This window comes from Rutidosis leptorrhynchoides, chromosome 5 (assembly GCF_046630445.1).
Source record: "Rutidosis leptorrhynchoides isolate AG116_Rl617_1_P2 chromosome 5, CSIRO_AGI_Rlap_v1, whole genome shotgun sequence".
Classification (NCBI taxonomy): domain Eukaryota; kingdom Viridiplantae; phylum Streptophyta; class Magnoliopsida; order Asterales; family Asteraceae; genus Rutidosis; species Rutidosis leptorrhynchoides.
The window spans coordinates 18,349,026-18,421,114 of record NC_092337.1 but is presented as its reverse complement, the minus strand read 5'-3'; the positions used below and the strand labels follow the sequence as shown (position 1 = coordinate 18,421,114).

At 35.0% G+C, this 72,089-nt stretch overlaps 1 protein-coding gene across 1 annotated transcript; it reads left to right on the top strand.

The window, feature by feature from the left end:
- Positions 1–31,579: 31,579 nt before the first annotated feature.
- Positions 31,580–46,951, top strand: LOC139848422 (uncharacterized). The gene is made up of 4 exons (XM_071838159.1): positions 31,580–32,471; positions 43,218–44,661; positions 45,101–46,378; positions 46,504–46,951. The coding sequence occupies exons 1-4, from the start codon at positions 31,580–31,582 to the stop codon at positions 46,949–46,951; spliced, it is 4,062 nt and encodes a 1,353-aa protein (XP_071694260.1).
- The last annotated feature ends 25,138 nt before the right edge of the window (positions 46,952–72,089 follow it).

Sequence of the window (72,089 nt, the reverse complement as noted above, 5' to 3'; positions counted from 1 at the left end):
GCAGCCAGCCCAGTCAGCATCCGAATAAGCTGTCAGTGATGCGGAAGAAGATGCGTAAAGCTGTAGACCATGGTCCAATGTACCCTGGAGATAACATAAAATCCGCTTCAGTGAGGACATATGCTGTTCACGAGGATCGTGCATGAAGAGGCAAATCTGCTGAACTGCATAAGTAATGTCTGGCCGTGTAAAAGTGAGATACTGAAGAGCCCCAGCAAGACTCCGATATAGTGTCGGATTAGTAACCAGAGGACCGGATGTACTCAATTTAGAACTGGTCTCAACGGGCGTACGACATGGGTGACAACCTGTCATATCAGCACGCTCAATAATCTCAGTGGGATATTTCTTCTGGGATAAGAACATCCCCGAAGAAGTGCGTGTAACCCTAAATACCCAGAAAATAATTAAGTAGTCCGAGGTCGGTCATAGAGAACTCGCGATGTAAAGATGTAATGACCCGCTATAGAAAAACGTCGGACGAAGCTGTCAAAACAGTATCATCAACATAAAGTAGCAGATATGCAGTGTCAGTTCCCTGTCTATATATGAACAAAGAAGTATCGCACCAACTCTGCTGAAAACCAACGCTCTGAGCGTATCCGGCAAACCGCTGGTACCATGCACGAGGAGCCTGCTTCAATTCGTAAAGGGATTTCTGCAGGAGACATATATGATCGGGTCGTGAGGGGTCACGAAAACCTGGAGGCTGATGCATATAGACAGTCTCAGTAAGATGGCCGAGCTGATGCACAGGCCACGATCTAGATATGGCTAAGCTGAGGACAGCCCGGATGGTAGCCAGTTTAACGACCGGGCTAAAAGTCTCATCACAGTCAATACCAACCTGCTGACTGCGACCATTGGCTACAAGACGAGCCTTATACCTGTTGAGGGTCCCGCCTGCATTAAACTTGTGCTTAAAAAGCCACATGGAGCGAACTATATTCGTGTCCGATGGGCGAGGCACAAGGGTCCGAGTACTATTTTTAATTAAAGCATTATACTCTTCAGTCATAGCGTGTTGCCAATTAGGGTCACGAAAAGCATTCGGGTAGGATTTGGGAATAGGTGAAATGGTGGAGACATGAAGGTTAAGTCGTTGGACAGGTTTGGTATTGCCAACGCGGTGACGAGTAACCATAGGGTGAGTGGATGTGGTGTTTGGGAGAGGATGTGGTGGTGGTGGTGGGGGGAGAAGGTGGTGGCGTAGGTGGTGTAGGTGGTGGTGTAGGTGGTGTAGGTGGGGAGTTATCGGGTGAGAGCTCGGCAAAGTCTCGTGATAGAGAATTAGGTGGCGGGTTTAGGAAATCGTATGTAGTAGTAGGTGTGGGTGGAGTGTTTGTGGTCATGTCGGATCCGTAAGGGAAAATATTTTCGTGAAAGGTGACATGGCGGGATATGATGACTTTGTGAGTCGTGAGATCGAGGCACCGATAGCCCCGATGGTTCGATGGGTAACCAAGAAAGATGCATGGAGTGGATCGAGGTGCAAGCTTATTGGTGGTATTAAGGTGTAGATAACAAAGGTAACCGAAGACGCGAATGGTGAAGTATGTAGGGGGTTTCTTGTATAGGCGAGTATGTGGGATGTCGTAGGAGATGGCGGATGATGGTAAAAGATTTAGAAGGTAAGCGGACATATGTAGTGCTTCGGTCCAGTAAGTTGGTGGTAGGTTAGCTTGAAAAAGTAAGGTACGTATTAGGTTATTGATTGTGCGAATCATTCTTTCAGATTTGCCATTCTGTTGAGATGTTTGGGTGTAGGAAAGGCGAAATTGGATACCATTATTTTTAAAAAGGTTGTGCAATGCGGTGTTGTCAAATTCGCCTCCTTGATCACATTGAAAGGCTTTGATTTCAGTATTAAATTGTGTTTTAACAAAAGCACGGAATTGGACAAACACATTAAATACTTTCGATTTATTGCGTAGTGGATATACCCATAAGTAATGTGAATAATGATCTAAGAAAAAAACGTAATACTTAAAACCACTCAAACTTAAAACTCGCGAAGTCCACAAATCAGAATGTATAATATCAAAAACTAAAGCAACAGTAGAAGTAGAACTATGAAACGGAAGCCTCACGTGTTTGCCAAGTTGGCATGCATGACAAAACTCAGGAGGCTTCGTTTTATTACAAGCTATTAAATTATTAGACATAAGACGACGAAAAGCTTCAACACTAGGGTGACCAAGACGTTGATGCCAAGTAGTGGAGGTTGTAAGCAAGGCTTGTGGCGGTGATGGCGAAGACTGATGGGGAGCGGGTAGAGATCTCTGGTGCTTTCACATCGGAGTAGCTGGCGGTTGGTCAGATAGTCCTTCACAGAAAAACCAAATTCATCAAAACAAACGGATACTTTATTATCTCTGGCAAATTGACGTACAAAAATAAGGTTTTTAACTATATTAGGTGTGATAAGGACATTAGTGAGGTATACGGGGCGGTGTACGTTAGGCAACACGCTATGGCCTGTGTTGGTGACGGGTATTGAATTACCATCGCCAACGAAGACTGAAGGGTACATGCAATAATTAAAAATAGTATTTAGACAATTAATGCTAGAAGAAAGATGAGCGGAAGCACCTATGTCCATGTGCCAACCGGCATTGCCGAAATCATGAAGAGTATCGGTAGTAAAAGCCTGTGGAATAGCAGTAGGTTGTCCTGAAGAACCATTCGTGGGCTGGTGTGATCCAGTGAGAACATGGTCTTGCGGCCCAATGGTGGTAGCAGCAGGTGAACCGAGATATGGGGCTGGATAATACGTAGGCCCAAAGGCAGTGGGGCTGGAAACGTGTGGTATTGGACTCAAAACAGGGACATCCCAGTTTGCTTGTGGGCTAATGGCAGGAAATCCTGGCAGGCTGACCTGCTGGGCCAGCGGAGTGCGAGCCCGAAATTGAAACGGTAACGTGGGCTGTGAGTTGACGGACCGGGTCGAATCTTCATGGGTGATTAAACGTTGTTGGGCCGCTATAATTTCAAGAAGCTGAGCCTGGGATGGAATGTTGGACCGAGAAACACTTGAGCCTGAGTTTGAACCCGAATTTGAGCGACCGGGTTGATGCAGATAGCGACATGTTGCCCCGAACCTACAGTGACCCCTATTGAAGTTTTGACATACCGGTGTACTAGGGGTGGGACGTGAAGGTGCGGCTGATGTGGTGGCGGTTTGTGCTACCAAGATAGTGGGTGCCGATGGAGTACCAGATGTGTCGAAGGGTTGATTTAGACGAGTCAATTCCATTTGTTCTAACGTGATCATGGATCGAACGGTCTTATAACTCGGGAAGGGATTCCTATGAAGTATGATGTGTTTTGCGTGAGGGAACCGGCCATTGAGTCCATGTATCGCGTAAGTGACAAGGTCTTCATCTTGGATGGTGGTGCCGAGATTAGCAAGCATGGCGGAGATGCTGTCTATTTTTCGAAAATATTGTTCGGGTGTGAGATCGCCAATATTGAGGCCACGTAACTCGGCGGTGAGTTCCACTACCTTGGATCGTTTATTGTCTTGAAAAATCTTTTTCAAGAATTCCCATGCTGAGTAGGCGGTTTTCGGTTGTGTGTTTAGAAGCCGTTCTAGGAGAGACTCGGAGATCGTGAGGTAGATCCACCCAAGAACGGCTGCGTCGGCCTTTTTTGTTTCTTCATTATCGTTGGTTGTGATGGCTGATGAAAGGACCCGTTCATATACATTATAAAAGATTCACAATAGTTGATTACATCGCGAAGTATTTGACCTCTATATGATACATTTTACAAACATTGCATTCGTTTTTAAAAGACAAACTTTCTTTACAACGAAAGCTGACGGCATGCACACCATTTCATAATACATCCAACTATAATTGACATAATAATAATCTTGATGAACTCAATGACTCGAATGCAACGTCTTTCAAAATATGCCATGAATGACTCCAAGTAATATCCTTAAAATGAGCTAATGCACAGCGGAAGATTTATTTAATACCTGAGAATAAACATGCTTTAAAGTGTCAACCAAAAGGTTGGTGAGTTCATAGGTTTTTCATAACAATCATTTCAATATATTAATAGACCACAAGATTTCCGTTTATAAATATATGTACACTCGCAAGTGTATAAAAGTATTCTGTAAGTTGTAGGCACCCGGTAACAAGCCTTAACGTTCATGTTTTACCCTCTGAAGTACACCAGATCAGGTGTGTTTAAAATAACCTCGAAGTACTAAAGCATCCCATAGTCAGGATGGGGTTTGTCAGGCCCAATATATCTATCTTTAGGATTCGCGCCTACCGTACATAGACAAGTAGTTTAATGTTACCAAGCTAAGGGTATATTTCTGGTTTAAACCCACGTAGAATTAGTTTTAATACTTGTGCCTATTTCGTAAAACATTTATAAAAACAGCGCATGTATTCTCAGTCCCAAAAATATATATAAAAGGGAGCAAATGAAACTCACCATACTGTATTTCGTAGTAAAAATACATATAACGTCATTTAACAAGTGCAAAGTTGGCCTCAGATTCACGAACGTATCAATATTGAGATTCAATATTGCAGGAAAGTACGTAGACGCAACGGAGATGATAAACACTAGATTGACCTCACGAGCATACCCATGAACCATACCCATCACCTCCATAGCTATAACCCATAATTTCCTTAGCTTCGACTCATTCAAAAAACTATTTTGAAATCACTCGAACATCACTCCGTCGTAATATTTTATGTATACTAATAATATCTTGAAATAATACAGAGCAAATATATATATATATATATATATTTATATATATATATATATATATATATATATATATATATATATATATATATATATATATATAAATCGATTGAGAGAGTTTAGAGAAATATATTTTTAAGTTTCTATGAAATAATGAAACCTATTGAATTCTATTTATAATAGATTTTTGAATTATTAAAGTGAATTATTAAAGTATGAATTATTAAAGTGAATTATTATAGTATGAATTATTAAAGTGAATTATTAAAGTATGAATTATTAAAGTGAATTATTAAAATATGAATTATTAAAGTGAATTATTAAAGTTAAAGTAAAGTAAAAGTAAAGTAAAGGTAAAGTTAAAGTATAGTAAAAGTATAAAAACTATGTATGTATAATGCGCGTATAAATATATATAATATTAATTTAAATCGTTATATATATTTAATGAAATAAAATATAAATATCGTTATATTTATTATGCTGGTTAAGTAATGAGTTGTCAAAAGTGATTCTAGATATTTATAAAAGTTATATACGTTTTAATAATAAAGTTCTTTTTAAACTGAAAACGTTTTTGTACGTTTAAAAATAGATTAATAGAATATTATGGAAACTAATTCTCCACTAGCTTTTGTCTAACTTTCGTAAATGACACTTTTTATTTTTATTTAAAAATAGCTTTACAAATTATTTCGAATATCGTTAAGAGGAATAGATTTTCTCAAATCATAGTGGACCTCTCAACATAGACTTGTAATCATAATTCAATGTTTCTGATAATTCAACCATTTAATATATATTTTTTTAATTTCGTCGATAATCATATTGAAACAAATACGTTCATATAAAGCATTATACGTTTAAATACTTTGTTGACATTTTCAATTTATAACATATACACATATACATACATATTCATATATGTTCATTTAATGATTCGTGAATCATTGGAATTTTGTCGAGGTTTAAATGAATGTATAAACATAGTTTAAAATCCTTGAGACTTAACTTAACAAACATTGCTTATCGTGTCAGAATAATATAAAGATAAAGTTTAAATTTAGTCAGAAATTTCCGGGTCGTCACAGTACCTACCCGTTAAAGAAATTTCGTCCCCGAAATTTGATAGAGGTCGTTATGGCTAACAATGAGAATGTTATTATAACGATTATGAAGTTTTATCATGTCTAAGAAGTATGGATAAAATAATTCAATTACTCGAAGCGTATGAGGGAAGTTATCGTAAATGAAGAAAATAAGATTATAGTGATTCGTTATATCTTTTGACGTCATCACAATTGATCTCCGAATTTAAAGAAAATCTTTGTAATCTATGTTAGATTTGATGCTTCGGTGATTAAGAAGATTATGATTCTCTTCGAATTAATACGATAATCCATCTTGATTTCTCTGTCGGGTATTTCACTATAAATCCACCTCCTTCGTTTCCTTATAACTCACACCTTCTATTGTTTCTCCCTCAACTCATATTTTAAAGTATTTGTCAATATGCTTCATCCAGTACTGATTCTCGATATACTCCTCACTTTCATATCTGTCGTTCTTCGTTTTCATCTGCCTCCGAAAGAATCTATTTACTTCTATTATACTCTCGGTTTTATAGTATTTTTAGTTCTTCCGTGTCTTTATATTGCTATATGCATCGATATATACGGTTTATAATTTTTGGGTGGTTGTTGGGTTTTATATCTTCCCTTATATTTCAAAGCCCATGCTTTTGTCTTCTATAATCATTGACATCAACAGTTAATGCTCCCTTCTATTTGCTGCGATTTATACTCCAATTTCTATTTTGGAGGTTTGTCCTTTCGTTTCTTCTTCTTGCGATTAACCAACGTTTGTAATGGTCCAGTATTCGCAGATATGAATTTCAGAATGAACATAGTTAATGTTCTAAGAAGAAAATGGTAATGGCACGATCTTGATTTGTTAATTTACCAGAATACCCTGAAAAGACCGAATCATCAAGAAAATATATTCTTGATATTTTTAGAGATTAAATAGAATACAAGAGTCGTGTAACATGGAACATGATGACGGCATGGTCTGTGAATCGTCATGTCCCATTAGAAACTCAGCATGACTTACTGTAATATAATCACGTTGATCAAGTGTCATTATATTATACTAACTCATGCTTCAGTTCCCAACACTACTTCAAAACATTCATAATTTAAACTCGAAAGTTTATAGAATATAGAAACTAATAGTTTTTTTATATGATGTAACACTGATAGCGCAAAGAGATAAATTACTTCAGATAAGATTAGTTGTGAAAATATCTTCAGAAATATCGCGGATATTTATAATGAAAGATATGATTATATCTTAGAATTTCTAATATTTATGGATGATGATGAAGATTTGTCTGTAAAGGTTTAGAATAAAGAGTAAGGTATTCGTTAATGACTTTAGCAGGTACTGAATCATTTGGATTCTTTGAAGGCAGATTTAGTCTTTGTGATTTGTCCACAGCCTCCTTCATAGTCTGTTCAATCCGTTTTCCAGTTCCAAACCTTCTCTTTTTCTCAGCTTTACCACCTTACTATTTTTTGTCATCAAACTTTTTACTGTTAAGATCGTTTACAGTTTTTGATGCTTCGTCAGCATTTCAAGAACTATTTTGCAGTTCAAAATATTTTTCAGAACTTCACATTCAAAGTATGTAAGTCTAGGAGATAGACGTTTTACGTACACATATAATTGTTGGCGTAGACATACTGAAAGATTTCAAAATACTGGTTACTATTTTCCGATGATTCGTATGACAATTCTCGTTACAAGATGCGAATGAGTAAACGATGTGATTTCAATAAATATAATGATTTTTCGAAAAGTCAAAGATAATTGAAGTTGTTGGTAAGTTTATTGCTAAGGTGGCGAGATATGAAAGGTCCCCAGTAACGATGATGAAAGGGAAACGTATCTATCGAGGTTATAATAAGACTAGTCCGACGGAAAAGTCGAAGTTGACTTGCTGGAGCTGTGACAAAACTGTCTACTTTGAAAAGGAATTGAAAAGTCATTTTAGCTAATAAATGCCAAAGGGTCTGACACGGATACGCGTCGAACTATGACTTTGGCTTCGAGAGCTTTTTAGGTACATAAATGTGGGTAATATGTGGTTGGATCATCATCTCGATTGTTCATTGTTTGAAGTGTCTTCGAAAACTTCGGAGAGTTTGAACACAGTTTGTAATCGTTAATATACATATGATATTCTAACACAGTTTTGAAGTCAAAGTATAGCTTTGAAAGATGTAGGAATCTAAGAGTGATGTCTTCTGTTAAATCATGACTTGGATTTTGATTTGTCAAAATCAGAATGTGTAATCAAATTTGGGTGAGAATGGTTGTTTTGATTTCTATACAAGAATGTATATTGTTTTGAGATTTTGGGAGTATAGTTGATGATTTGCTTAATCAGATTCGAAAAATGTAACATATTAACTGTGAATTTATATATCTCTCGGGTATTACCTTCCCGTTAAAATTTTTTTTCACAATTAATATTTTGTACAACAGAATTGTATTACAGTCTTTATGAAAATATATATATGTGCATATTTTCTTCAGATGTAACATAGATTTAATGAGTTAATATTAAATTAAACTCATTTGATTTACGGTTGAAACTAGAACTGAATAATCCCTAAAGACTTTAGAAATTACATAACTTTTACGGAGTATTTATTCAATAAAATTGAAATTACGAATTAATACTTCGTTATTTGTTGGTGTTTGTGGAATTCTTGTGAATTTCGCAAGGTACGAATAATGTTATTTGAAAAGTTTCGAGTACATCGACGATGAAAGTGAAAAATCAAACTTATATTTGAATAATTCATTTGATTTATTATGAATTGGGATTTATTGAATTGAGGCAGAGATTGTAGTTAATGATGGTTAAGTTGTAGACGAAGGACGTACATTATTGCATATTAGTAACATGAATTAACCGAGTAGTTAAGATTCACACATAATAGCTTAGTACGGAAATATTTATTATGGTCTAAAAATTAATATATATAAGATATACATATAAATCCTTCAGTGGAAATGAGTTAATACTTCATAACTCATTGATATGACATACTTGTTGTTGATTTATAATGATGTCCACGGTGATTCTTGAACTGACAGAGTTTGTGATGTTATAGGTGCTGCTGATTCTGACAACGCTGATGGCACTGACTGTACTGGTGATGTTCATGGTACTGTTGATGCTGTTGGTAAATCAAGTCTAGCTTGTAAACCACACATCATTCTTGTCAGGGTTTCTACTCCTCCTTCTATCATTTGGGTTCACTCATCTAATTTATGGTTAGGGCTAGAATAGATAATCTCTAAGACTTTAGAGACTACATAATCGTCGCAAAATGTTTCTCCAATGAAGTTATGAATCAATACTTCATCGTTTGTTGTTGTTGGTATTCCTTGGTATCTATATAGTGTATGTCATTGGTACTCGTGGGATATAGGTTGTGATGTTGAAGTGTGGGATGCGGATGTTACTGTTGGTGGTGGTGATGGTACTGTTGGTTTTGCTGATGGTGGTACTGGTTATGCTGCTGGTGCTGCTGTTGGTGTTTGTAACCCTTGCACCATATTCTCTAAAGCCAGTACTCGAGCGTGAAGCTCGTTGACTTTTTCTATTACACCGGGGTGATTGTCGGTTCGGACGAGCGGATAAATAAAATCTAGAATTTGATATAGTATATAATCGTGACGAGATACTTTAGAAATGAGAGAGAAAATGGTGTTTCGGACCGGTTCGCTGGTAAGTGCTTCAGGTTCATCGCCAAGAGGGCAATGTGGTGGATAGAAGGGATCTCCTTCTTCTTGTCTCCAATTATTGAGGAGGCTACGAACCTATCCCCAATTCATCCAGAATAGATGATGGCTAATTGGTTGATCCATTCCGGTCACACTGCTTTCGGAGCTTGAGTGGGATTCCATATCGGAATTCGAGGGACTTGAACTAATGACGAATTCCATTTCGTTCGATTGAATAAAGGATTTTTCGATATGAAATGATTTTTCGGCTATCGGGTGGTATTCTAATTACATAGAATATCTATATATATATAGCGCAAAAGATTTCGTAGATTACGGAGGAATTTACGGGATATGTCAGGCAAAGTTTACAGTAACATATACGCTAAGATATGGATTAGCAGATACGCTAAGATATGAATTTTATCTATACACTATTCATGCAATCAATGCAGTAAGATGTGTCTAGACTAAGAATGATAAGCAGGCAATTTCCGACAAAAATGATAAGCAAAACTTTTGACATGCAGACACGGTCGAAGTCCAGGCTCACTAATGCATCCTAACGACTATCAGTTAGACACACTAATGCAGACCTGGTTTGCTAAGACCACCGCTCTGATACCAACTGAAAGGACCCGTTCATATACATTATAAACGATTCACAATAGTTGATTACATCGCGAGGTATTTGACCTCTATATGATACATTTTACAAACATTGCATTCATTTTTAAAAGACAAACTTTCTTTACAACGAAAGTTGACGGCATGCACACCATTTCATAATACATCCAACTATAATTGACATAATAATAATCTTGATGAACTCAATGACTCGAATGCAACGTCTTTCAAAATATGCCATGAATGACTACAAGTAATATCCTTAAAATGAGCTAATGCACAGCGGAAGATTTCTTTAATACCTGAGAATAAACATGCTTTAAAGTGTCAACCAAAAGGTTGGTGAGTTCATAGGTTTATCATAACAATCATTTCAATATATTAATAGACCACAAGATTTCCGTTTATAAATATATGTACACTCGCAAGTGTATAAAAGTATTCTATAAGTTGTAGGCACCCGGTAACAAGCCTTAACGTTCATGTTTTACCCTCTGAAGTACACCAGATCAGGTGTGTTTAAAATAACCTCGAAGTACTAAAGCATCTCATAGTCAGGATGGGGTTTGTCAGGCCCAATAGATCTATCTTTAGGATTCGCGCATACCGTACATAGACAAGTAGTTTAATGTTACCAAGCTAAGGGTATATTTCAGGTTTAAACCCACGTAGAATTAGTTTTAATACTTGTGCCTATTTCGTAAAACATTTATAAAAACAGCGCATGTATTCTCAGTCCCAAAAATATATATATAAGGGAGCAAATGAAACTCACCATACTGTATTTCGTAGTAAAAATACATATAACGTCATTTAACAAGTGCAAGGTTGGCCTCGGATTCACGAACGTATCAATATTGAGATTCAATATTGCAGGAAAGTACGTAGACGCAACGGAGATGATAAACACTAGATTGACCTCACGAGCATACCCATGAACCATACCCATCACCTCCATAGCTATAACCCATAATTTCCTTAGCTTCGACTCATTCAAAAAACTATTTTGAAATCACTCGGACATCACTCCGTCGTAATATTTTATGTATACTAATAATATCTTGAAATAATACTGAGCAAATATATATATATATATATATATATATATATATATATATATATATATATATATATATATATATATATATATATATATGTAAATCGATTGAGAGAGTTTAGAGAAATATATTTTCAAGTTTCTATGAAATAATGAAACCTATTGAATTCTATTTATAATAGATTTTTGAATTATTAAAGTGAATTATTAAAGTGAATTATTAAAGTATGAATTATTAAAGTGAATTATTAAAATATGAATTATTAAAGTGAATTATTAAAGTATGAATTATTAAAGTGAATTATTAAAATATTAATTATTAAAGTGAATTATTAAAGTATAATTTATTAAAGTGAATTATTAAAGTTAAAGTAAAGTAAAAGTAAAGTAAAGGTAAAGTTAAAGTATAGTAAAAGTATAAAAACTATGTATGTATAATGCGCGTATAAATATATATAATATTAATTTAAATCGTTATATATATTTAATGAAATAAAATATAAATATCGTTATATTTATTATGCTGGTTAAGTAATGAGTTGTCAAAAGTGATTCTAGATAAAGTGATTCTAGATATTTATAAAAGTTATATACGTTTTAATAATAAAGTTCTTTTTAAACTGAAAACGTTTTTGTACGTTTGAAAATAGATTAATAGAATATTATGGAAACCAATTCTCCACTAGCTTTTGTCTAACTTTCGTAAATGACACTTTTTATTTTTATTTATAAATAGCTTTACAAATTATTCCGAATATCGTTAAGAGGAATAGATTTTCTCAAATCATAGTGGACCTCTCAACATAGACTTGTAATCATAATTCAATGTTTCTGATAATTCAATCATTTAATATATTTTTTTAATTTCGTCGATAATCATATTGAAACAAATACGTTCATATAAAGCATTATACGTTTAAATACTTTGTTGACATTTTCAATTTATAACATATACACATATACATACATATTCATATATGTTCATTTAATGGTTCGTGAATCATTGAAATTTGGTCGAGGTTTAAATGAATGTATAAACATAGTTTAAAATCCTTGAGACTTAACTTAACAAACATTTCTTATCGTGTCAGAATAATATAAAGATAAAGTTTAAATTTAGTCGGAAATTTCCGGGTCGTCACAGCTGATTCAAGAAAAGCAGAAACGTTGTAGGTGGAGCAGTGGTTTGCGAAAAGAGTGCTCCAATGCGTGTAATTAAGTTTAGCGAGATCTAGTTTAATTGGTATAAGGTGCGTAACCGAGGTGACGGTGTAGACTTTATCATACTTGCCGGATGGCGCCATGGAAGTTGTACTGATGATAATCGGCTGTAAAAAAAAAAGACAAACAGGTGCTGCTGTGATGATGATGATCGGCTGTAAAAAAAAGAACAAGCGTGCTGCTGTGATGATGATGATGATCGGCTGTATGTGCTGCTGTGATGATGACGATCGGCTGTAAAAAAAACAAACAAGTGCTGCTGTGATGATGATGATCGGCTGTAAAAAAAATAAAACGAACAAGCGTGCTGCAGTGATGATGATGATCCGCTGTATGTGCTGCTGTGATGATGATCAGCTGTAAGAAGAAAACGAACAAGCATGAAGCGTAGTGTGATGCAAAAAAAAAAGGGTGCTGCAGATTAGGGTTTACAAACCTTGGCGAGTGATACCATGTTGTAGAGTAATGATCGTGATTGTTATTATTGCTCAGCAATCCATAAGACATATATATAAGTACTCCATCTAACAATAACCCTAATGGACTTAGAATAATCTAGAAGGGCCCTTATATGAATGGGCTTACAAAACATACAATAAAACATATGGGTAATGTTACGGCTAACAGATTTAGTACAACATGTTAACTACGATAATCTAGTAATACATAATTTAGTAATATACTAATCAAACACTAACATGTTAGCTACGATAATTTACAAATACATTAATCAAACAGCGACATAAAATGTATATTTTGGGTACATAAACAAACCAACTGTTGCGGCCATAGTTAATCCAAGTGGCATAAAAAATGCATAAAAAACTGTTTTATCCATCATCAAATCAACAGAAAGCATCAACCATCATAAATATTTCGGATACTAATACGACAAAAAACTTAAGAAAAAGACAATCGTGGTAGTTAAGAGTACATACACAACAGCAGTTACGCGATCATTGTTATCAAAGCTAACCCTTTTTAACTCTTTTAATCAGCTGAAGATTAAAGTAAGTGCATCAGCATTGTACATCACGAAACACTCATCCCCTTCGTTCAACTCATTTACTTTCACAAATTTGCTCCAACCGGCTGATAAAACGAAAGTTGTTTTTGTTTTAGTTTTTTCCACTAATAACTTGCATTGGGTTGAAGTACCATCCAGATTGACGATAGAAACTTGTGCACCATCAAAGAGTGATATGGCCGAAACGGACAGTTTTATTCGTGCGGTGTCGTTAGGCTGCAGGACATCAGATTCAGTTGATCAGGGTAGCAAACAGTGGTTTTGTTTATTTATATTGTACAGGGCGTAAATTTACTTTTACTTTCTAAGGTGTAGAAGGTGTAAGTTAACCTAGTGTCGTATTTTTGAATTGATTAACGAATTGAAGATCAAGCGGATAATTGTCTTTTATTTAAATTACCTAGATAAATGATAGTAGTTGGTTTAAGCTAATGGTCCTAAGTATGAAAAAGTAAATGAAGTGGAAGGATATCCAGAGTATGTAGATCAGGGAAATGTTGACCAAGATATTAGTTTTGGGTTAGGAAAAGATAATTATGCTTATGTTTAAGGCTATGTTTGGAGTGATGTAGATCTGGTTGGATGAGCCAATCACACAGACTTACTTATCTCTAGACTCTCAGAGTTCTCTTTGAGTAGTGAAAAGTATGTCACTTGATTGTATAATTGAAAGGTAGCTATACCTTGGAGGTTATCCTCAGTAAAGTACTAGGTTTATTAGTAAGTTAAGCTCTAATCCTAACCCTCGTTATCAGTTTCGTTAACTGAATAACAACGTGCCATGTTGATTGAACAATGATCACAAACGGAAGGAGTCCGTCGGTTTAAGTTAGCAAAACCTTAAATGAAAACTAACAACTATTTCATCATACTAATGAGATCATATCATTTCAAACATTATACAGCATTACAGTTGATATATTGAAAGTACATTAGATAGATACCTAATAGATACCTAGACAGTTGATATGACTTAGTCTTAGGGCAACAATCGAACAAGAACATGCAATAGGCTTGGGCCACACAGTAAAGGCACTAACTAGATTTTAACAGTTCCTAAGAGGTCTCTTCAGAACAGTCAATAGGCATACTAGGTCATTCATGTCTCAATTCCTAAGTTCAGTGTCCTAAAAGCGCATTAGATGCCTCTCGGGAACTCCGGCCATACCAAGTTCATAGAATCTTTAGATAAAGTATAACCAGGGGTCTTAATCATATGAAGTAGCTAAGTTCATATAGGTGGATAAGTCCCGATCACAACCTAGGTTGGTCAATCCTTAAGATGCTAGTATACAAATCTATCAGACTTACTAGTTCAATATTACGACAGTAACCGTACTAAATTAACATAATTACGCTAACCCAAACTTCCATCATGGCAATATACAGATTAATTAAGCTATCATGGTAATATCGGAACACATTAATAAACATAAAAGGTAAGAACACATGTTTAATACAAAAGACAAGCGTTTCGGATAAAAACCTGAAAAGGCTGAAGAAATCTACCCGAGATCGCAGGGACTCGCGGGGATATCCTCTGGAAATAAAAGCTAAGCTAACTACTACTAAAAACTAACTAAAAGCTTGAAAATATAAAGTGAATTACAAGTTGAGTGTGTGTTGAAATGGATGGAGAGAGCCCTTTAAATAGACTTGATTTTTGCCAGCAAACGGCTGGCAGGCCGTTTGGCAAGCCGTTTGCTAGGCCCGTTTGTTTGTTTTGCCTGTTTAAGGTGCCCGTTTGATCAGGCCGTGTGGTAGGCCGTTTGACATACAGGAAAGCCGTTTGGCAGGCCGTTTGGCTTGCCTGGTCAGCTGAATTCACTGGATCGTAACTTGATTTCTTGTCTTTCACCGTTTTCGCTCTAGAATCTTCGTTTTAGCTCCATTTTACTTGATACTTTTTGCATTGCCTTTGTAATTACTTAAGCTACAATATCAACCGAAAAAGCGATAATTTTGCCGACAAAGTTTGAATCTTTATTGATTTAGGGCTTAATATCGGGGGTAAAAAAGTGACTTTTTGGCCGATATCAAAGAGTCCTGGTAACCCATACAATTCATCTGGAATTCTCTGAAATAAACATGTAACAATATAACTAATAAATAAGGTGTTGTTTTAACATGCAGTATATAAGTAAGGTGTAAGAGTAATTGGTTCACAACACTAATATTCGAATATAAAGATAAGCGCTAAAGTATATTAATCAGAGAATTACCCCGCATTTAGCTCTTTTAACAGGAATGGTAAACTTACGAACAGTTTCATTGCTAGCTGGTGGAGGAATGACTGAAACATTAGTTGGTAAAATTGGACGAACAACAGTTTCATTGTTAGTTGGTGGAGGATTGACTGGAACGTTAGCAGGTAAAGTTGGACGAACAACAGAAGTACCAAGGGTTATAGGTAAATATTGTTGCACATTCGATTTATTGACATTTCCTCGCTTATGATCACGTATATAGTCATGATATCGTTCATACACCGATGCTGTTTTATTTCTTTCACAACCATTTGGTTCATAAATGGATAGCTCAAAATTGTTGACACCCACGCGCTTAAAAATCAGAAGATCCAGCGGGAAAATTTCAAGTTTATGAACAATATCACACCAGCCAAAAGATAATGACATCTGTTTTCCACGTTTAGAAATCAGAATACGTTGACGGAAGCCACAGATTGTATTGATCTACATATCACGCGGTGTTTGATTTATGGAAAGTTGTGTTGAAAGCCATTTTTGAGGAAAGACCTAAGTATAAGCGATGTTAATAACTACTATAACACGATAATATTGAATGTAAAAAGTAACTTAAAAAGCATATAGCTAAACATATGAAAATTTATTAGTTTAGCATAAAAAATAACTACCAACTCTTTGCAGTCTTCATCATCTAAATATGTAATCCACATTGGGTCTTCAGATAGTGGGACATGCTTTTGACACTCATCGAAGTCAAAATTCGTGACTTCAAAAGTTGTAGGATCGATAACTGTAAATCGAAGGATATCTTTAGCTTCCAACTTTAAGTCTTTGAAAATTTTGGACCATGCAGATGCAAACTGCAGTTCTTTACCATCCCAAAGCATTCGTACCGCTCCCTGGTAACCATTCGTGGTTCGAATGAATACAGTCCCTAAAGGCATAAACTTGCTGTATTGCGTTTTAACAAAGTGCTCTGGTACTACCTTGATTATAAAAACGAAATGGTTATGTACAATATACAAATTGTAACCACTAATGTATGTAATCAAAATAAAACTACATTATTATAATAGCATGAAAAATACAATAAAATTAAACTTGATAATAAGCATCTCTAGATTCAATTTCGACAACAAAGGAAGGTAAGCGACCATGTGAATATAAGATCGAGTTCAAACTTCTATTGAAGAAATGTGTTGTGATGTTAATAAAAACATGCAGATATCAAAGAATGAGTATACTCTAGCACCTGATAAATCGCACATCATTCATTGATAAGAGTAATTTTAAAACTAAATAATAACAAAACCTAATTATAGGGCTCATAAGACATCGTATAAACAATTATAGGTTTAAATCAAACTTTATTTAAAGATGACATCATGTATAATACTGAAGTGTATAGAAACGAAAAAAAGAAAACAATATAGTAAAAAGTATACTCACGTGACGATGGGTAGTTTGGTTCGGAGAGAAAAAGCTGAAAGGTTAAAGAAGATCATATTTTAACGGCTACAGTATCTAATAGTGTAATAAACACACTAAGTTTTGGTAAAAGTGCAACAATTATAATAAACAAAAAAATTACCTAAGTCGGGCCTGGGAGTATTGGATTACCCGAAAATCATATGGGCCTCATTGTGTATAAAAAGTATCGAGTTAGTAATGGGCCAGCGATGTAAGGAATATATTTTGATACAAATGCAGAATATTACAAAAGTTGTTAACAGTATAAATAAATTAAAGTTAAAAAAACTGTATAAATAAATACATAAAAAACCTAGCAGTTATATGTACACATCATAAGCATAAATTAACAGAATATTAAATAAAAAACAACTGTGCAAACTAACGGGAAAAAAGACCTTACAATTGCAACTTACAAAGTTGGACGAAATTCATTGACGATTGTAGTAATATCATTATATGTTTCCTAGTTTCCATACTATACATACAAATACTTTTGATAAGATGAAAGAAATTTGAATTTTTAGTCAAGTAAAAACAAAAACTTGAGTATTGTTGGATTTCAAATAACTAAAAACATATAAACTAAACAACTGGTATCTCATTTTGCGTTAGAATATTAAGGAAAAATAAACAATGAAAATATCAAATCATATGTATACTGATAAAGCAGCTTTTTCTTTTCCTTAGTTAAACAAAACATAAATTTATTTACATTTTAATGACAAAAACCTATGATTTTGTCACTCAGAGCACTAATAGGTAAAAAAAAAAAAAAAAAAAAAAAAACAAAGGCAAGATGAAGTCCTATTATTTTGTTCAAACACTAATATGATAGCAAAAAACAGTTAACGCTGAAGGCTTAATGTATAAAGTAGTAAGCATGTTGATCATATATATATATATATATATATATATATATATATATATATATATATATATATATATATATATATATATATATATATATATATATATATATATATATATATATATTCCATAATGCTCACTTTCAATGTGAAAAATATACAGCATATAACATAATATGTTGATTCATTTCGTAAAAGCAATAACTCAATAGGAAACTCTTAAGATTTAGAATGACAAGAATAATTAATAAACAAACTAAATTTGTATAATTACAAACACATATGAACTGACTATAAATATCTTTAAATACATATGTGTAATAAGTACAAAAAAAAAACGATAGTTACATAATAAGAAAGTTGTTGAAAAAGTAGTCTACTCTGTTGTTCAAGCTATTGTGGCAAAGCAAGCACAACTTAACAACTGAATTGGTCCGTGCACCACAATTCTTTATTTCCTCAAATTGTGTATTGTCATAAAGAAACTTAAGCGTCACCTCGTCTCCATTAAAACACAAAACGAAAGTGTACAACGGCGTAATCTAACGGTCTTATACATTGGATAGCCGTTTAAGCTTCTTCTCGTCTTCATTAAAACACAAATAGGAAGTGTACAACGGCGTTATCTCACGGTCTAGTACATTAGACAACCGTTCAAAGAGTGAAAGTTGTTGACTCATATACGTTAAACACCATTTTTTCCGGTTCATGTATCTCAGCCGAACTAAAAAAAAAAATTTACAAGGAAAAAAATAATAAAATCTTAGTAGACAACCAATTTCCAGGTTAGGTATCACTCAAGACTCATTCAGCACAAAACATATCAATCAGCAAACGCGTTCAATTTAAATTGGCGCCATTTTTGTAAAAAACAGAGCTACATATGCTCTATTTCTTAAGAAGCAAAACAAACTAAAATGAAGGCTCAGAAATATACATAAACTGGAGCTAAAAACCGTACGGTAACATCAAGGTGGCAACATTTCAGCTGCCAGACCATGCCATGGCTGCAAAAGAGACGTTTCCACGCCATAACACATCCTGTAACTGAATTCCACGCACTGATTTGGAAAACCGTTTTTCTCAAAGCTCATTTAAGTCAAAACTCATAAATCATCACAGCCTTTTCAACTCAAGCCCAATAGGTAGATAAATACATAATCACACTGACAATCAAATGTTTTTCACCTGACACTTATCATTTCAGCAATGAGAAACATAGAAAATAACTTAAAGAAATAAACTGTAGAAAACAAAGAACCCGATAAGTGACGCGGCAATATTCCGTCCATTTCAGCATGGTATGGCGCCGGCACAAAAGTTGCAACATCACATCGCAACTGATAACCAGAAACTGACTAACCGATAAAAAAACCATTGGCTCAAAATTAAATCAAGGCAGTTCATATCAGACATCAAAGGATTTCATCCAAAAATCTACTAGCAGCTAAATAACCCGCTTTAAAAAATGATATCGGCCAAAAAGTCACGTTTTTACCCCCGATATTGGGCCATAAATCCATAAAGTTCCAAAATTTATCGTACAAATAATTGCTTTGTCAGTTGATTTTGTAGGTTAAGTAATTACGAAGGCGATGCAAAAAGAATCAAGTAAAATGGAGCTAAAATGAAGAATCTAGAGCAAAAACGGTGAAAGACAAGAAATCAAGTTACGATCCAGTGATTTCAGCTGACCAAGCAAGCTAAACGGCAGGCCTGCCAGCCGTTTGCTGGCAAAATTCAAGTCTATTTAAAGGGTTCTTTCCATCCATTTCAACACACACTCAAATTGCAATTCATTTTATATTTTCAAGCCTTTTAGTTAGTTTTTAGTAGTAGCTAGTTTAGCTTTTATTTTCTGAAGGATATCCCGGTGAGTCCCTGCGATCTCGGGCAGATTTCCTTAGCCTTTTCAGGTTTTTATCCGAAACGCTTGTCTTTTGTATTAAACATGTATTCTTACTTTTTATGTTTAATAATGCGTTCTGATATTACCATGATAGCTTAATTAATCTGAATGTTGTCATGATAGAAGTTTGGGTTAACGTAATTATGTTAATTTAGTACAGGTACTATTGTTATTCTAAACTTGTGAGTCTGATAGATTTGTATGCTAGCATCTTAAGGATTGACCAACCTAGGTTGTGATCAGGACTTGTCCACCTATATGAACTTAGCTACTTCATAGGATTAAGACCCCTGGTTATACTGTATCTGAAGATTCTATGAACTCGGTATGGCCGGAGTTCTCGAGAGGCATCTAATGCACTTTTAGGATACGGAACTTAGGAATTGAGACATGAATGATGTAACACCCGATAATTGGGCCTAGATGAAATGACCATTCTGCTTCGTGTGCATTTATATTGTTATTTAATTGGTTAAATATTTATAGTCATTTGACTGTTTGGTTGAGACAAGTTCGTGACAAGGGTCACAGAACATATTTGTTTATTTAATTTGAACTCCGTTAGATCCACCTAACGAGGTGCGTGAGATTCCAGATAACTGGTAAATACCCGTGTGATGTGGAGTATGAGATTTTAACACATTAAAGTGTATGTATTCAGCTTATTTCCTTCATTTTCTAGAAATATCCACATACACATTCCGTACCTAACTCCTTCACTCTTGAAACCCTAATTGATCTAAACTTGAAATTGAATTAAGAGACTTTAGAGACTGATTTCTAGCATCACTCTGATCATCATCTCAGGTTTGTCATGTTGAATCCATGCTTTGATTATTAGAAATTGGGATTTTTATGTTCTTGAGTAAAAAGTATGATTTTGATGCTTAATCATGATGAAAAGTGTTTGTATATGTTAATTGATGTTAAATTTATGTTCTATAGTTGTTATATGATGTTTTTGAAGTGGTTTCATGATCAGATTGAGCAAAAAATCAAGATTTGGGGTCAAAAAATGCGAAAACAGCGAGATGGAGCTGTTCTTCAGCTCCCACACTTTTGACAGCTCAACCACGCAGTTGAGCACGCGTTTGAGGGCTCAACCACGCGGTTGAGGGCTCAACCACGTGGTTTGGCACTTGTCAGCTTTTGGTAAAATTAAAAAGGGCATAACTTTCAAACCGTAACTCTGTTTTTGATGAATAAACTATCGTTGGAATCGTATTGAAGAGTAAGTTTCAATGGTAAATTTTTAAGAAGCTAGAACAAACTTTATTTTGGTCAGAAGATGAAGTTTTAACGTGTATGTCTTGTTTCGCACGCACCCGAATGTCGATATTGAATGAATTTATGTTGTAAACTTATAATATGATGATTAGATGATGATATGACCTAGTTTATAGTATGAATCGATTATATTATTGATTAGAACACTATAATGACTTGGTTTATGATGTTTTCAGGTGATTAGGAGAAGTGAAGACTCAGAAATATAAGACCTCTGAGTTCTTCTCGTGCTGGTATTCGGTGAGTGGGTTAATCTAGCCATTAAGGCATATAGTGACATGACCTAGACCATTGAGCTAGTTGTTGTGCTTCGAACCTATGTTGTTATGTGTTGTTGACTATGGCCTCGCGCGTTTATTGGACCGACCTTGCTTCTGATCAGGTCGGGAGAGATCAACCTTGCTTCTGATCAGGTTGGGCTCATTGATGTTGTATGATTAGTATAAGTCAGAATCACGCGTTCGTCACGTGTGAAAGACTTATACTAGTGATACAGAGTTATGAGTTTTCGGTAGACTCTAATCTGATTATCTGGGTCGTTGGCCCGGCCAGGCCGCCGAGTCTCTCAAGGGGTTGCTTTAGATACCAACACGGTTGCTTTTGACTGACTGTTGCTTGTGGTTATTACGGTTTCTTTAGATTGACCGTTGCTGTAGATATTTTTTTTCTTTGATGGTCTTTGGATTTAGTTGATTGTTGGATATTGTATGATATTGTATTTGTATTGTTTTTTATGTTGTATGCTAATGGTAGATCACTCTGTTTCTGTATGTTCTAGTGGTTATTTGATTAATTGTCCGCCTAATTTGCTGTTACGTGTTCTAGTGCTTGTACCTATGTGTTTTAGCTGTTAGATTAGTCCATTCACTTAGCTTCGTACTAACCCCTCCACCTTCCCCCTTGCAGGTTGTAGGTCTTTTGCTTTTGTGGACATGGGAGAAGATGGGCGTGTTGGGTTGTGTTCGATAAGTCTAGAACTCTGATGTTGTCTATGTTGTAATCGAATATTATCGTAACACTAGTTTCTATAATAATGTAAATAAAGAAAAGTTTGTATTAACTATGTCAGATTTCTAAAAGGGTAATTTTATAAAGCAGGCTTTCCGCTGTAAATAAAAAAAAGTACGGTGTTACAACTTGGTATCAGAGTATAGATTTGGCCGCATCGATATTGTACTTACATGTCATGTTCCCAATGAGCGGATCTTGTCGAACATAACACAAAGGGGACGGGTTAAGTGAATGTAGGAGCTTTTATGTGTTAGTTGATAGGCACTAACCGATTATCTACTAAGAGTTTGTGTGAGATGTTGTGGTAGTGTAAATATGTCAGGTAATCAAGACGCTGCCCCCAATACCTCCGGAACCTTTAGAGCTCCTGCTGAAGATGGTCATGTATCAGAGGAAGAAGTATCAGAAGAAGTGTTAGATCTTCAGAGTCAATTGAAAGAAGCTCAAGATAGGATCAAAGAGCTTGAACAACGAGTGATGTCGCAATCTAACACCACAACAATTAATCCAAGCTTTCCTCCAAGTGTTTACCCACAGTTTGGAAACATTTTTCAACAACAGTATGTGCCACCCAATACCAGATACCATCTCAGTTCAATCCACAATTTTCGAATCAAGTGATGTACCCATTTCAGACACCATTCTTCCAACTACCGATGTTTGAAAAGAAGAAGTGCTCGTATAAGGACTTTCTTAATTGTCAACCTTCGGAGTATACTGGTAAAACCGACCCGATTGAGACTCTAAATTGGCTCAGGGAAGTGAAAAGAGCATTAGATGCTTGTCAGTGTGAGCCAGAGTTGAGAGTGTTATATGCCAGTCGATTGTTCAAGGGGCGAGCTATGGAGTGGTGGGACTCCATCACAGGTCATTTATCAAAGGAACAACTAAGTTAAGTGTCATGGGAGCAGTTTCATGCTAAGGTTCGCGAGCAGTATTGTTCAGAATATGATTTGGAGAAGTTGAAAACCGAGTTCTTGGGCATGAGAATGACTGATGATATGATGATTGATGATGTTATTTTGGACTTTACCTCTAAGCTAAGATTTTGTCAACAGTGGGTACCGCATGAGAAAGATTAAATTTAGTATTTTATTAGAGTTATTAAGCCAGAGTATCGGTCAATGGTTAGATTTGCTTCTTCTTTATCGCAAGCTTTTGAGATGGTGTGACAACGGTCACTTTCTCCTTCCTGAAATGACTAGGTTACCCCTAGGGTTTTTCCTTGCATATCTGTGTATTAAATATCTAGGGTTTATATACTGTAACATAATTAATATATGATTTTAATTTAACCTTGATCTAATATTGATTATTATTAAGTCAACATCTTTATTAATAAGTATAATAAATTTATAATATACTTATGTAATAATAGTTAATTATAATACAAGGTTATTAATTAAAATATGTAATAACAAATTGTATAAATTAAATGTGGCACTTTTATAAAATATAAAAGTATAAGGTGAATAAATAAATAATTTAAATTATAAGGGTTATTTATATAAATAAATAAAAACAGAAAATTTATTATATATATATATATTTATTAAATTTCGGTTAAGGAAAAAAATAATAATAATAAAAGATAAAACAAATTTTTTTTATACAAGTATTCTAGAATTTTTCAAGTGAAGAATATGTCAAACATGTTCTTAAAAAAAAAGATATTATCAAATCTTTAAGATAAGATCAAATCTGCTAAAATAAATAAAAAAGATTTTATCCATAAATAAATGGAACATTTTAGAGCATATACCCAAATAAACTTCCTAATTAAACCTTAACTTGTTCTTGAAGAAAAAATTACCTAACCATAATCTTTACCCTATAAATAGACCCCCTAGCTCCTTAGTTTTTCATTCATTCCAAACCCAAAAACACCTACAAAAAAATTCTCTCTCTCCCTCCTCTCTCCTTGATTTCGGCTGACCAAAATCATCACCACCACCATCGGCTATTTTTTTTGGCCGACCACCACCACACGCCGCCTTGAGCCGCCGTAGCTCCGGCCACCGCCACCGCCGTCGGATTTTTCCTTTTTCATTTCGTTCATCTCCTTTTGAGGTAGATCTATTTTTTTTAACTCGTTTTATTAAAACATAACATATTAAGATGTATACATCAAGTATCTTTAATTATTAAACTTGCTAATCTTGTTTTAAGGATAATTAAATTCGTATTTATTAAAACCTTAATTTTTCAGAAACTGAAAAATTTTTATTTTCTTATTTTGAGTTCATATTTGGATTCCTCTTTCAAAATCGTTCAAAACGCATATATGGAACATACTTTTTCGATTTATAACGAGTTAGCTATGATTAAAACAAGATTTTGAATCCAATACTTCTTACATACGGGATTTTATATAATTTTTCATTAAAATAATATTTTTATATCTTTATAAGGTAAGTGTAATATATTTAATTAATATATTATAACTATCTTGTTTTAAAAGATAAATACAAAGATTTTGTATATCTTTTATATTTAGAAAGTATCTATTACTATAAATATATTTTGAATTAATGGATATAAATATTTGAATATTTATATAAAATTATATTATTAATATATATTTAATATATTAATATTATTACACTTAAGTAATTATAATATATTTATAATTATTAAACTTATAATATAGCTTAACTATATATTATACGTTGGTATAATTTAAACTATAATCACAACAAGATAACATACGACTTTTAAATTTCACCGTTACCTACGGTCGTAAGAGGATGATGTCTAGGTTGCCTTTAAAGGACAAGCTTGTGGATCTCGAATGTCATGACTTAGTTTCTGATCAAGAGTCCTGGGCCCCGGTTACACCTGGTCATTCCGGACTTATTTGATAGCATCGAAGTTTGAGCAAAGTTATATTAACATCAAATGTAATAATAGTGGAAACATAAACATATGTTTAGTCAATCCTTAATATACTTAGGATTCTTCATTTGTCAAATGGACAAATTTCTGATTAAGCATATATATCTCTAGGTTGAAGGCCTGATATATACTCTGGTTCTTTTCATTCGTGGAATTATCTTCATCTTCGATTTAAGGTGAACTCATAGCCCCGCTTTTACATATTTTATTGTATTTTATAAATCTTGGGGTGAGACACATGCTTACTTTTAAATGATTTACAATTTAGACACAAGTGCCTAAACTTTTTGATATGCAACTTCGTGAGATTATTGTTAACTTGTATTCTTACATGCAAATCTCCACCATAATATCGTTAATTGCTGGAATTGAAATGTTGTAAGCTTAATTATTGTGAGTAGGCCTATTGAGAGTGACGTCTCTACCCATTGACCGATCGTCAAGGGGGTACATAATAATGATTACCAACACCCGTACAGTGTCAGGGGTTAATGTTTAGCTCGATATTATAACTCATGGCATATTGAATATTTTGATATTTTGAAATAAATCTTGTGGTCTAAACTAATTAATTATTAAACCTATGATGTTCACTCAACCATTGTGTTGGCATTTTAAGCATGTTTGTCTCAGGTGAAGAATAGCTTATGTGCTGCCCTATGTTGCTTGCTTGCTGTTGCATTTGAGTCCACATTATTTACATTTTAACATTTGTTAAACATTGATTACTTTTGGGTTTACCATATAAAAAATTTCGCTTTCCGCTGCAATTGAATTACTGATTTTATTAAACGTCTCATTTAGAGTCGTTCTCGTTTATATAACTATGTAATGATATTGGAAAAGTCATATTTACCCCCGGCCCTATTTGGGGGGTATGACAGAGTGGTATCAGAGCACAGTTTGTTATAGAGAACTAGGATTGCATTTTAAGTGTACTTTATGTGCTAGTTAGGGTGCCTTAGCAATCTATAGGACTATAACCTTTCCTGACTTAGTTTATGTGTCTTTCTTATTTGTTTATATTCTTTCTTTTTAAGTGACTTTACTTATTCATATTCTTGCCTTAGTTTTAAGTACTATCCTCATTTTTATGTTTGCTTTACTATGCTCTCCTTCCATCTTGCCTTCACACTGTACTTTAGAATCTACCTAGTACTCTTTCTTCTTTTAGGATGTCATTCATGACTTCTGAATTTCGCGACATTTCCATGACATCTATTACGGTCATGTACATAACATTATGATACGTACCGTGGTGCCTTGGGTTGCGAACTAGGAAACATCATTCTTAACTTGTGAAGATTCTCTCCGTGATATCCTTAGTGCGTTGGGAAAATGTTTTAGGTTATGGATTCTGTAAAACGGAAAATAAGTTTTAATCCCATAGGAAGTTTTCTAATAGATAAAATTTTGTAGTTTGAATCACGTGTCTTGATCTTATGGGGTGATATTGAAGTGGAAATGTGAATTAGTGAAATATAATGACGCCTGGCCAACGTGATTATATAACAGTAATTCATATAGAAATTCCAATATCATGACATATGGAATAGAAAGTGAATCAAAGAAACATTCCCAAGCCATTCATTCAAAAATCTCAATGATATTACATGAAGGGTAATCATCATCTAATTTGTAGATATATGAAGAGCTAGTTTCAACCCAACTATCTATCTCATACCCATTAGTAGATTAACAATCCTCATATACCATAAAGGTTGTAAAGCTTTGCATTCTTTCTTTCTTAAACAACCTATCTCTTTATCTTTGACGCTTAATATTCACGCTCCTTCACTGAAAGGAAGGATGCATATTCTTAAGTGATCTGAAGTGAGACCCCTGAAATTTCTTCGAAGCATGCCTCCTGTTATCTGCAATTACACTTCTGGTGTAGATTTTCATGAACCCATTAGAAAACCCATCGAAGATAAGCGACAATCACTCGCAAGGATTTAATTTGAATTTTCAAGCTTCAATTCTAATAAACACCACAGCATTCACCTACTACACCATTATAGACTCCTGATACACCACCACCATCACCCGATCATGACCCTCCGCCTAAAGAGGCTGCTTACCATGGTAGAACTTCTCAACGGGTATCTTTTGATTACCACATAAATCAAAAGAATCATTGCTTATCCACATTTCGGGCCAGTAAAGGGCATACTATATATATATTTCCCTCAAAATTTTGAAAAACATGTGATCCCTCACACGCTCCATATGATCAAAAGTAGCATTGATATTATCATTATGTTACTTAAGGTCAATCATCGCGTAATTTGTTGTACCTAAATAATAAGTCGTGACCTTTGAAGCGTTAACCGTTTACCTGGAAAATCTTACGATTTTGCCTCGGTGTAAAAAGCATGTTAGTTGTATCATTAAATGATCATATAGCAATGGTTCTAACAATAGGATAGTGACACCATGTCCTTACATCGCCCTTACTTATTGTGGAAATTCGTACCATCCCGACAATAATCACTGATTTAGCGAGGACTTGATAAATTGATTTTCAATGATCATCACATAGTCGAAAGGCACTGCATTAGCGTGTCTTCATGCCTGTCTATGTGAACTTATGATTATTCATGCTCAAGTTATTATGAAATCTTTGTGAATGACGGACTCAATCCATGAGTATATAATAAGGGCACTTACAGCCAGCCTTCCGACTCCAATATTAGTCATGACCTGTAGGCATTTCAAAGTCAATAGGGGATTAACTTCACGTTCTCATACTCCACCATTCATATCTCACTTGACAGCAATAGCTTCACACATGAACATTTTGAATTTCAAGAACTTATAATAGTCATCAACCACACTTAAATTCAATAGTTATCATTACCTCGTAACATTGTTGCTCAAATATCACCCGGAATTTTCAAGGTCCTTCACCCGATTTTTCTCAGTCTTTCTCCAACTCGTAACCTCGGAAATATGAAAATTCTGTTTACCGAAATTTTACACACACTATTTTACTGTGCGATCCTCTCGGAATTTTATAAAATAAATTTATTTACTGCCATTTGTGCAAATTTTATAAATTGTATATATTTAAATAATATAGTAAATAAAATTTACTCTTACTTATTTTGACTAGTACATATCAAATTATACCTACACTTTTACAAATCAATTCTTTTACATTTGAATTCAAAAGTTATTTTACTTAAAATAGTACACATTGCACATAACTCCATTTTTACTAAGAACTTCATTTCATTATTATTGTCACATCAAAACGTCTCAAACTTTTTCAAAATTACTTTGAAATTTTTGTATTACTCCAAACTTTGATTGGATCGCATTTCTTCTTATCCTTCGTGTAAGAACAAAACATACCTCTTGCTCTCATCAACTATTCATTTTAGGGATTGGCTGTAGCATAACTGCGGGCTGTGAAATCAGTGTCTGAGATATGCACAGTGGTCACACCTATTCTTAAGGGAGGTACTGTGTGGGAATTCAACCCCAACCGTATTTTAGATTGGTATCAATTCTAACTGTTATTACGCTGGTATCAAGAATAGAAATTCACTAAGCTCGTCTGAGAAGTTTCTACCTCCGATATTTTATGGCTAAACCACAACATCCTCGTAAACATCAATTCTATGATTTAATATCTTTTTGGCACGAGAAAGCATTTTTCGAAGATTTCCTCACCTGTTGGAAATAATTCTTTATAGCCAATGATTTACATCTGCACTTAAACTCATAAGTGAATGATAGATCGACTCGCCATCTGTGCGAGAAAGTCTTTCTCATTAAGAGATCACACCTTTTCGTGCGGTTTTCTATCAGAAATATAATTTAAAATCCTCGTCATCCTCTCTAAAGGAGTTACCTTAAACATTTATGGCATTTATGTGGTTACTCTAAACATTTCTTCCTTGGTGGGTTGCAACTGGATGTTATCCTAGTCAAGTTTCGATCCCTGATTTGACCTGTAACTGAAATCATGATCATAAAGTTACATCCTACAACGTGCTATCAAAAAATATTCCCAAGGATAAGTTCGCATGTATTATAATATACTGAACGATACCTTTCATTAATCACTCATACCATTTTGAGGGCATTTTAGTAATTATGGCTTGCTTTGCATGTAAGCCTGATTAGTGACTCCTCAACTGACATATCCTTTTGTCAATTCACATAAGGAATCTCTTGAAAACCAAAGGTATAATGTCTATGGTTACCTTTCAGAATTTGAAGTTGGTACCATCTCTAACAAATACAAGCCATGCATCAAACTTCATGGCTGTGATCTCCACAAACTCCTATGTGTTTGTCTGCCCTAGTGTTGTGGCATAAAACGCTCAAGGTTTTAAATGAGCTTAGTAATGTTTTTGAAATTTCATGTACCCGAATTACTGAAATGCGTGAATAGCATTATCATCTTCTCTTTTTGAGGAAATCTATTCGGATGAAACTCCTGTTATTCTTTTGGATTACTTTTGCATTGATGATAAAAATGCATTTTGTTGAAAAACCGATAGAGGTTATGGATCGTGGGATCAAGCGATTAAAGCAAAGTAATATTCCTATTGTTAAGATCCATTGGAATTCACGAAGAGGCCCCGAGTATACCTGGGAACGTGAAGACAAAATGAAATGAAAAATATCTCCATCTCTCTTTTCAAACGTTGATTCATCCGAGAAGTCTATCCAAAACTTCGGGACGAAGTTTCCATTTACGGGGGGATACTGTGACAACCGTAACTTTTTTCCTTCCTAAAATGACTAGTTTACCCCTAGGGTTTTTCCTTGCATATCTGTGTATTAAATATCTAGGGTTTATATACTGTAACATAATTAATATACGATTTTAATTTAACCTTGATCTAATATTGATTATTATTAAGTCAACATCTTTATTAATAAGTATAATAAATTTATAATATACTTATGTAATAATAGTTAATTATAATACAAGGTTATTAATTAAAATATGTAATAACAAATTGTATAAATTAAACGTGGCACTTTTATAAAATATAAAAGTATAAGGTGAATAAATAAATAAATTAAATTATAAGGGTTATTTATATAAATAAATAAAAATAGAAAATTTATTATATATATATATATATATATATATATATATATATATATATATATATATATATATATATATATATATTAAATTTCGGTTAATAAAAAATAATAATAATAAAAGATAAAACAATTTTTTTTATACAAGTATTCTAGAATTTTTCAAGTGAAGAATATGCCAAGAATATGTCAAACTTGTTCTTAAAGAAAAAGATATTATCAAATCTTTAAGATAAGATCAAATCTGCTAAAATAAATAAAAAGGATTTTATCCATAATTAAATAGAATATTCTAGAGCATATTCCCTAATGTTTAAAGAACTAGAAATGGCTAGAGAGAGAGTGTGTGAGAGAGAAACTAGAGAGAGAGTGCAGGTGGGTACGGCAAGGAATCGAGAACGGTACAATGGGGATTATCGACATCAATCAAAGTGGTCAAGCAATAACCAACTAACATCTTTCATGTTCTTCAACTTTCTGGAGGAGATTCGCGTAGTGGATTTTTGGAAGACCTTCAAACCTTTTGGTGAGGTACAGGATGTCTACGTGGCCAGTAAAAGACTTAGAAACGGGAATCGCTTTGCATTTGTAACGTTTGCAAATGTGAAAGACGGTGAAAGAATGATTTGGGAGTTGGAAAAGGTGAAGTTTGGGGAGCAAAACATCAGGGTTTTCATGGCTACTTAGCGAAACCCTAAACATGTGGAAGAGAAGTCGAATGCCCAAAACCCTGGATTTACCTTCGCAAACAGGTTCCACGATGGTAGATCCTTCAATGATGTAGTGGGTAATCGTACTTCGAGAAGAGAAGGTGATCTTAGAGATGTTCTCAATGACAAAATAAGAGACCGTAATGATAAGAGTGGGGATAGCGTGTTGGTATTAGATGAAAACAACAATAACCTAGAGTTACTTAAGAATGCGATTGTATGTGATGTGAACAACATGGAAGTTTTGAGGAGAATCGAAGATATACTTATCGAACTGGGTTTCATGGATGCTCAAGTTAAGTTTTTGGGAGGGGTTAGCATTATGATAATTTTCAAATCTCAGGATACTGTCAACAATGTTATCTCTCAAGGCGATCACCCGTTGAAGCAATGGATCGATAAAATATCACGATAGGACACTGAGAGTTGGCCAGACGGAAGAATGACATGGCTATAGATCTCAGGGGTTCCGGCCCACTACTGGACATAGGAAACATTCCAATCAATAGCTGAATGATGGGGGGTTGCGTATGATTACGAGAACTGTTCATTAAAGGATTCCAAGTGCTTAAATTTCGGTAGAGTGTTTGTGAAGTTATTTAACCCTCAGATTGTTAATGAGCCTCTTAAGTTGAAATATAAATCAAATGTTTACTTTATTAACATCAAAGAGGAGATGAAGAAATTTCTAGGAGATAATTTGGAATTCCTACTTAGTGATTCAGATAGTGATATTGCCTTAGATTACTGCAACTCGGAGTCCATTGATAGTAAGGAGATGGTCAGTGGTGATGAGTCTATTGAGCCAGTGGATGAATTCGAAAAGGATAATGAGTCCTGTGACCATGACGGGTTCGAGTCTGTGAAAATTCCAGGTTTCTGGCCATGCAACGGCGAAGTTCTGGTGAGAGATGAAGTCCCAGGTGAAGAAGATCTACAGTCGGGTTGTATTGGGGTTGATAAGATTTTCACGGGTAATGAGGAAGTGGTTGCAGAAACAATGAGTAGCAATACCCCAAAACCTAGTCCCAAGAGAAGTCCAAGAGGTGGTAATACGGCGGGGGGTATTCTCGAGGCAAACAAGCGTGCACAAGGGAGTAATGACAATTATTCTGCCTGTTCTGGTTCCCAGATCCGTATCGACCCCATGCTGAATGAGACTTTAAATAGTGGGCCTAATCTACAACATGTTGGGCCAAATGATAATTTTTGTGATGCAAACTTAGGTGGGCCTTATAATAATAAGTGTGATGATCCAGCAGGCAAATGCGACTCCCCAAGGATTGGGCCCGATCCAGTTAACACCTCTAGGTCTGCTGAATCCATCGATGACTCACTCAACATTCCCAAACAGGCTGCTAAGAAAAGTGGGAAAACGACGACTTCTGTTCATTCTGAGAAATTGAATAGTGTCTCAATTTCTAATTGTTGCTACATGAACGCCATGGGAAATTGGAAGACATCTACCAGAATAATGAAGCTTCAGAAATTGGCCCGAGATGGTGACAAATTGGGTGTCGATAAGAAGATGAACTGCAAATCATGTCGCCTTATTGCAAAGAAAAAGGGTGATAATGCTAAAAAGGAACATATATTTCATAGCAATATCCTTCCAATATGTAAAGCTTTTAGTTGTAATTGTTCTATTTTTATGTAATAATCGTTTAAATAAATAAGTGCGAAGACAAAAGACAGAATCGAAGATTTGAAGACGCAAATGACCAAAAAGCTCAAATGTACAAGATACAATCAAAGTGGTTCAATTTATTGATGAATAATGTCTAAAAATGACAAAAGTACAAGCCGCGAAATGCAAAGTATAAGATATCTAAGCATACGAAAAAGCGTTCGAAAATCCGGAACCGAGACATGAACCGAGCATCAACGCGCGAGTCAACGGAGCTAAAATTACAAGTCAACTATGCACAAGAATATAATATAATATATATATAATTATATAAAATTATATATTATTATATTATATATTATAATATTCAGCAGCCCACGTTTAACTCAATTTGGTGAGCTGGAATCCGAAGCTCCGCACTCGCGGAGCTGTAAGGCACAAAAGTATCGCACTCGTGGAGCTTCAACAGTAAAAACACGCTTATAAAAGCCAACGAATTCTGCTCGATTCATGCACCCTTTTTCTTTTCCTTTCTCAGTTTATATTTATATTTATAATTATAATTATAATTTTAATTTAAGATTAATAATAAATTATGGTTTAGTTGGGTTATTGTAAGAAATATTTTACGGGTTTTAAGTTAGAACTCTGTTCGTGTAACGCTACGCGATTAATCACCACTGTAAGCTATGTTCTTCCTTTTTAAATTAATGTCTCGTAACTACGTTATTATTACGCTTTTTTGAGCTGAAGTAATCGTGATGTTGGACTAAATATTAAAGACGGGGTTATTAGATTTTGTACCATAATTAGGGTTTGGACAAAAGACCGACTCTTGTGAACATTGGACTATGAACTATTAATAGATGGGGGTATTGTCTAATCGAATGACAACTCATTGGAATCTGTCGAACCTATCTTCAAATTAGTTAATCTAATAATTATTAAATGATTATGCATGTCCTATTTAGTGACGTTTATACGACATCTTTTATGATCATTTAATTAATTATTCGGGTTGGGTAATTGATTATTCAAATTGATCAAGTGGGTAATTTAATGTTCATATCTTATTAAAACAGGGGTGGATTACATACAAGGGTAATTGGTATAATTGTTAACAAAGTATTAAAACCTTGGATTATACGCAGTCAATAACCTGGTATAATCATTAAACAAAGTATTAAAACCTTGTTACAGTTCGAATCCCTAATTAGTTGGAATATTTGACTTCGGGAATAAGGTTAATTTGACGAGCGTTTTATAATTATGACCGATGGACTATTATGGACAAAAATCAGATAGGTATCAAATAAATCCAGGACAAAGGACAATTAACCCAGATAAATAAATTAAGATCAAAACGTCAAACATCATGGTTACGGAAATTTAAATAAGCACAATTGTTTTATTTCATATTTCATCGTACTTTTATTTACTGTCATTTTATTTACTGCAATTTACTTTATCGCAGTTTATTTTTTTTACGCTTTATTTGTATTTTTGTACGCACTTTAATTATTGTCATTTATTTTTACGCTTAAAATATAAAATCGACAAACCGGTCATTAAACGGTAAAAATTCCCTTTTATAATAATATTACTATATATAATTATATATATTTTATATAAATATAGTTGTTTAAAATATAGCGTTAAACTCAGCTAGCTCCCTGTGGAACGAACCGGACTTACTAAAAACTACACTACTCTACGATTAGGTACACTGCCTATAAGTGTTGTAGCAACGTTTAGATATATCCCATCTATAAATAAATAATAAAACTTGTGTAAATTGTACCATATTTCGTATTAAAAAAAAAGTAGTTTTTAAGCTATTTTTGTAAAAATATATAAGTTTTAATAAAAATATAAAAATATTAAAAAAAGAGAAATATATATCTATAATTTTAAGTGTTAAATTAAAAAAAAAGTTTTTATTTTTTTTATTTACAAAAACCAATAAGTAATTTTTGTTAAAATATAAGTTATACTTTTATTAAATTTTCTAAAAATTTAAATCAGAAAATTAAAAATAGAAAAAATAATAATAATAATAAACTGAAACTGCAAACACGATTTTTGAACCTGCAATCATCTGAGACTGCATACCTCCGCAGTCGCGGAGCTATTTGGGTAGCAGAAATCCGCACTCGTGGAGCCGTCTGACAGGTCAAACATCACACTGCATTTATTACGAAATTAGGGTTAATTAATTAATTATTATTATTAATTAGGTTTTAATTTAATAATAATTAGTTTAGTTTTATTTAATTTTGTATTTTAAGTTTTAATTAGTTTTATTAATATATAAATTAATACTTTTATAAAATAATAATATAAAAATAATATTTTTATAAAAATAAGTAATTTTATCATTTTTTATATCTTTTTATAAATTATATATTTTTAATCGTTTAATTCGTAATTTGTATATTTATCGTTCGTAATTAGTTTTAAACTTAGTTTTTGCCGTAGTTATTGTATATTCCTAAATTTTTAGGCTTTGCCGTAAAATCCCTTAAGTGCTTTTTCTTTAGATTAAGATCTAGACGCTTTAGAAATTTTACGACGTCGCTTATCGCTTTAGTTTTAAATAGATTTTAGTGCCTTTTTAAGTTATTGCCGTTTTGAATATAGAATTCCTTTTAAGCTTTAATACCTTTAGACGCTAAGTTTTAGACGAAATATTTTAGTTTTAGATTTATCTTTCGACTTTTTGTTTTTCGACGCTTGTTTTTCGACTCCTTATTTTTCAACGTGCTTTATCTTTCTCATTTCTACGCTCTAGTTTTTAGGACATAGATTTTTTTTCTTCTTTAAATTTCGACGAAAAATTATTTTAAGCGGTTAAATTGATAGACATCCAAAATTTTCTGGTCCGTAGTAATAGTTGGATTTGTTAGTGGCGAGTTGTGGGCTTCCGATTTAAAAGGTCCTGGCTACCTGCTGCATCTATTGGCTATTCGAAATGTGAGAAAAATCAGAAAAGTCTATTAATTTGATAACTTATATAATTTTTATCTTTAAAACTAATAGGATATTCAGTGAATGCGCCAAGCAAAGCGTTCACCACCTTTCATACGTTCACCACCTGTAACCCGATCAAGACACTAGCCAATATTGTCGCCGTTGATTTTTCTTTAGAATCATCATCTAGTCGAACAAGTACTCAAATTCAAATTTTCGATAATCCATTTTTTGAACCGGACTTCAAAACCGAGAACCCGGGGATATTCAAGGACAATTCCAAGATTCTGAAACACTAATCATTCCTCCTGAACTACAAACCGTTAAATCAGAATCCTCCAATGATTCGGATTCAACAAATTCAATTATGGAAGTAACGGAACCTCAAAGTATGGAAGACCGAATGAGAGCCACACGTACTGGCCAAGGTCACGCCATTATTAAGCCAGATGTTAATGCGCCAGATTATGAAATCAAAGGACAAATCCTACACATGGTAACTAATCAATTCCAATATAGTGGTACGCCAAAAGAAGATCCAAACGAACATCTTCGAACCTTTAATAGGATCTGTACTCTATTCAAAATCAGAGAAGTTGAGGATGAACAGATCTATCTCATGTTGTTTCCCTGGACTTTAAAGGGAGAAGCCAAAGGTTGGTTAGAATCGTTACCTGAAGGGGCGATTGACACATGGGATGTTTTAGTTGTGAAATTTCTTAAAAGATTCTTTCCGGCATCTAAAGCTGTGAGACTTCAAGGAGAAATTATTACGTTCGCGTAAAAGCCAAATGAAACATTATATGAGGCATGGACAAGATTTGGAAAGTTGTTGAGAAGATGTCCTCAGCATGGTTTAGATACTTATCAAATAGTACAAATATTCTATCAAGGTTTCGATATTATTACACGAAAAGACATCGACATAGCAGCTGGTGGTTCCATTATGAAGAAAACCGCAACTGAAGCTTACAAAATTATTGATAACACTACTTCCCACTCACATGAGTGGCATCAAGAAAAAGACATCGTTAGGTCATCTAAAGCGGCTAGAGCCGATTCTAGCCATGACTTTGATTCGATTTCCGCAAAGTTAGATGCTTTTGAAAGACGAATGGAAAAGATGAATAAAGATATTCACGCAATACGAATCAGTTGTGAGCAATGTGTTGGACCACACTTAACAAAAGATTGTCACATTGAGCAAACGATGGAACAACGTGAGAATGTTTCCTACATGAACCAAAGGCCGGGAAATAATTATCAAAATAATTATCAACCGCCAAGGCCAAACTTCAATCGAAATCAAAACATTCTTTACAATCCAAATGGACCCAACAACAACTCGTACAACCAACAAGGTCCGAATAACCAACCAACTCAAAACATTACTTTCAATCAACAAAGACCTGGCTTGTATAAACCACCACAACAAACTGAAGAGAAAAAGCCAAATCAGGAAGAAATGATGGCAAAGCTAATGGAATCTCAAACACAATTTATTACATCTCAAACCCAAACAAATGAGAGGTTTGATCAGTCATTAAGAACTCAACAAGCTTCCATTTTGAATCTAGAAAAACACGTAGGTACTCTTGCTAGCATGATGAGTGAGAGGGAACAAGGAAAGCTACCGAGTAATACTGAAGTAAATTCTCGAAATGAGAATGTTAATATGGTGTCAAAGAATTCTGAAAAACCAGCTCCAGAAGATGGGAAGGTATTAGATGTGAGTAATAATGAAGAAGTTACAACACCACCACCACCCGAGTATGTAAAGCCAGTGGTGACACCATACAGACCACCCATCCCGTTTCCAAGAAAAGGAGTTGAGTATGAGCAAGTAATATGTAATAAAGTTTTTGATTCCTCTGGAAAGAAGAAGAAGAAGAATAAGAAAATGCAAGAAACAAAAACCGTAGAAGTGAACCCGGTGAAGACAGTTCCACCAAAACTTCCACCAAGGTTGGGTGATCCGGGTGAATTTATTGTTCCTTGTCTACTTAATGATTGTGTCATGTATGATGCACTAGCAGATTTAGGTGCGAGTGTGAGTGTTATGCCTCTTTCATTATATAAGAGATTAGGTGTAGATGAGTTAAGTCCAACGAAAATGAGTGTTCGATTCTTTGATCAAACCATTAGGCACCCGGTTGGAATCGCTGACAACCTACCCGTTCAAGTGGGTAATTTAACCTTTTTAGTCGAATTTGTTGTTATTGACATAGAAGAGGACTCAAATATTCCTCTAATTTTAGGTCGACCATTCTTAGCGTCCACTGAGGCATTATTTGATGTAAGAAAGGGTAGAATGACACTTAGTGATGATGAAAAATCGATCACCTTTATGAGTCGAAAGACTAAATCTCCACCAACCAAAACCGTCAAACCAACAAAAACGATTGGTAAGAACCATGTTGTTTTACCAACTTCAACGGTAGTGCTTAACAATAATAAAATGCCTAAGTGTGGGGAAGATGAAGTAAAACCTAATGATGACCTGATAACAAAGAACCCCGTTGTTGATACAAAATTAAATGACCCCGTTATTAATAGTTCAATGAAGAAACTTATCAAATGGATTCGCGATGCTAGAACCAAGGGGAACTTTAAGTTATGTGACCGGTTAGTATCCAATCTCCTAAAGAAAAGGCGAAACTAGTTGAATTTGTGGATATTACACAAGAATCCGACCAATGGCTTAAAGCAAAAGTCACAGATATGCAAGTTGATTATGGTCTAAGAGAAATTGACAATGAAATTAATCACAGTTTCGACACCATAGCTACCTAAGTGTGGGGAGATTCAGATGTTCTAAAAAGAAAATGCTGTCTAGAGTTAGTTGTTCTGTTCTCGTGTAGTTCCGAGAATGGAATCTGATTGGTCTTTTCCACTAGCAGACACTAAAGAACTAGTTTTCTCCCCCTCATTCTGAATGTTTGTTTTGTAGGTTTTGTATGAAATTAATATGCATTTTTAAATTTAAGTTTTGTGTGAATTTAAAAAAAAAATTTACTTTATTTCATTAAATTTAAAAAATGATTTCTAAAATTCATCGTAAGTTGAAGACTAGGTCATGGAACCAAAATTGCTTTACCCGAGAGCAGGGCGAAAAATTTTGTTATCATTTTTTTTAATTTTATTGATCTAAAGTATACCAAAAAAATTAAAAAATTCAAAAATCTTTGCTTTTAAAACAATCGCTTTAACGACAAATTTTAAATTTTGTCGAGGGACGGACTAGGTAAACATACCGAAACTACCTAAAGTAAAAGGAAACAAAATTTTGTAAAAAAATTATTCATTTAAATTGTATTAATAAATAAAGGTTTTATATAATAAAAAAATATAATAAAAATATGTATATATATGTTTGTATTTTATTTTATGTACAAAACAGGGTAAAACAACGCACTTTCAAAGACTGGCATTTAAGTTCAGCAAAAGCTACTAATTTTAACGACAAGATGCAAAATATCAAATGTGATATAAAATAATATGTTTGCAAACTTGGTATTTTTAATCACTTTTTTACACTAATCACCCTCATGAATTTATAATTATATTCTGATTTCATGCAAATGAGGGCATTGCATGATCTCAAGTGTGGGGAAGGGTTATAAATTCTCTCGGGTTTACATTAGTTTAATTGCCAAATTTTGTGAAATTTTGAAAAAAATTTCAATTAAATGAATTCAAAATCATGTTTATACATATTTATGAACGATAAAACTAGGTGATAATACCGAAATTATTGTTACCTCGGAAAGGACATAAATTGAGAAACAACTCAAAACGCTAGAATTCATTTAAAATGGAATAGAAGAGAATAAAAAGGCAAAGAAAAGAATAAACAAAAGCTTAGTGTGGGAAAAATGCACCAAGTTCTTTAAAACAGATATCACATATTTTTGTACAAGATTATTGCAGGTACTTTTGTTTTGGACTAAACTAATCAGTTTTACCCGATTTATTGTAATATATTTGAAAGAAAGATGGATCTACACGATGAATCAATTCCATCATTAAAATGAAGTAAAGTCTTCCAAAAAAGACATGCGCTTCTTGATTTAGGTTAGGAAGTTGTCGTCCAGACCAGCTGTAGGTTGACGAAAAATCTTGAAAAGTTTTCTCGAAAATCAGCTGGAAATCCACGGACCTCAGCATCAAACAGGGTCGCCAAGTGGTCAGACTTATCCTAACTATGAGAGGATCTGTCTCGTAAAATAGGGAGGGCACGTGCAAATTAGCTTGATAAGACTAATGAATCAGACTTCCAGAAAGGATAATCTCCTTAAAGATTAAAAATCAGCTTTTAAGCCTGATATTACTCAATCCTTGAGATTGACCTTAAAGATTGAGAATTACAAACTCATGAAATTCAATGATATCTAAACTCGAGCTTTAACGAGAAAATATTTTGATCAAATTAAAACCGATTTGTTTTCTGAAAAACCTATTTTCAATGCGTTCATTACCATTGAACGTAAAATCCTAAGAATTCACCGGAATTCATTAGGTCACCTGAACCAAATCGAGTGTCAACCGTAAGAACGGTGGTTGCATAGCATGGTCGAAGACAGGACCTTGTGCCAGATCGAAAAATTATAGGGTGATCTTTACTATTTCTCCTACAAAGGATAGTAATTGCATCCGACACGTTGTGGACCATGAACATCTGCATGTCATTAGACATCGCCTTAATAGTTGCTTGTTCATCGCTTTCCTTTACAACCGGACGGTAGTTTACCGAAAGGTAATATACGGAGTAAGTATACTGGATGTGTGCTTTCCTAATATAAGGTTAGCAAGTGGGTGACACAAAACTGCAAGTTTTGAGCTAAAATTATAAAATATGAAACCCACAAAACCCACAAAAATATTTTGCAAACACCGGTGAAGGGTTATTCTGGAAAAATTATCTAGGGTAAAAGCTAGAATGAATTTCAAAATGATCAAATGTTTTCATAAAGATCCAATTTTCTTAAAGGATCTAAACTTTCATAGTCATGTGGGACTGTAAACCATATCGTCACTATCATTGTTTATACCGCTGTATCAAAATCACTGATGTATAAAGTGTGAGAATAAAAAAGTGATTCGACTGAAATGTGATTTAATTTCAAGTTATGTATTACTTGAGGACAAGCAACGTTCAAGTGTGGGGATATTTGATAATGCTAAAAAGAAACATATATTTCATAGCAATATCCTTCCAATATGTAAAGCTTTTAGTTGCAATTGTTCTATTTTTATGTAATAATCGTTTAAATAAATAAGTGCGAAGACAAAAGACAGATCGACGATTTGAAGACGCAAATGACCAAAAAGCTCAAATGTACAAGATACAATCAAAGTGGTTCAATTTATTGATGAATAATGTCTAAAAATGACAAAAGTACAAGCCGCGAAACGCAAAGTTAAAGATATCTAAGCATACGAAAAAGCGTTCGAAAATCCGGAACCGAGACATGAACCGAGCATCAACGCGCGAGTCAACGGAGCTAAAATTACAAGTCAACTATGCACAAGAATATAATATAATATATATATAATTATATAAAATTATATATTATAATATTATATATTATAATATTCAGTAGCCCACGTTTAACTCAATTTGGTGAGCTGGAATCCGAAGCTCCGCACTCGCGAAGCTGTAAGGCACAAAAGTACTGCACTCGCGGAGCTGCAACAGTAAAAACACGCTTATAAAAGCCAACGAATTCTGCTCGATTCATGCACCCTTTTTCTTTTCCTTTCTCAGTTTATATTTATATTTATAATTATAATTATAATTTTAATTTAAGATTAATAATAAATTATGGTTTAGTTGGGTTATTGTAAGAAATATTTTACGGGTTTTAAGTCAGAACTCTGTCCGTGTAACGCTACGCGATTAATCACCACTGTAAGCTATGTTCTTCCTTTTTAAATTAATGTCTCGTAACTAAGTTATTATTATGCTTATTTGAGCTGAAGTAATCGTGATGTTGGACTAAATATTAAAGACGGGGTTATTAGATTTTGTACCATAATTAGGGTTTGGACAAAAGACCGACACTTGTGAACATTGGACTATGAACTATTAATAGATGGGGGTATTGTCTAATCGAATGACAACTCATTGGAATCTGTCGAACCTATCTTCAAATTAGTTAATCTAATAATTATTAAATGATTATGCATGTCCTATTTAGTGACGTTTATACGACATCTTTTACGATCATTTAATTAATTATTCGGGTTGGGTAATTGATTATTCAAACTGATCAAGTGGGTAAATTAATGTTCATATCTTATTAAAACAGGGGTGGATTACATACAAGGGTAATTGGTGTAATTGTTAACAAAGTATTAAAACCTTGGATTATACGCAGTCGATAACCTGGTGTAATCATTAAACAAAGTATTAAAACCTTGTTATAGTTCAAATCCCTAATTAGTTGGAATATTTTACTTCGGGAATAAGGTTAATTTGATGAGCATTTTATAATTATGACCGATGGACTATTATGGACAAAAACCATATAGGTATCAAATAAATTCCGGACAAAGGACAATTAACCCAGATAAATAAATTAAGATCAAAACTTCAAACATCATGGTTACAGAAGTTTAAATAAGCATAATTGTTTTATTTCATATTTCATCGTACTTTTATTACTGTCATTTTATTTACTGCAATTTACTTTATCGCAATTTATTTATTTACGCTTTATTTGTATTTTTGTACGCACTTTAATTATTGTCATTTATTTTTACGCTTAAAATATAAAATCGGCAAACCGGTCATTAAACGGTAAAAACCCCCTTTTATAATAATATTACTATATATAATTATATATATTTTATATAAATATAGTTGTTAAAAATATAGCGTCAAACTCACCTAGCTCCCTGTGGAACGAACCGGACTTACTAAAAATTACACTACTCTACGATTAGGTACACTGCCTATAAGTGTTGTAGCAAGGTTTAGATATATCCCATCTATAAATAAATAATAAAACTTGTGTAAATTGTACCATATTTCGTATTAAAAATAATAGTATTTCGTATACACCGCTGCACATATCAAAGGCCAAGAGGTCTTCTTTAGCGAAGGGTAATACTCCTTCCTGTGACACTGGAGTTTCAATTGGTGGTTCGATAAACAACGCTGAACTGCGTGATTTCGGGGAGCAGATTGGGCTGAGGTGGCCTCAAGGTTGGAGAACTCGAATCTCGAGGAGATCTCGTTTGGACATTTTTAGGGAGATCTCGGCATCTCGGAATGATCTCGGGGAGATCTCGGACGTTGACTTACGTTGACTTTTTAGTTTTTTAATATAAATATACATATATACATAAATAAATGTATATTTATATACATTTTTACGAGATTTTATAAAAAAAATATGAGAAACGTGGGAGAAAATCTGAGAAATTATAAGATTTTTGAGTGAAAATTTGAAAAATGAGCAAGGAAATTTGAAAAAACGTGGCTTTGATCAAGTTTGACCCCGTTGACCGAGAAATCTCGAGAGATGGTCATCTCGTCTCGGTCGCCTTCCAAAAAAGAGATCTCGAAGAGATCTCGGGGAGAAATAAGGAGATTTACAACACTGGGTGGCCTCCACCTGCTTAGTAATCTGGATTCTTCAGGTCTGTCTCGTCTGTCTTAGTTTAATTATGAAGATTTATTCTCTTAATATTCGTGGGTTTGGTGTGGAAGGAAAATTTGGGTGGGTTAAAGGTCTGATTTCCAATGAGAATCTGGATATTGCGGTATTCCAAGAAACTAGGTGCAAAAAACTTGATGATGCCTGGGTCTATTCATTATGGGGTTCCAGTGATGTCGGGTACATTCAAAAAGAAGTTATTGGAAAGTCGGGTGGAATGTTAGTGATTTGGGACGCAAAAAGATTTGTCGTTGATAGTGTTGGGGGGAATGAATTCTACTTAGCAATACGTGGCAAATGGGTTGGAACGGGGTTTGAATCAACTATCATTAATGTGTACGGTCCTCATAATGATAATGATAAAAACAGAATGTGGGAGGCTCTTGATATTCTCTTGGGGAATCATGATTCGGGGTGGGTTTTATGTGGGGATTTCAACGAGGTTAGAGAACAATCGGATTGGCTCAATTGTGTTTTCCATCAACACTGTGCTCGAAGGTTTAATGAATTTATTGTTAGGAACAACCTAATTGAGATACCAATTAATGGGCGGAAATTTACACGAGTCAGTGACGATGGGAGAAAATTTAGTAAATTGGATCGTTTTCTCGTCTCGGATGCTTTTATCAATTGTAAGAAAGATCTCTCAATAATGATTTTGGATAGAAAGGATTCGTACCACTGTCCTCTTATTCTTCGGGATAAGTTTATTGATTTTGGTCCAAAACCTTTCAAGGTTTTTGATGAGTGGCTACATAAGGAAGGTATTGATCGGGTGATACAAGATGGTTGGGATAAACCTACTATAGGCTCTAGAAAAGATTGTTGTTTTAGAGACAAGCTTAAAAACATAAAAGGAGATCTAAAGGTTTGGAGCAAAAAGGAATTTGGTGGTATTGATGAAGAAATAAGTAGGTTAAAAAATAGCGCTATGAAGTGGGAACTTAAGGCCGAGAATGGTTTGTTATCGAAAGCAGAACGTTTGTGTTGGTTAGAAGAGCGTATGAATTGGATTTTAGATGGTGATGAGAAATCTAAATATTTCTATGCGTCCCTAAAAAGGAGATACAACAAGTGCAACGTCCGTAGTTTAAATATTGATGGTTGTTGGTGTGATGACCCAAACACGATTAAGGATGCAGTTTATGATTACTATAAAAATATTTTTAGTGAAAAATTGGGCCCAAGACCGAAGCTCCTGAACATATTCAATGGTACTGGGCCTATTGGGCCTAATCCTGTCATCCGTAGGCCTGCTTCTGTTGCTCCTGTACCCGATCAGTCAGGCCTGTCCCATGCTTCTGTTTCTGCCGATGCTGGGCCTGTTGGGCCGACTGTATATAGCAGGCCTGTTAGTACAGTTGGGCTAGAATTGTGTAAACTCTCAAGTGCTGATGCGAGTAACCTGGAGGTACCTTTTTCTGAGTCTGAAGTGTGGGAAGCGATTAAGGAATGTGGTAGCACCAAAGCACCTGGACCGGATGGTTTCAACATGAGGTACTATAAAAAAATTCTGGCATGTAATTAAAGATGATTTGTTGAATGCAATTGAGGTATTTTGGCTTTCAGGTTCGATTTCAAAGGGATGCAACGCATCATTTATTACCCTTGTCCCTAAGAAATCGGATCCGCAATGCTAGAACGATTATCGTCCGATTAGTCTCATTGGGAGTTATTACAAAGTCATCTCTAAATTACTCTCCAATAAGCTTAGGAAAGTCATCCCGCACCTTGTGGGATTCGAGCAAAGTGCTTTTATTAGAGGACGTAACATTTTGGATGGCGCACTTATTGCGAATGAGACATTGGACTATTTAAAACATAAAAAGTCCAAAATTTTAATCTTCAAAGTTGATTTCGAGAAAGCTTTTGATTGCTTAAATTGGGAATTTCTTATGGAAATCTTGGAGATTATAGGGTTTGGTACAAAATGAAGAAATTGGATTCTTTCTTGTCTTGAATCGGCCTCTATTTCGGTGCTTGTCAATGGTTCTCCAACTAGAGAATTTAAGTTAAAGCGTGGAGTTAGGCAAGGAGATCCACTATCTCCTTTTTTGTTCATTTTGGCGGCCGAAGGTCTTAATCTCATCACTAAAAGTGCCGTGTGTAATAATATGTTTAGGGGTGTGGAAATTGGAACCGACAAAATCCAAATTTCGCATCTCCAATATGCGAATGACACCATCTTCTTTGGTGAATGGAGTGAGAATAACTTAAGAAACCTTATGAAGCTTTTGAAATGTTTTGAGTTGACTTTGGGCCTTAAGGTAAACTATAACAAAAGCAATCTTTATGGTGTTGGTGTTGAAAATATGGTGATTGAAAGTATGGCTCGTTTATATAAATGTAAAGTGGGATCATTCCCTTTCATATATCTTGGGCTTTCGGTTGGTGGTAAGATGAATAAGTTGGAAAATTGGAACTCGGTTATCGATAAATTCACGAAACAACTCTCGGATTGGAAGGCTAGAACGATGTCATTTGGTGGACGCTTGACGCTTGTAAAATCGGTGTTAAAGAGTCTCCCATTGTACTACTTCTCACCCTTCCGTGAGCCGCCATGTGTGCTAAAAAAACTTGAGTATGTAAGACATTCTTTCTTTTGGGGCGGGACCGGGAAAAGTCATAAAATTGCTTGGGTTAAATGGGATGAGACCCTCCTTCCTTTTGAGAATGGTGGGTTAAATATTGGCTCTTTAAAATGCAAAAATTTGGCTTTGATTGGCAAGTGGTGGTGGAGGTTTAAATCCGAAACCACTTCCTTGTGGGTCAAAGTCATTTCGAGTATTTATGGTCCTACGGGGGGCCTTTGTGTTGAAAACCTCAAAACAAAGTTCCTTTATTGCTCGGTTTGGTCTAATATCATTAAATCCGGTAACTATATTGACTCACTTGGTGTAATTTTTAGAAGCTCCTTTATCAAAAATATTGGTAATGGAGCTTCTACGTCCTTTTGGAATGATGTTTGGCTTGGTAGTACTCCTTTGAAAAACAGGTTCAAGAGACTCTCATATTTGGAGACGAATTTAGATGCAGAAGTTCAAGATAGATTGTGCTGGGACGGTACAAAGTGGGTAGGAAATTGGGCTTGGACAAGAGAAGTTTCGGGTCGTGCAATTGGGGAACTAGAGGATCTAAATGGGCTGCTCTCAAAGGTTCGGATAAACACAAATGAGGCGGACTGCTGGATTTGGGCTCCGGGATCGAAGGGCAGGTTTACAACAAAACAATTATATGATTTGATAGAACCAAAAGTGCTAAAACGTCAAGATCGACCTTAGGTACTATCCGTAACAATATAGTACCAAAAAAGGCGGAGTTATTTGTGTGGCGAGCTAGGAAAGGTAGACTCCAGAAGCTTACCGAGCTTGATAATAAAAGGATTGATTTGAACTCGGTACGTTGTCCAATTTGTGATAATGATATCGAATCCTTAGATCACTCTCTCCTCTCTTGTAAGCTTTCGGGGGATATTTGGGGGAAAATCTTGGATTGGTTGAACGTTAGTGATATAAACTCCAACAACATTCAAGATCTTTTCGATATGGAGGCGTGTGGAAACCTTTCGGATGTGGGTAGAGGGATTTGCAAAGGGATAGTATGGACGAGCGGGTATCTAATATGGAAGAACCGCAACGACAAAGTGTTTAAGAACAAGTGCTGGAACGTCCCGGTAGTGGTTAGTGAGATACAAGTCAAAAGTTTTGATTGGATTGCGAAGAGGTGCAAAGTGAAGAATCTCGAGTGGCATACTTGGCTTCAAAATCCAGCTACTTATTTAACATAGTCTTGTTGAGTTGCTACCTTAGCACCTTAACTTTACTAGCCAAATTGTATGTATGATTGTTTCTATCTTGTGCGATTAAACATTGAGACAGTAAATGTAATTTTTGAGTTTTAATAAAAGTATTGCTTTTCAAAAAAAAAAAAAGAGCATATTCCCTAATAAACATCCTAATTAAACCTTAACTTGTTCTTGAAGAAAAAGTTACCTAACCCTAATCTTTACCCTATAAATAGACCCCCTAGCTCCTTAGTTTTTCATTCATTCCAAACCCAAAAACATCTACAAAAACATTCTCTCTCTCTCCCTCCTCTCTCCTTGAATTCGGCCGACCGAAATCATCACCACCACCATCGGCTATTTTTTTTGCCGACCACCACCACACGCCGCCGTAGCTCCGGCCACCGCGACCGCCGTTGGATTTTCCCTTTTTCGTTTCGTTCATCTTCTTTTGAGGTAGATCTATTTTTAACTCGTTTTATTAAAATATAACATATTAAGATGAATACATCAAGTATCTTTAATTATTAAACTTGCTAATCTTGTTTTAAGGATAATTAAATTCGTATTTATTAAAACCTTAATTTTTCAGAAACTGAAAAAGTTTTATTTTCTTATTTTGAGGTCATATTTGGATTCCTCTTTCAAAATCGTTCAAAACGCATATATGGAACATACTTTTTCGATTTAAAACGAGTTAGTTATGATTAAAACAAGATTTTGAATCCAATACTTCTTACATACGAGATTTTGTATAATTTTTCATTAAAATAATATTTTTATATCTTTATAAGGTAAGTGTAATATATTTAATTAATATATTATAACTATCTTGATTTAAAAAATAAATACAAAGATTTTGTATATCTTTTATATTTAGAAAGTATCTATTACTATAAATATATTTTGAATTAATGGATATAAATATTTGAATATTTATATAAAATTATATTATTAATATATATTTAATATATTAATATTATTACACTTAAGTAATTATAATATATTTATAATTATTAAACTTATAATATAGCTTAACTATATATTATACGTTGGTATAATTTAAACTATAATCACAACAAGATAACATACGACTTTCAAATTTCACCGCTACCTACGGTCGTAAGAGGATGATGTCTAGGTTGCCTTTAAGGGACAAGCTTGTGGATCTCGAATGTCATGACTTAATTTCTGATCAAGAGTCCTGGGCCCCCGGTTACACCTGGTCATTCCGGACTTATTTGATAGCATCGAAGTTTGAGCAAAGTTATATTAACATCAAATGTAATAATAGTGGAAACACAAACATATGTTTAGTCAATCCTTAATATACTTAGGATTCTTCATTTGTCAAATGGACAAATTTCTGATTAAGCCTATATATCTCTAGGTTGAAGGCCTGGTATATACTCTGGTTCTTTTCATTCGTGGAATTATTTTCATCTTCGATTTAAGGTGAACTCATAGCCCCGCTTTTACATATTTTATTGCATTTTATAAATCTTGGGGTGTGACACATGCTTACTTTTAAATGATTTACAATTTAGACACAAGTGGATAAACTTTTTGATATGCAACTTCGTGAGATTATTGTTAACTTGTATTCTTACATGCAAATCCAACCATAATATCATTAATTGCTGGAATTGAAATGTTGCAAGCTTAATTATTGTGAGTAGGCCTATTGAGAGTGACGTCTCTACCCATTGACCGATCGTCAAGGGGGTACATAATAATGATTACCGATACCCGTACAGTGTCAGGGGTTAATGTTTAGCTCGATATTATAACTCATGGCATATTGAATATTTTGATATTTTGAAATAAATCTTGTGGTCTAAACTTATTAATTATTAAACCTATGATGTTCACTCAACCATTGTGTTGACATTTTAAGCATGTTTGTCTCAGGTGAAGAATAGCTTATGTGCTGCCCTATATTGCTTGCTTGCTGTTGCATTGGAGTCCACATTATTTACATTTTATCATTTATTAAACATTGATTACTTTCGGGTTTACCATGTAAAACTTTCTCTTTTCGCTGCAATTGAATTACTGATTTTATTAAACGTCTCATTTAGAGTCGTTCTCGTTTATATAACTGTGTAATGATATTGGAAAAGTCATATTTACCCCCGGCCCTATTGCAGCGATAGAGGGTGATGTTTAGCTTTAGATGGCCAAAGCGATAGAGGGTGATGTTAAAGCCGCAAGGAGTGCGGGAGTGAGGAGTGGTTCTTATGTGTAGAGGTCAGAAGGTCAATATAGATAGCAGTCCAGTCCGAAATCAAGAAAGTCAACCGGGTTCAGTACGAGGGAAGTTTCAAGTACGAGTGGGTCGGGTTCCGTACAGAAAGAGTGTTGTAGTGACCCGAACATTTCCATGTTTATATATATTAAATGAAATTGATATTTATATGATTAAGTGTTTTCAACATGTTAAGCAATCAAACTTGTTAAGACTTGATTAATTGAAATAGGTTTTTATATAGACAATTGACCACCCAAGTTGACAGGTGATTCACGAACGTTAAAACTTGTAAAAACTATATGGATATATATATATATATATATATATATATATATATATATATATATATATATATATATATATATATATATATATATATATATATATATATATATATATATATATATATATATATATATATATTTAACATACTATTATGATAAGTAAACATATCATTAAGTATATTAACAATGAACTACATATGTAAAAACAAGACTACTAACTTAATGATTTCGAAACGAGGCATATATGTAACGATTATCGTTGTAACGAAATTTAATGTATATATATCATATTAAGATATATTAATACATCATGTTATCATGATAATGTAATAATTTAACATCTCATTTGATATAATAAACAATGGGTTAACAACATTTAACAAGATCGTTAAACTAAAGGTTTCAAAATAACACTTACATGTAACGACTAACGATGACTTAACAACTCAGTTAAAATGTATATACATGTAGTGTTTTAATATGTATTCATACACTTTTGAAAGACTTCAAGACACTTATCAAAGTACTTCTACTTAACAAAAATGCTTACAATTACATCCTCATTCATTTTCATCAACAATTCTACTCATATGCACTTGTATTTGTACTCGTACAATACACAGCTTCTAAATGTATTTACTATTGGTATATACACTCCAATGATCAGCTCTTAGCAGCCCATGTGAGTCGCCTAACTATGTGGGAACCATCATTTAACATCTAGCATGAAATATCTCACAAAATTACAAACTAATGGAGCCTATATGAAGAGTGAAAGTTCACGTGAATGAGTAAGCTCACAAACACAAACACATTCACTTTGAACTTTTCTTGAATCAAACTACTCTCTCTCAAGTGTTCTTCCTTTGTTCTAAGTGTTCTTCATCATCTTCATAAAATCTAGCTCAATCTAGTTCATAAATCCATACATAAACCAAGTTATAAAACAACTACTCAAGAACACACCAACAACACTTCCAAGTTTGCTAGCTTACTTCCAATCTTGCAAATCCACTTTGAATGATCATCCAAACTCAAGAAATCTTTCTTATTTATAGTAAGATATCTTTCTAATATAAGTCAATACTCATATTCAAACTTTGTTTCAATTTCTATAACTATAACAATCTTATTTCGAGTGGAAATCTTACTTGAACTTATTTTCGTGTCATGATTTTGCTTAAAAACTCTCAAGCCATCCAAGGATCCTTTGAAGCTAGATTTATTTTTCTCATTTCCAGTAAGTTTATATACAAAACCTGAGGTAGTAATGATGTTCATAACATCATTCGATTCATATATATAAAACTACCTTATTCGAAGGTTTAAACTTGTAATCACTAGAACATAGTTTAGTTAATTCTAAACTTGTTCGCAAACAAAAGTTAATCCTTCTAACTTGACTTTTAAAATCAACTAGACACATGTTCTATATCTATATGATATGCTAACTTAATGATTTTAAAACCTGATAACACGAAAAACACCGTAAAACCGGATATACGCCGTCGTAGTAACACCGCGGGCTGTTTTGGGTTAGTTAATTATAAACTATGATAAGCTTTGATTTAAAAGTTGTTCTTCTGGGAAAATGATTTTTCTTATGAACATGAAATAATATCAAAAAATCATGTTAAACTCAAAGTGGAAGTATGTTTTCCAAAATGGTCATCTAGACGTCGTTCTTTCGACTGAAATGACTACCTTTACAAAAATGACTTGTAACCTGTATTTCCGACTATAAACTTATACTTTTTCTGTTTAGATTCATAAACTTAAGATCAATATGAAACCATAGCAACTTGAAACACTCAAAACGGATTTAAAACGAAGAAGTTATGGGTAAAACAAGATTGGTTAATTTTTGTTGTTGTAGCTACGTGAAAATTGATAACAAATCTATATTAATCATATCATAGCTAACTCATATTGTATTACATGTATTCTAATATATTATGTAATCCTGGGATACCATAGACACGTATGCAAATGTTTTGACATATCATATCGACCCATGTATATATATTATTTGTAACAACCATAGACACTCTATATGCAGTAATATTGGAGTCAGCTATACAGGGTTGAGGTTGATTCCAAAAATATATATACTTTGAGTTGTGATCTAGCCTGAGACGTGTATACATTGGGTCGTGTATTGATTCAAGATAATATATATCGATTTATTTCTGTACATCTAACTATGGACAACTAGTTGTAGGTTACTAACGAGGACAACTGACTTAATAAACTTAAAACAGTAAAACGTATTAAAAATGTTGTAAATATATTTTGAACATACTTTGATATATATGTACATATTTGTTATAGGTTCGTGAATCGACTAGTGGCCAAGTCTTACTTCCCGACGAAGTAAAAATATGTGAAAGTGAGTTATAGTCCCACTTTTAAAATCTAATATTTTGGGATGACAATACATGCAATTTTATAAATGTTTTACGAAATAGACACAAGTAGATGAAACTACATTATATGGGTGAATGATCGAAGCCGAATATGCCCCTTTTTAGCTTGGTAGCCTAAGAATTTGGGAACAGACCCCCAAATTGATGCGAATCCTAAATATAGATCTATCGAGCCCAACAAGCCCCATTCTAGAATTTGGAATGCTTTAGTACTTCGAAATTATCATGTCCGATGGGTGTCCCGGAATGATGGGGATATTCTATATGCATCTTGTTAATGTCGGTTACCAGGTGTTCACCGTATGAATGCTTTTTATCTCTATGTATGGGATGTATTGAAATATGAAATCTTGTGGTCTATTATTATGATTTGATAATATATAGGTTAAATCTATAACTCACCAACATTTTATTGACGTTTTAAGCATGTTTATTCTCAGGTGATTATTAAGAGCTTTCGCTATTGCATACTAAAATAAGGACAAGATTTGGAGTCCATGCTTGTATGATATTATGTAAAAACTGCATTCAAGAAACTTATTTTCGATGTAATATATTCTTATTGTAAACCATTATGTAATGGTCGTGTGTAAACGGTATATTTTAGATTATCATTATTTGATAATCTACATAATGATTTTTAAACCTTTATCGATAGAATAAAGGTTATGGTTCTTTTAAAAATGTATGCAGTCTTTGAAAAACGTCTCATATAGAGGTTAAAACCTCGCGACGAAATCAATTAATATGGAACGTTTATAATCAATATGAACGGGACATTTCAGTTGGTATCCGAGCATTGGTCTTAGAGAACCAGAAACTTGCATTAGTGTGTCTTATTGATTAGTTAGTCTGGACTTCGACCGTGTTTTCTTTAAAAACGATTGCTTAACACTTTTGTTAGAAATTATATATTATTAACATGTAAATATTATGTAATATATTAACCTCTTAATGTGTTTGATATTGTGTGATAGATGTCTACCACTAATACAAATTCCATCGACTCACCTAATAATATTGAAGAGTCGAATATACTTTGGGAAGATTCACAAATTCCCGAAGAGGAACCGGAAGAAGAGGAACCGGAAGAGGAGGAACCGGAAGAGGAGGAACCGGAAGAAGAAGAGGTTCCGGAGGAAGAAATATTGATACCTACAGTAAATCGATTAAATAAAAGAAAATCATCAACCAGCGGACCAAAGTTAAAAATGGTCAATGGTGTTTCCGCCGAGGAAGTAAAATATTGGGAAGATTACCAATTTTCTGATGAATCGGATCCCGATGAGGATTCCGATGATGTTATAGAAATTACCTCGACCCAATTTAATATAGCAAAAGAAAATAATAAGGGAAAAGTATAAAAATTGAGAAACCTGATTCCAACCCCGATGAACTTTATATGTATCGGCAACGTCCGTATTTCCTAAATTGTAACAATAACCCGGGAACCTCTAAACCACCAGGTTTTTCTAAACCATTGTGGAAAACGACGGCTCGTATTAGAGGAGCACCATATATCCCTAGAAAATTAGGAAAACGAACCAAGTCCGAAGAAGAAGAAACCAGTGATTCAGATTAGAGGGTTGTAATCATGTTGTGTATTATATGTAATGTAGTGTGCTTGTACTTTTATGTTCTATGTAAAAAATTGCTTGTATTGTTTGTTAATTATCTTTTACGAATCTAATCCTTGTCTATTTTACAGTATAAAAACACAAAATGGACGTTAAGGATAGACAACCAAAAATTTTAGAAGACCTACCAGGAGATATGATTGATGAAATCTTGTCTAGAGTCGGGCAGAATTCATCAGAACAATTAGTTACGGAAAAATTAGTTTGTCAAACATTTGAAAGACATTCCAGGCATGCCTTAGTATATAAAAGGCTTTCCTTTGAAAGATGGGGTATATCACATTGGGGAGACTTTAAGTTACGCCAAGTTTTCTTTAAGGCATTTAATGCGGAAAACCCAGATGCAATTTTACGCTACGGGTTACTAACCTATTTTGACTCAACATATCCCAACATAGGATTTCGTGAGTTAGAAACAGCTTCTAACATGCAACATAAAGAAGCATGTTATACTTACGGGTTAGTGATGTTTGCTTCTTACCAAAGTGAGAAAAAGAATATCGGGTTACAACTTTTAAATAAAACCTTCCCACAAGTGACGGACTCAGTAGTTGGGGTAAGAAACAAGGTTTTTAGATTGCTACGAGGCTGTTGGGCATTACGAAACCCTCGTCATTTTGACGACATTACAACATGCTGCCTAGCCAATGGTCATAACGGTTACTTTCCACAAGACCAAGGATGGGAAGTCGTCTTAGTAAAACCTGAATGCATGCCTTGTTTCTGGACTTATGAATTACGTGTCTTTATTGCTTTTGCTGAACAACTTGCGTATTAACTAGAATTGCCTTTATAGCTGCTGAGTAGCAAAGATATTATGTGCTATATTTCATCCTATATGTATAATAGTGGTATTGTAAGTTTGTAAAATATTGTATAAAGATTTGAACGCGAAATATTATTGTAATAAGTTTTTCATATAGAAGTGTAGTAGTTGAGTTGTATAGTAGCTAGTAAGTATGAACTTAACGGGTAGGTATTACCCGAATTAAAACTATAAAATACTAATATGAAGAAAAAGCTTTTATAAATAAGTTCATATAATGCTACGAGATACTATTGACTACTCTTAAATTCTATATGATTAACTCAATTCTTTTGGCTATTTTTGAAGGAAATGGCACCGGCGACTCGTCAGAATTTGAACATGAGTGAGGAAGACTTCCGTGTTTTCTTTGCTGCGAACATAGCCGCAGTACAGGCTGCAATGCAAAATAACAATAACTCTGGATCTAGCAGTGGAACTAATTCTACAAGAAATCGTTTAGGATGCTCATACAAAGAATTCACTGCCTGCAAACCTTTGGAATTTGATGGAACCGAAGGACCAATTGGATTGAAACGGTGGACCGAGAAAGTTGAATCGGTATTTTCCATAAGTAAGTGTACTGAAGAGGATAAAGTTAAGTACGCTACGCATACCTTCACAGGTACTGCGTTAACGTGGTGGAACACTTATCTTGAACAGGTAGGACAAAATGCTGCTTACGCACTACCGTGGTCGGCATTGAAGCAATTGATGAACGAGCAGTACCGTCCTAGAAACAAAGTCAATAAGATCAAGGTAGAACTTAGGGAGTTACGAACACAAGGGTTCGTCATTACCAAATATGAACGACGATTCACAGAATTGTGCATATTGTGTCCGGGAGTGTTCGAAGATGAAGAAGAGAAAATCGACGCGTTTGTAAAAGGGTTACCAGTAAGGATTCAAGAAGATGTGAGTTCACACGAGCCCGCTTCCATACAAAGGGCAAGTCGAATGGCTAATAAACTCATAAATCAGATTGAGGGAAGAATTAAAGAGCAGGCGGCCGAAGAAGCCAACACGAAACAACTCAAGAAAAAGTGGGAAGAAACCAGTGACAAGGGTCACTAATACAACAACAACAACAATCACAACCATAATCACAATAACAATCATAACAATCATAACAACCGCAACAACAATCGCAACAATAACCGCAATCCCAACAATAACTACAACAAACGTCCCAACAACAAAAACAACTACAACAACCGTTCCAACAACAATATAAATCCCAACAACAACCTCAATAATAACAACGGCAACAAAAATCAAAAATGTCAAAGGTGTGAAGAGTACCACCAGAATGGGTTCTGCACGACATTTTGCACCAAGTGTAAAAGAACTGGCCATGGTATGAAAAAGTGTGAGGTCTACAGACCAAAGTTTAACAGAACTAAAGGAACAAATAGTGGCGAAACAAGTAATGCCGCCTTTGTTTGTTATGGATGTGGAAAACTGGGCCACATTAGAAGTAATTGCCCGAATCAGGGGAATACTAATGGGCAGGGCCGCAGAAGAGTTTTCAATATTAATACGACAGAAGCGCAGGAAGATCCGGAGCTTGTTACGGGTACGTTTCTTATTGATAATAAATCTGCTTATGTTTTATTTGATTCGGATGCGGATAAAAGCTATATGAGTAGAGATTTTTGTGCTAAGTTAAGTTGCCCATTGACGCCTTTGGATAGTAAATTTTTACTCGAATTAGCAAATGGTAAATTAATTTCAGCAGATAATATATGTCGGGATAGAGAAATTAAACTGGGGGATGAAACGTTTAAAATTGATTTAATACCAGTCGAGTTAGGGAGTTTTGATGTAATAATTGGTATGAACTGGTTGAAAAAGGTGAGAGCAGAGGTCGTTTGTTACAAAAATACGATTCGCATTATGCGTGAAAAGTGAAAACCTTTAATGGTGTACGGAGAAAAGAACAACGCGAAATTAAACCTTATTAGTAGTTTGAAGGCACAAAAACTAATAAGAAAAGGTTGTTACGTCATTCTAGCACACATCAAGGAAGTTAAACCTGAAGAAAAGAACATCAGTGATGTTCCCGTCGCAAAAGAATTTCCCGATGTATTTCCGAAAGAATTACCGGGATTACCCCCACATCGATCCGTTGAATTTCAAATAGACCTTGTACCAGGAGCTGCACCAATAGCTCGTGCTCCATACTGACTCGCACCCAGCGAAATGAAAGAATTACAAAGTCAGTTACAGGAACTTTTAGAGCATGGTTTCATTTGACCAAGCACATCACCGTGGGGAGCTCCTGTTTTGTTTGTCAAGAAGAAGGATGGTACATTTAAGTTGTGTATCGACTACCGAGAGTTGAACAAACTTACCATCAAGAACCGCTACCCACTACCGAGAATCGACAACTTATTTGATCAACTACAAGGCTCGTCGGTTTATTCGAAGATTGATTTACGTTCTGGGTATCATCAAATGCGGGTGAAGGAGGATGATATTCCAAAGACTGCTTTTAGGACGCGTTACGGTCATTACGAGTTTTTGGTTATGCCGTTTGGATTGACTAACGCACCAGCTGTGTTCATGGACCTCATGAACCGAGTGTGTAGACCATACCTTGACAAGTTTGTCATTGTTTTCATCGATGACTTACTTATTTACTCAAAGAATGACCAAGAGCATGAAAAGCATTTGAAAAAAGTGCTAGAGCTGTTAAGAAAGGAAAAACTGTATGCTAAGTTTTCAAAGTGTGCATTTTGGTTGGAAGAAGTTCAATTCCTCGGTCACATAGTGAACAAAGAAGGTATTCAGGTGGATCCAGCAAAGATTGAAACCGTTGAAAAGTGGGAAACCCCGAAAACTCCGAAGCACATACGCCAATTTTTAGGGCTGACTGGTTATTACAGGAGATTCATCTAAGATTTTTCTAAAATAGCAAAACCCTTGACTGCATTAACACATAAAGGGAAGAAATTTGAAAGGAAGGATGAACAAGAGAAAGCGTTTCAATTGTTGAAGAAAAAGTTAACTACGGCACCTATATTGTCATTACTTGAAGGGAATGATGATTTTGTGATATATTGTGACGCCTCAAAGCAAGGTCTTGGTTGTGTATTAATGCAACGAACGAAGGTAATTGCTTATGCGTTTAGACAATTGAAGATTTACGAGCAGAATTATACGACGCATGATTTAGAATTAGGCGCGATTGTTTTTGCATTAAAGACTTAGAGGCACTACTTATATGGGGTCAAAAGTATTATATGTACTGACCACAAAAGTCTTCAACACATATTTAATCAGAAACAACTGAACATGAGGCAGCGCAGATGGATTGAATTGTTGAATGATTACGACTTTGAGATTCATTACCACTCGGGGAAGGCAAATGTGGTAGCCGACACCTTGAGCAGAAAGGATAGAGAACCTATTCGAGTAAAAGATATGAATATAATGATTCACATTAACCTTACTACTCAAATAAAGGAGGCGCAACAAGGAGTTTTAAAAGAGGGAAACTTAAGGGATGAAATACCCAAAGGATCGGAGAAGCATCTTAATATTCGGAAAGACGGAACCCGGTATAGGGCTGAAAGAATTTGGGTACCAAAATTTCGAGGTATGAGAGAAATGGTACTTAGAGAAGCTCATAAAACCAGATACTCAATACATCCTGGAACGGGGAAGATGTACAAAGATCTCAAGAAATATTTTTGGTGGCCAGGTATGAAAGCTAGTGTTGCTAAATACGTAGGGGAATGTTTGATGTGTTCTAAGGTCAAAGCAGAGCATCAGAAACCATCAGGTCTACTTCAACAACCCGAAATCCCAGAATGGAAATGGGAAAACATTACCATGGATTTCATCACTAAATTGCCAAGAACTGCAAGTGGTTTTGATACTATTTGGGTAATAGTTGATCGTCTCACCAAATCAGCACACTTTCTGCCAATAAGAGAAGATGACAAGATGGAGAAGTTATCACGACTGTATTTAAAGGAAGTCGTCTCCAGACATGGAATACCAATCTCTATTATCTCTGATAGGGATGGCAGATTTATTTCGAGATTCTGTCAGACATTACAACAAGCATTAGGAACTCGTCTAGACATGAGTACTGCTTATCATCCACAAACTGATGGGCAGAGTGAAAGGACGATACAAACGCTTGAAGACATGCTACGAGCATGTGTTATTGATTTCGAAAATAGTTGGGATCGACATCTACCGTTAGCAGAATTTTCCTACAACAACAGCTACCATTCAAGCATTGAGATGGCACCGTTTGAAGAACTTTATAGTAGAAAGTGTAGGTCTCCGATCTGTTGGAGTGAAGTGGGGGATAGACAGATTATGGGTCCGGAGATAATACAAGAAACTACCGAGAAGATCATCCAAATTCAACAACGGTTGAAAACCGCCCAAAGTCGACAAACGAGCTACGCTGACATTAAAAGAAAAGATATAGAATTTGAAATTGGAGAGATTGTGATGCTTAAAGTTGCACCTTGGGAAGGCGTTGTTCGATTTGGTAAACGAGGGAAATTAAATCCAAGGTATATTGGGCCATTCAAGATTATTGATCGTGTCGGACCAGTAGCTTACCGACTTGAATTATCTCAACAACTCGCGGCTGTACATAACACTTTCCACGTCTCGAATTTGAAGAAATGTTTTGCTAAAGAAGATCTCACTATTCCGTTAGACGAAATCCAAATCAACGAAAAACTTCAATTCATTGAAGAACCCGTCGAAATAATGGATCGTGAGGTTAAAAGACTTAAGCAAAACAAGATACCAATTGTTAAAGTTTGATGGAATGCTCGTAGAGGACCTGAGTTCACCTGGGAATGAGAAGATCATATGAAGAAGAAATACCCGCACTTATTTCCAGAAGATACGTCAACACCTCCAACTGCTTAAAATTTCGGGACAAAATTTATTTAACGGGTAGGTACTGTAGTGACCCGAACTTTTCCATGTTTATATATATTAAATGAAATTGATATTTATATGATTAGTGTTTCCATCATGTTAAGCAATCAAACTTATTAAGACTTGATTAATTGAAATAGGTTTTTATATAGACAATTGACCACCCAAGTTAACCGGTGATTCACGAACGTTAAAACTTGTAAAAACTATATGATATCATATATATGGATATATATATATATATATATATATATATATATATATATATATATATATATATATATATATATATATATATATATATAGAGTTAACATACTATTATGATAAGTAAACATATCATTAAGTATATTAACAATGAACTACATATGTAAAAACAAGACTACTAACTTAATGATTTCGAAACGAGGCATATATGTAACGATTATCGTTGTAACGACATTTAATGTATATATATATCATATTAAGATATATTAATACATCATGTTATCATGATAATGTAATAATTTAACATCCCATTTGATATAATAAACAATGGGTTAACAACATTTAACAAGATCGTTAAACTAAAGGTTTCAAAACAACACTTACATGTAACGACTAACGATGACTTAACGACTCAGTTAAAATGTATATACATGTAGTGTTTTAATATGTATTCATACACTTTTGAAAGACTTCAAGACACTTATCAAAGTACTTCTACTTAACAAAAATACTTACAATTACATCCTCATTCATTTTCATCAACAATTCTACTCATATGCACTCGTATTTGTACTCGTACAATACACAGCTTCTAAATGTATTTACTATTGGTATATACACTCCAATGATCAGCTCTTAGCAGCCCATGTGAGTCTCCTAACCATGTGGGAACCATCATTTAACATCTAGCATGAAATATCTCACAAAATTACAAACTAATGGAGCCTATATGGAGAGAGCAAGTTCACGTGAATGAGTAAGCTCACAAACACATTCACTTTGAAATTTTCTTGAATCAAACTACTCTCTCTCAAGTGTTCTTCATTTTTTCTAAGTGTTCTTCATCATCTTCTTAAAATCTAGCTCAATCTAGTTCATAAATCCATACATAAACGAAGTTATAAAACAACTACTCAAGAACACACCAACAACACTTCCAAGTTTACTAGCTTACTTCCAATCTTGCAAATCCACTTTGAATGATCATCCAACCTCAAGAAATCTTTCTTATTTATAGTAAGATATCTTTCTAATATAAGTCAATACTCATATTCAAACTTTGTTTCAATTTCTATAACTATAACAATCTTATTTCGAGTGGAAATCTTACTTGAACTTATTTTCGTGTCATGATTTTGCTTAAAAACTCTCAAGCCATCCAAGGATCCTTTGAAACAAAGAAGTTAAGATCAATATGAAACCATAGCAACTTAAGATCAATATGAAACCATAGCAACTTGAAACACTCAAAACGGATTTAAAACGAAGAAGTTATGGGTAAAACAAGATTGGAAAATTTTTGTTGTTGTAGCTACGTGAAAATTGATAACAAATCTATATTAATCATATCATAGCTAACTCATATTGTATTACATGTATTCTAATATATTATGTAATCTTGAGATACCATAGACACGTATGTAAATGTTTTGACATATCATATCGACCCATGTATATATATTATTTGGAACAACCATAGACACTCTATGGGTGTGTTTGGGTGACGAGCTTGTTGGAGCTTATGGGAGCTTATAGGAGCTTGAGCTTATGATTTTAATAAGCTCCAAGTCATAAGCTTCGTTTGGTAGAGAAAAAAAGTAGAGCTTATGAAAATCATAAGCTCTGAAAAAATAAGCTACTTTTAGTAGCTTATGAAAAAAGTAGAGCTTATGAACTGGAAAATAAGCTCCAGCTAATTTACTAAACACTTATAAAAAATAATAAGCTCCAGCTACCAGCTTAAAAAATAAGCTCCAGCTCTATCTCATAAGCTCTAGCTCCAGCTCCAGCTACTTTCATCCAAACACACCCTATATGCAGTAATGTTGGAGTTAGCTATACAGGGTTGAGGTTGATTCCAAAAATATATATACTTTGAGTTATGATCTAGCCTGAGACGTGTATACACTGGGTCGTGGATTGATTCAAGATAATATATATCGATTTATTTCTGTACATCTAACTATGGACAACTAGTTGTAGGTTACTAACGAGGACAGCTGACTTAATAAACTTAAAACAGTAAAACGTATTAAAAATGTTGTAAATATATTTTGAACATATTTTGATATATATGTACATATTTGATATAGGTTCGTAAATCGACCAGTGGCCAAGTCTTACTTCCCGATGAAGTAAAAATCTGTGAAAGTGAGTTATAGTCCCACTTTTAAAATCTAATATTTTGGGATGAGAATACTTGCAATTTTATAAATGTTTTACGAAATAGACACAAGCAAATGAAACTACATTATATGGGTGAATGATCGAAGCCGAATATGCCCCTTTTTAGCTTGGTAGCCTAAGAATTTGGGAACAGACCCCCCAAATTGACGCGAATCCTAAAGATAGATCTATCGGGCCCAACAAGCCCCATTCTGGAATTTGGAATGCTTTAGTACTTCGAAATTATCATGTCCGATGGGTGTCCCGGAATGATGGCGATATTCTATATGCATCTTGTTAATGTCGGTTCCCAGGTGTTCACCGTATGAATGATTTTTATCTCTATGTATGAGATGTATTGAAATATGAAATCTTGTGGTCTATTATTATGATTTGATAATATATAGGTTAAACCTATAACTCACCAACATTTTGTTGACGTTTTAAGCATGTTTATTCTCAGGTGATTATTAAGAGCTTCCGCTGTTGCATACTAAAATAAGGACAAGATTTGGAGTCCATGCTTGTATGATATTATGTAAAAACTGCATTCAAGAAACTTATTTTCGATGTAATATATTCTTATTGTAAACCATTATGTAATGGTCGTGTGTAAACAGTATATTTTAGATTATCATTATTTGATAATCTACGTAATGCTTTTTAAACCTTTAAATATAGAATAAAGGTTATGGTTGTTTTAAAAATGAATGTAGTCTTTGAAAAACGTCTCATATTGAGGTCAAAACCTCGGAACGAAATCAGGTAATATGGAACATTTATAATCAATATGAATGGGACATTTCAAGTGGTGTAACTCGTGCAGATCTTACCACAGTGGATAGTGTTATCCAGCTATGAAAAGGTGTCTAAGGTGTGGTATAGTGGGACATGATGTTCAACAATGTTCTTTTGGAAGCAATGTATGTTGGAATTGTCATAAAGAAGGTCATAGGTCAGCACAGTGTCCGACAGCGGGTAGAGGTGGTTCCATGGCAGGGTCCGGGGTGCAGCCGGCGTCTGTTGGTGGATCTACCGCATCAGTAGGACAGAAGAGAAAAGATCCTCCCACAGCTATAGCTAGAGCTTATCAGATGGTACCAGATGTTGATGCTGCGTCAGAAGATGTAGATACCGGTACGTTGAGACAAATTTTGTTGTTGCTTTTGATTTCGTTTATGCATACTTTGTAGATTATATGGATTTTGTAGTGAGCTTATTGATAGGTGCTTTAAGGTAGTGTTAGTTGTAGTGATAAATATGACTTGGATTCAGGATTCTCGGAATTTCTTACTTGAAATGGAGACGTGATCTATGATAATGTATTACGTCTGGCCAACGTAAGCACATTCTGGTAGATCGTGCGGAAGTTTTAGTAAGTTAAGAAGAGAAGTAGGATAGTTGACTGCTTAAATTGTTGTTAATATGTGTTGCTTGATGAATAGTTGATGAGATTATGTTACCGTGACTTTTGACTTTGGCCAGATTTTGAGGACGGAATATCTTTAAGGGGGTAAATTTGTAACACCCGATAATTGGGCCTAGATGAAATGACCATTCTGCCTCATGTGCATTTATATTGTTATTTAATTGGTTGAATATTTATAGTCATTTGACTGTTTAGTTGAGACCAGTTCGTGATAAGGGTCACAGAATATGTTTGTTTATTTAATTTGGACTCCGTTAGGTCCACCTAACGAGGTGCGTAAGATTCCAGATAACTAGTAAATACCTGTGTGATGTGGAGTATGAGATTTTAACACATTAAAGTGTATGTATTCAACTTATTTCCTTCATTTTCTAGAAATATCCACACACACATCCAGTACCTAACTCCTTCACTCTTGAAACCCTAATTGATTTAAACTTGAAATTGGATTAAGAGACTTTAGAGACTGATTTCTAGCATCACTGTGATCATCATCTCAAGTTTGTCTTGTTGAATCCATGCTTTGATGGTTAGAAATTGGGATTTTTATGTTCTTGAGTAAAAAGTATGATTTTGATGCTTAATCTTGAGGAAAAGTGTTTGTATATGTTAATTGAAGTTAGATTAAAGTTCTATAGTTGTTATATGATGTTTTTGAAGTGGTTTCATTATCAGATTGAGCAAAAATTCAAGATTTGGGGTCAAAAAAAGCGAAAACAGTGAGCTAGAGCTGTTCTTAAGCTCCCACACTTTTGACAGCTCAACCACGCGGTTGTGGGCTCAACCATACGGTTGAGGGATCAACCACGCGGTTGAGCACTTGTTAGCTTTTGGTAAAATTAAAAAGGGCATAACTTTCAAACCGTAACTCCATTTTTGATGAATAAACTATCGTTGGAATCGTATTGAAGAGTAATTTTCAATGGTAATATTTTAAGAAGCTAGATCAAACTTTATTTTGGTCAAAATATGAGGTTTTAACGTGTATGTCTTGTTTCACACGCACCCGAATGTCGATATTGAATGAATTTATATTGTAGACTTATAATATGATGATATGACCTAGTTTATAGTATGAATTGATTATATTATTGGATAGAACACTATACTGACTTGGTTTATGATGTTTTCGGGTGATCAAGAGAAGTGAAGACACAAAAATATAAGACCTCTGAGTTCGTCTCGTGCTGGTATTCGGTAAGTGGGTTAATCTAACCTTTAAGGCATATAGTGACATGACCTAGACCATTGACCTAGTTGTTGTGCTTCGAACCTATGTTGTTGTGTTTTGTTGACTATGGCCTCGCGCGTTTATTGGACCGACCTTGCTTCTGATCAGGTCGGGAGAGATCAACTTTGCTTCTGATTAGGTTAGGCTCATTGATGTTGTATGATTAGTATAAGTCAGAATCAAGCGTTCGTTGCTGTAACACCCTTTTTCAGTTACGCATTATTTCGAACGTCATTCAAAATACGAGGCATGTAAGCGTATATTTGGATCCCAAATAAAGTTGGAGATGATGTTCTAAAACCTTACCATTGGATAGTAAATCTCATTACGTTTCCAACGATATTTGATTCGTCGAAAACGGAGTTACGGTTTGAAAGTTATGGCCAAAACAAGTTTCAGTTTCAGACTCAGTTCATTGGGATGACGTCCAACCTTTTTGGACGCTGTCCAAGAGACCTGACGGGCCAGCAACTCTATTTTACTCAAATTAAAAGGGGTACTTTGGTGTTTTTCACTTGTGGACGGATTTGGGGCTTTAATATCAGTTTTAGATCTAATTTTGGATCATTTTTCACATCCATCCTCACTTACACTCCAAACCCTAGAGAGAGAGGGAGAGTTTTAGAGAGGGAAAGATCCATTGGAGAAGAAGGATGTTGATTTCGGGTTAAGGTGCAAGAGTTAATGTTGTTCACCTCGTTCACGGCTACGTTTTGGTAGTGTTGGTAAGCTCTAACTCTGAATCTAATTGTTAAGATTCTTGTGTACATTTAGGGTTTGAGCTTGTTTAGTTGTGAAACCCGTTTAGATGACGAAGTGGGTTTATTGTGACTTGTTATTTTTGATACTTGGCGGGTTTTGGGTTGGTTGACGTTTTGGCCATGATTAGACTTTGATCTTGAATGTAATCACTTAGTTTAGTGATTATGGAAGTATTGGAACCTATTTGGGTGTGTTTGAAATACTAGTTTGAAATTGGTCAAAATTAGGGTTTATGTGTCAAATTGGATAAGATAAGTGTTTAACACTTGTGATTTGGTTTAATTGGTGTATTAGGGCCATTTTCACTTGTGTTAGTGATTATTGGTTAGTTTTGGCATTTTTGGGACTCATGTCAAAATGGATCGACTTTGAATTGGGTCAAAATTGATGATGAATTTAATTTTGGATTAAATGGATGTTAAACACTTTTGTTAAGTGTTAAATGGCATTTTTTTGAATGAAAGTAACCGCGAGAAGTGATTTTGGGTTAAAATGACATTTTAACAAAAGTCAAATGTGGTCAAAAGCAATATGGGTCGATATTGCACGTGTTATGTTTTTGGTGTACATGGCGTTTGAAATAATTACTATCGAAGTAGTAATTTAGTGTTAAGACCTAGGTTGGTCTAATCGGTGTCAAGTATGATTTAGACTAAATTGTACTTTGTTGTGTGGGTTTAAATTACCACCCGAAGTGGTAGTTGGTTTGTGTCCATTAGGTGTTAAATGGGCGAGTTTTGGCGAGCAAGGAGTAATCCCTTGGTCAAGGGATGTTTGTGTCGGGTTCTCTTTTAGAGAATGACTATTTATGTGTATATTGTACCTATGTGTGATATAGGTGGTTACTTGCTCGAATTTGAGGATGGAGATCATGTTATACATGACTTGTGCGGGCATTTCAAGGTGAGTGGAATAATTATATATGTATGTATATGATTTATTTACTTGTGGGGTATGGGTTAAAGTTCGATGTTGACGATACCATACCTAGAGTATTTTGTTGTGTTGATGAGGGCTTAAAGTTCGATGTTGACGATACCTCATGTATGGATTTAAAGTTCGGTGTTGACGAAGCCATACCACTATTGTAGTGACATTCGATGAGGGCTTAAAGTTCGATGTTGACGATACCTCATATGTGGGTTTTAAGTTCGATGTTGACGATACCACATTAATTCATTCGATGTGGGTTTTAAGTTCGATGTTAACGATACCTCATACGTGGGTTTTAAGTTCGATGTTGACGATACCACATTTATTGGGACGGATTGGATTTAAGTTCGATGTTGACGATACCATTCGTGGGGCTAGCCTTGAGATCTTTAATACTAATGGATGTTGTGAACATCAACGTTTTATGTGTTGTAGTGTAGCATATTATTGTTCGAGTTATACGCTATTGTTTGTGCTAGCTTGCGTATTAGAGATTTAGCGTTATACTTTGCGATGGTTTGCTAATTATATTGCTAGTATGTATGCGGTAATTGTGTAAGTGATTGCAAGTAAGTAGATTATATATGTATATGTATAATTATTGCATTCATTAAGCTTCAAGCTTACCCCTCTCGTTGTTTACCTTTTTATAGGTATTGTGATTATGAAGCTAGCTAGTTGTTAGACTAGATGCTTAGGAGCGCTTGGGCTCGATGGGGTAGCTTTTGGATATTTAGACGCGGATTGGGGATTTGGTAGTCCCCAGGATTATGCTCTTGGTATTGGGTTGGGTTATTGAGTTTTAACCCGTATTTGCAGTGTAAACACTTTTCTTTAATGTTTTGTTGATGTAAAACTCGATTGGGTTGTTACAAAGCGTTGGCTGTTAATTTAAAGTGTTAAATGTATTTTGAAATGAATTGGAGCTGATCAGGTCTGCTGGACGCCGTCCAGATGGGATGGACGTCGTCCAGTATAACGTGGGTTGGGTGTTTTCTGTCTCAAAACACTTTAGTGTAATTGGACGCCGTCCAAGGATTTGGACGCCGTCCTGTCCTTTGTTACTGGACGCCATCCAGAGGTCTGGACGCCGTCCAGATGGTCTGTTATAAAAAAAATTAAGTCGTGTTTTTGGTGAAATGATGTTTGGGTCGTTAGAAGTGGTATCAGAGCATAGTCTAAGGGAATTAGGTGACCTTGGAATAGGTGCCTAGTCTTAGACTTATTGACAGTTACGTATTATTTGCGGGTCTTGTAGAATACGGGTCGGATTGAGATTTGTTAGTGCCTTAGAGTAGGTGACTAACTAGGAATTCTGTTTGTCCAAAGTGTGATTTTGTGGGGCCTTATTTTGCGAATAAATTAGTGCCTTAGATAGCTAGTGCCTAATGTTAGTAGGTGAACTTGGACGTTGTTTCAGTGATAGTCACCTAGGTTATAGGTTGACTTGTTGTTGCGGTGTACTTGTGTACATTTATTATTATATTGTATATAGTGTATATATATACAGGTATCTTTTGTGCGGTATCCTAGGGATGAATTTATTAGAGAGATTCGTATGTTTGGTGGTGTTGAGTGATCAAGTTCACGGTAAGGACTTTGGTCATTCGGGTACTAGGAGTTATCGCGAGTTATTTTGTGTGAATGTTGCGTCAGTCTGGGTAAAGTACTTTGCGTGACCATGTGAAAATGGTAAGGTACGCATTTGTAATAATGACCGATCACCATTATTACGAAAGTGTATCTTGACACTAAGCATGACATGACAAGTACCGAACGGAGGAAACGTGGCATGGTTGGGGTAGAACGGGATGAATTAGGAATCTTTTATTGGTTCCTAGGGAATAGTGGTCTCGAGTGATGTGCTTGTTGTCACATCGGGTTCATTGCGAGCCGGGAAGTGTTACGATGGATTCGGTTAGTTAAGTGAGCGAGCCAACTCATGAGTTTGGTGCGTGCTTAGTCACCCTAAGTAGTGGGTGCACTGTTGAGATTGTTATTGGTTTTAGTTACCCATCGTAACTAGGATGACCGATTTATGCTTGCGTATGTGCGACGAGGGCTTGAATTCCGTAATGGAATGCGATAAGCATAATGATTGTAGTTTTGATTTACACTCGGTAGAGTGTGTGGTTTGAGAATTGTGTTAGGATTCTAGTTGTGAGTCGCCTTGGAATTGGCGAATCGAGGAGTCTTCGGGTCATTAAACTCATGGGAGTGGGACCCGTATAACGATGATTGTGTTAGTGTGTTGTGGCTTATGAGGTAACATTCATAATGGAATATCCCTTGTAGTAGTGGTTTGATCGAGATGTAGAAGGGTGTAAGACTTGGTGTTCCCGAGCATCTCCTTAGTGTTAGATGAAGGGCCTCATTAGCCATATCGTTTGGCCTTGTGGAAATTGCGGGTAGCGTGTGATCGCTTGGGACTTTCGATAAGACAATAAACCGTAAGGTTGTCGGGTAAGTATGACTTCGGGTCATTATTAAAAAGAGATGGGTGTATGGAACCTAAAGATCGATTTTCTAAAATTCGATTGATTGTGGTGGGAGTCTGCATGACACTGCCTCAGGTGCCTTTTTATACCTGCTAGTGTAATGTTCAACTCCGGTAGTGGTGTGATCACTTTGTGCTTAGGTTGCCCGTGAAATACCCTTGGAAGCATCGGAGATTATAATAGTGATTGACGGGTGATAGTAATTTGACGGCTGCGAAAGTCGAAGTTTAAGAGCATTGTGATGAATACTTCTTATGAAGTGACGGATGAGTGAATCTTGTTGCTCTTAAGTGATGGATGGGTAAAGATGACTGGTGAGCCGGTGATGTACCTAATCTTCGGTTAGGCCGAAGATTTCGATGAATTGTTGATATTGCGGTCGACGCAATTATCGTGTCGGATTAGTCACTCTTCATCATGAGAGTGAGCCATTGTTGATAAGGGTTCGTTGAGTGGAAGGTCGGGTGATCTCGACTGAGATGCACGACTGATTAAGCGGAGTGGCATATGCCTAGGCTTAGAGGCGTATGTGGGACTTTGGTGGAGTTCGCTTTGCGAACGATTAAGGCAGTTGACTGTGAATTGTAGTATGAAGGTGTGATGTCATCGCGTGTACGACATTCCAAGTGAATGTGGATGTCGGCTCTGAGAGCCTGAAGTGAATTTGGAGTAATGTGGAGTATGTGACCAACGATGAGAATGGTCATGTGTTCCGTGGAATGACAATTTCGCGGGATGTTATCATCTTGGCGGTGAGAATATGGAGCTGAATCCTTAGTGGGGGAGTTTTTACCGCCGCCCGAGGAAGCTTTGGTGGTGTTTGTATAGTGAAATGTCGGGGTGTACCGTGCTAGGCCTCAGCAGGAATTCGGATTTCCTAACGAGGAAGAGTGACGGGTTGGTGATGTCGACTCGAGATCGTGTATTTACGATTGTGAGTTACGATTCCGGAATGATATGTGTAGAGATTGTGATGATAGAATCGAGCGTGGTGTAAGATTTCTTACGTAAGGTGGTCGTGCGGTACCAAAGGGCGGTATGAGACCAAGAATGCAGTTAGAGACCACGGAAGTGAGAAAAGGAAGATGTCATTGCGGGTGATCTCGTAGTGAAAAATCTGGGTTGTCATGAAACCCGGATAGGATTATTGGATGGGAACGAGTTCGATATCGTGGCGAATGCTGTATTTTCTCTATCGGGAAAAGTGATCTTAGAAATTGTCAGTGGATCATTCCACTTTATGGACGATTGTGAGGCGGAGAGTGTCGGTTCTGACTGTCTCCCGTAGAGACACGCGGATGTTGTTTGTTTGCGAGGGTGCGTACCCTAGTGATGTGACCCGTAGGCTGCATTAAAATGTCGAGACCATCCTTAACGGACGGTCTAGTTAGGAAGGTTCACCAGGCGTTGGTAAATATTCTGTGAGTCGTGTGGCGAATTGCGGAAATTTTGAGATGATAATTCGCCATTGAAGGGATTCTAGTATATGATTAGTCCCATGCTAGTACTAGGAAGCCGTCTTATGTGGTTGTGTGGTAGGGTTTAGAGGAGGAACCCTGCGTCGAGTGTTGATGTTTTGCTCAGCACATGGTGTATTATTGTTTCCTGGATTAATCCAGTGACGGATGATCGTGTGCGGATCGATTGATTGAGTGATATGGTTATGGATGTAGCTTGTGGCGAGTTGTAGCCGAGAGAACTTGAAGGGATATGTAGTGTTTTTCGTATTTTCCTAAATGGAAATTCTGGACGTGAGTGTATGAGATATCGCTTGTTGCGGTAGTGCACGCTAGTGATTATTAGCGTGTGGTGAGATCTTAGAATTCACGGGAGATGTTATGATGTCGGGCTTGGTTGTGTTTCGTAGGATTGAAAGGAACGACAACGATGGTTGTCGGTGAATTGCTCTACTTTTAAGATGATTGTGAAGTGTATGGTACGAGTTTGGATACTCGGCGTAGGAGCAAACGGTTGCAGTTGTTTTGATTCGAGGGTTGATTGCCCGATATCGTTGTAATATGATACATTAGAGCGCGAAGTGAGAATTCGTAGGCGTGATTAATACGTGTGTGACTCCGCGTTGGAAGCGGAAATGTTCGAGGGAGAAGTTGCTTAACTACTAGTGTTGGTGCGAATCACGAGGACGTGATCCAATGTAAGTGGGGGAGAGTTGTAACACCCGTTTTTCAGTTACGTGTTATTTCGAACGTCATTTGAAATACGAGGCATGTAAGCGTATATTTGTATCCCAAATAAAGTTGGAGATGATGTTCTAAAACCTTTCCATTGGATAGTAAATCTCATTACATTTCCAACGATATTTGATTCGTCGAAAACGGAGTTACGGTTTGAAAGTTATGGCCAAAACAAGTTTCAGTTTCAGACTCAGTTCATTGGGACGCCGTCCAACCTTTTTGGATGCCGTCCAAGAGGCCTGACGGGCCAGCAACTCTATTTTACTCAAATTAAAAGGGGTACTTTGGTCTTTTGAGTTATGGACGAATTTGGGGCTTTAATATCAGTTTTAGATCCAATTTTGGATCATTTTTCACATCCATCTTCACATACACTCCAAACCCTAGAGAGAGAGGGAGAGTTTTAGAGAGGGAAAGATCCATTGGAGAAGAAGGATGTTGATTTCGGGTTAAGGTGCAAGAGTTAATGTTGTTCACCTCGTTCACGGCTACGTTTTGGTAGTGTTGGTAAGCTCTAACTCCAAATCTAATTGTTAAGATTCTTGTGTACATTTAGGGTTTGAGCTTGTTTAGTTGTGAAACCCGTTTAGATGATGAAGTGGGTTTATTGTGACTTGTTATTTTTGATACTTGGCGGGTTTTGGGTTGGTTGACGTTTTGGCCATGATTAGACTTTGATATTGAATGTAATCACTTAGTTTAGTGATTATGGAAGTATTAGAACCTATTTGGGTATGTTTGAAATACTAGTTTGAAATGGGTCAAAATTAGGGTTTATGTGTCAAATTGGGTAAGATAAGTGTTTAACACTTATGATTTGGTTTAATTGGTGTATTAGGGCCATTTTTACTTGTGTTAGTGATTATTGGTTAGTTTTGGCATTTTTGGGACTCATGTCAAAATGGGTCGACTTTGAATTGGGTCAAAATTGATGATGACTCTAATTTTGGATTAAATGGATGTTAAACACTTTTTTTAAGTGTTAAATGGCATTTTTTTGAATGAAAGTAATCGCGAGAAGTGATTTTGGGTTGAAATGACATTTTAACAAAAGTCAAATGTGGTCAAAAGCAATATGGGTCGATATTGCACGTGTTATGTTTTTGGTGTACATGGCGTTTGAAATGATTACTACCGAAGTAGTAATTTAGTGTTAAGACCTAGGTTGGTCTAATCGGTGTCAAGTATGATTTAGGCTAAATTGTACTTTGTTGTGTGGGTTTAAATTACCACCCGAAGTGGTAGTTGGTTTGTGTCCATTAGGTGTTAAATGGGAGAGTTTTGGCGAGCAAGGTGTAATCCCTTGGTCAAGGGATGTTTGTGTCGGGTTCTCTTTTAGAGAATGACTATTTATGTGTATATTGTACCTATGTGTGATATAGGTGGTTACTTGCTCGAATTT

Bases quoted from the DNA above. Each gene is read 5' to 3' on its own strand.
- LOC139848422 (XM_071838159.1), top strand. From the start codon at position 31,580: ATGAAGAAATTTCTAGGAGATAATTTGGAATTCCTACTTAGTGATTCA. The intron at 32,472-43,217 runs GTGATAATGCTA...TTGGTGTGGAAG, and splicing joins CCTTATTGCAAAGAAAAAGG to GAAAATTTGGGTGGGTTAAA. The intron at 44,662-45,100 runs GTACTATAAAAA...TACAAAATGAAG, and splicing joins CCGGATGGTTTCAACATGAG to AAATTGGATTCTTTCTTGTC.